The sequence below is a fragment of the Schistocerca piceifrons genome, chromosome 5, assembly GCF_021461385.2.
Source record: "Schistocerca piceifrons isolate TAMUIC-IGC-003096 chromosome 5, iqSchPice1.1, whole genome shotgun sequence".
Taxonomy (NCBI): Eukaryota; Metazoa; Arthropoda; class Insecta; order Orthoptera; family Acrididae; genus Schistocerca; species Schistocerca piceifrons.
In genome coordinates this window covers 361753306-361825394 of record NC_060142.1, presented here as the reverse complement: position 1 = coordinate 361825394, position 72089 = coordinate 361753306, and positions in this window count along the sequence as shown.

Genomic DNA, 72089 nt, shown 5'->3' with positions numbered 1-72089 from the left:
AAGGAAGCAATGATGGAAATAAAAGAAAGGTTCAGGAGTGGAATTAAAATACAAGGTGAAAGGATATCAATGATACGATTCGCTGATGACATTGCTATCCTGAGTGAAAGTGAAGAAGTATTAAATGATCTGCTGAACGGAATGAACAGTCTAATGAGTACACAGTATGGTTTGAGAGTAAATCGGAGAAAGACGAAGGTAATGAGAAATAGTAGAAATGAGAACAGTGAGAAACTTAACATCAGGATTGATGGTCACGAAGTCAAAGAAGTTAAGGAATTCTGCTACCTAGGCAGTGAAATAACCAATGACGGACGGAGCAAGGAGGACATCAAAAGCAGACTCACTATGGCAGAAAAGGCATTTCTGGCCAAGAGAAGTCTACTAATATCAAATACCGGCCTTAATTTGAGGAAGAAATTTCTGAGGATGTACGTCTTGAGTACCGCATTGTATGGTAGTGAAACATGGGCTGTGGGAAAACCGGAACAGAATAGAATCGAAGCATTTGAGATGTGGTGCTATAGACGAATGTTGAAAATTAGGTGGACTGATAAGGTAAGGAATGAGGAGGTTCTACGCAGAATCGGAGAGGAAATGAATATGTGGAAAACACTGATAAGGAGAAGGGACAAGATGATAGGACATCTGCTAAGACATGAGGGAATGACTTCCATGGTACTAGAGGGAGCTGTAGAGGGCAAAAACTGTAGAGGAAGACAGAGATTGGAATACGTCAAGCAAATAATTGAGGACGTAGGTTGCAAGTGCTACTCTGAGATGAAGAGGTTAGCACAGGAAAGGAATTCATGGCGGGCCGCATGAAACCAGTCAGTAGACTGATGACCAAAAAAAAAAAAAAAAAAAAAGCCTAGGGACCGATGACCTCTGACGTTTGCTCCCATAGCCTTTACCACAAATTTCCAAATTTTTCCGAGGATAGGTAAAATATATGTTCATTTGTTTGATATCATACTGCTTTACAAGGTACATTTCTATAATCTGATGGTGATGGGACGCGTTTGCGCTGTACTGTTGGGCATGTTTTAGACGTGTTTAGCATTACCATCCTAACCGACGCCCTCGTCAACCAAACTTTAAGGGAGCAGCTGTTCGAAACGCAGTCTACAAAGTAAAGGAACAGGAAACGAAATGTAAAAATTGCTCGGAAAACTATTTGAAATATTTAATCTAAAGCAGAAAAAATTAATTGTATAAGAGCAAAGACTAATAAGGGCAATAAATTGCTTAAAGTAATAAAAAGGTAAACTATGGATAGGCCTAATTCTGATGTCACCGTTATAATTATGCCCAAAGGCAAGCTTTCACATGGTAGTTCTCCATGCTGTCCTGTTGTCTGCCATCCTCTTCCTGTCCACGTGATTTCCCCTTTCCTTTTACATCGTCTGTTATCTTGTATCTCCTCCTTCCTCTGTCTCCTCCAACAAACTAGTCCTTCCAAAGCGTCTGTTAGCAAGCATTCCCGTAAAAAGGAAATCGGTACATTTACATTAGATGTAAAAGGTGGGCCACGACGAGTATGCCATAGCGAACTCATTTTTTGTTTGCATAAACTGCAGCTCGGAGAATGATGATGAATAGTGTTTTAATTGATAGTCTTTTGTGTAGGCTACATTATGCTAACAGGTGGAAGTTCGCCAAAATATTTATTTACGGGCAAAAAATGTACTTACTGCCAGCAAAATTGTTGTGTTTTACCATGTTAACTGGTGTGTGAGACTATAATTTTGTTTTCTGCCAAGAACAAATATTTTGTAAAGCTTAATAGTGTTTTTTTACCAAGTATTGTGTTCTATGACATGCGTAAACTTGCCCCCACAGGTTCGGAAACCTGTCCCATACCCGGGACATGTTGACGCACTCGATCTGAGCATGAGTAAAATGATTTTATAATCTTAAATGTAGCGTTGTGTTATACTTTAATAACTATGTCTTCAGACGAAACAGCGTTCAACATGCCAAATCTAAGCAAAAACGATTTGAAACATTTCGTAAAGAAATGATCCAGTCTTCCTTATACTGTGTACAATTGGGAATTCACTGAAATTAAGGCTACTGATATTAGGTTTTGGACATTAGTGTCTGCTGTAACCACTCAAAAAGAGAGTCTACATGTCTGTTTGTTACGACGTGAACTCAGGCTGTCGATATGTTACATAAAAGCTTTGGATTGATTATAACTGGACAGGAGGTTGAAATAAAAAACTCACTCATCCACTGATAATAAGAGTGTATGCCCAAATATTAGCATGTCAGTAAATTTCTTGGTAAATCTATATTTGCGCATAAGAAGCCTTGTTCTAAAATTTCATTATAATGAACTAGCTGTTACCCGCAGTGGAGCTGGCATATCAGTAATTGTGCGTTTGGCTTCATTGGCCAGGCGACCACGTTCGGGATATTTGGCCGCTTGGTGCAAATGTTTTTGTTTGACACACTTCAGCGACTTGGGAGTCGATATTTATAAAATTATGATAAGGATAACACACGCACACAGTCCCGAGCAGAGCAAATCCGAGACGGCTGGGAATCGAATTCAGGACTCCATGATCAAAGGTCAGCAACACTTTCCAAAAGACCACTAACTGTTTACAGGGTGACAATTACTGAAATATATGAAAAAAACGTAAGCCACTTCCAAACTATGGCGTGCATATTCTTTATTCGATATGTAAAAGTCACTGCAGATATTCGCATTCAGGTTATAACACTTTCAATGTGCCTGTCATTAATGGCGATAACGTGACGCAGAGGCCATAGCGAAATTCTGCAAGACCTGCTGAAGCGTCGGAACGTCGATGCTGTCAACGATCTCGTGAAAGGCTGTTCCTCAGCTCAAAAATGGTTTTGGGGTTATTGCTGTACACCTTGTCTTTAATAAAGACCCACGTAAAGGAGTCGCTTGTGTTCAGACCCGAAGATTATGGCGGATAGTCAAGGTCCACGTCAGTGGCCTGTGAATCATAATGCGGTCCGCAAAGTGCTCCCCCAGAACACCACTCTCTTGCTTCGATGGGGTCGAGCTCCGTTTTGCATGAGACACATCTTGTCACATTGAATAATGGGGATGAAATCATCTTCCAAAACCTTCACGTGGCATTCGTTAGTCAACGTACTATCAAGGAATATCGCACCGATTATTCCGTGACTGGACACTGAACACCACACAGTCACCCATTGAGGGTGCAGACACTTCTCGATCGCGAAATGCGGATTCTCAGTACCCCAGATGTTCCAGTTTTGCCTATGGACGAACAGATCAAAATGAAAGTGGACTTCGTCGCTAAACTAAACCATACAGCACGCTCTAATTATCATCACGCCCCGCGTCCAACCGTGCAGTTTGGATGTGCTAACGCAAACGACTCAGAAGTTATGGCGATTTTATTTCATGTAGCTTAACAATTCTCACCCTGTAAGATTAACATTACTTCTTTTAGTATGGCGCAAATTTTCTAACTATACACGTATTTACGTCAGCTGCCCTCAAGTTTCTGTCTGTTACCTTTGGCTACGCTCGCGTATCACGATTAAATGCAGCCTCACAAAAGGCTCCCACGGTCTACATGTAAAGACACGACATATGTCTGCTTTTCACACGGAATTTAAATTTCGTCGTTATTGTGAGTCTTCCAGTATCTCAGTAGCTATGATACGCGTGGCGCTCAGCGGCTGAAATGCGACAGGTTCGTGACTGATATTAGTGAAGAACTATGGACTAAACACGTTGAGGATTGTATGGGTTTTGAACTCATTACGTTGAATCGTATTATATAGAACATACTAAACAATAAAACCGTATTCACAACCATGACAAAGTCCAAAAGTCAAAGAGCAAACAGCTCTTTCAAAGAGTAATTACTGTTCCATATTTCGTGTTACACTCTCCAAATCAATAAATAAAGCCTTCAAGTTATGTCCACACCAGATTTCAGCTAATTCGCTTTAGCCGTTCAGTCGCTAAACCGTAACAGACAGAATTACTTTCATATTTATAATATTAGTACATATTATGCGGAAAACGAAATTTTTTTAGTGGGTATTTAACAAGCAGGAGTCATCAACACCAGAATTTAATATCACGTTAGCTATAATTCTCTAGTATCAAGCAGGACACTTACTCTTCAGAACAATTAAATCCCACAAGGGGTTTTCTTTCTCTTTCTTGTGATGTAGAACCTGATCGCGAAGCATACTGGCCCGTACTAGTAAAATCTGACTTCACTGTGCTTTTATAGTTCCTAGATGTTCGCAGCGTGCGCACACCTCTTTCACAAGTCGCTTAGTCATTGTGTTATGCGTCCGAAATCGGTGATCTTGACCTTGGGCGAGGTACGGGTAAACACAGTCATGCGATACTTCGTCGTATGATGGGAACCACTTTTGTTACCGCAATTTCTTATAAGTGGGTTCAGAAATCCACAGGATCTTCACTCAGTATTTTACCCAAAGTCTGAGAAAAAAAACTTTTTTGGAGGGTATGTGTTGAGAGATTAATATAACATGGTGAGCTCTCTCATAAAATAGAACAAAATGTTGTAGATAAAGATGATGCCAGCAGCAAGACTGAATTGCTAGCAAAAACAATAATTAAAAATATAAATGCAGTTCCATAATACACATTAAGACGAAAAGGAATTATCCGAATGGGTTAGAAATCGGTAGATGTGATGTGGCTGTACAGACAAAAAAATGGTTACAATATCAAAGACATTGGTTGATTTATTGAAGAGAAGTAGCTCCACAAAGTGAGAAACACATAATGCGTTGATCTTCCCCCAGCCCTTATACAAGAAGTTTTTCGGATTGGCATTTACTGATACATTTGCTGGGGGTCTTCCTGAGGTCTACTGTACCAAATTCTGTCCAATTGGCTCGTTAGATCCTCAAAATCCTGAAGTGGTTGGAGAACTCTTCCCATAATGCTCCAAACGTTCTCTGTTTGGGAGACCTCCAGCAATCTTGCTGTCCAGGACAGGGTTTGGCAAGCACGAAGACAGGCAGTAGAAAATCTCGTCGTGTGCAGGCTGGCTTTATCTTGCTGAAATGTAAGCTCAGGATGGCTTGTCAAGAAGGACAACAAAACGGGACGTAGAATATCATCGATGTACCGCTGTACTCAACAGTGCCGCGAATGACAGCCAAAGGGGTCCTGGTATGAGAAGAAATGGCAAACCTGGCTGTCCCACCGTATGGCGAGCAACAGTGACTTGGTCCACCGCCGTTGTCTTTAGACGCGTCTCCAGAGGTCACCAAGACTCAATTCGAAGCGAGACTCTTCACTGCAAACAATTCTACTCCATTCAGTGAGACTCAAGGCCATCTAGTTACTGACTTCCCCAATTTTTGAATCTCTTTAAGTAAATCGTCCAATCTTTCTGAAATTGTAATCATCTGTTTTTCTGTACGTGTAAGTCACATCTACCTATTTGCGACTCATTCTGATAATTACTTTGTGGTGGGCTTTCAATTTCATAGAGTGTACTTCGCTGGATGCAGCACAAAAGTAGTACGACAGGAGTGGGAGGATCGAAGGGAAATATTTCTACCTGCTCGGATTGCAAGTTCTACGACGTCTTGCGCAACGCCTCCCCATTGTCCAACAGTACTACGGCAGAAGCAAACAAAGAAACTTGGAGTCTGAATGAAACAAATGATGGAAATAAATTGTCAGATACGTTACCCGAGAGCGCCAGTGCATGAGTGTAGGTAGTGTTCTGCTTTCAACGTATGCGTTTGCTTTTACGCGGGAGGTCTGAAAATTTGGCCGCCGGTTCTTGCGGAGAGAGAGCACTTTCTCTCCCGTCTACTGTACAGCATGGAGCCCTGGCGCAGATGCGGGCCCGCAGCGCTTGTAACAAAAGATCTCATATGGCTCGCGCGGCGGCGTATCTCCTGGTTACTTTCGGCCAACGCGATTTTCGTAGGAACGCCGGAGGAATTTACGAGCGGCTCTGCACGCAGGGCTTTTGCTCGGCCTCCACTGCCGCTGGTACAGTCAGGACTGTGAGGGAGAACAGAGCAGCGGCCGAACTCCTCAGAAGCCTACCAGTCTGTGTCTCATCAAAGTGGTCGTGTCGAGTTCCAGCTTCTAACTGATGGACAGGGTGATCAGGTTTTCTCTCATTGCGTTGTGGTATACGAGAAGATGTCGTGTTTGAGTGACAGCAGGAGGTTGCAAGATTACTTCGACAAAATTTCTAGTTGGTGTAACGAATGACAGCTTGCTCTATATGAATAAATATTTAAGTTAATGTACAAGAGTAGAAAAAGCAATCCCGTGCGGATGGAATACAGCATTGGTAGTGTACTGCTTGACAAAGTCGCGTCGGTTATCTGGGCCTAACCTTGCACAGCGATGCGAAATGGAACAATCACATAAGGAAAGTAATATCCAAGGCGAATGGTCGACTTCCATTCATCGGAAGAATTTTAGGGAAGTGTAACTCATCTATAAAGGAAACTGGTTATAAAACACTAGCGCGAACCATTCTTGATTACTGTTCCGGTGTTTGGGACCCTTACCAAGTCGGATTAAAGGACAAAGTGATTCAAAGGTACGCTGCTATATTTGTTGCCGGTATACAAGGGCGATGTACTTGAGGACAATATTATGGAAACGGAAGAGGACGCAGTTGAAAATGAGAAGGGAGATACGATACTGCGTGATGAATTTAACAGAATACTGAGAGATACAATTCGACAAAATGCCCTGGGAGTAGACATCATTTCGTTAGAGCTACTGATAGCCTTGAGAGAGCCAGTCATGACGAAACAGCTCCATCTAGTGAGCAAGATGCATGAGGCAGGCGAAATAACCTCAGACTTCAAGAAGAAATAATAATTCTATTTCCAAAGAAATCAGGTTGTGACAGGTACGAAAACTACCAAATATCAGTTTAATAAGCCACGGTTGCAAAATACTAACACGAATCCGTTACAGAAGAATGGAAAAACTGATAGAAGCCGACCTCGGGGAAGATCAGTTTCGGTTCAGGAGAAATATAGCAGCGTGTGAGGCAATACTGACAATGCAACTTCTAAGAGAAGACAGGTTTAGGAAAGACAAACCCTCGTTTATAGAATTTGTAGACTTAGATAAAGCTTTTGAAAATGTTGACTGGAATATTCTCTTTCAAATTCTGAAGGCGGCTGCGGTAAATTACAGACAGTTAAAGGCTATTTATAATTTGTACAAAACCAGTTGGCTATTATAAGAATCGAGGGGCACGAAAGGGAAGCAGTGCTTGAGAAGGGAGTGAGACAGGGTTGTAGCCTATCCCCGATGATATTCAATCTGTATACTGAGCAAGCAGTAAAGGAAACAAAGGAAAAATTTGGAGTAGGAATTCAAGTCTAGGGAGAAAAAACAAAAACTTTGAGGTTTTGCCTATGACATAGTAGTTCTGTCAGAGACAGCAAAGGAACTGGAAGAGCAGTTGAACGGAATGGACAGTGTCTTGAAAGGAGGATACAAGATGAACGTCAACAAAGTCAAAACGAGTATGATGGAATGTAGTCGAAATAAATCAGGTGATGCAGGGGGAGTTAGATTAGGACATGAGATTCTTGAAGAAGTAGCTGGTTTTGCTATTTGGGAAGCAGAATAACTGATAACGTTCGAAGTTGGGAGGATATAAAACGTAAACTGTCAATGGCAAGAAAATCATCTCTGAAAAAGAGAAATCTGTTAACATTGTGTATTCCTTTCTGAGAGTATTTGTATGGAGTGTAGCCACGTATGGAAGTGAAACATGATAAACAGTTTAGGCAAGAAGAGAAAAGAAGGCGTTTGAAATGTGGTGTTACAAAACACTGCTGAAGATTAGATGCAAACCACGTACTAGTGAGGAGGTACTGATTAGAATCGGGGGGAAGAAAATTTGTAGCACAACCTGATTAGAAGAAGGGATCGGTTCGTAGGAGTAACATGGACAAATGCAACAAACCAGTCTTTGGGCTGACGACCACAACAACAACAACAAGTTCGATCATCAGGCAACTATTACAGAGATGGTTCCTGAACACAAATGGGAATAACTGAAGGGAAGACGACGGACGCTCTTTTATCGAAACACTGTGAGAAAATTCCGAGAACCGACGTTTGAAACTGACTACAGAACGTTCTACTGCCACCAACGTCTATTTTGAATAAACACCACAAAAATAAATGAAATTAGCGCTTCTGAGGAGCCATATAAACAGTCTTTTTCCCCTCACTCTATTTTCGGCTCGAACAGGAAAGCAAACGCTACTAGTGGTACAAGGTATCCTCCACCATGCACCTTACGGTGGCTTACGGGATACGTAAGTAGATTTAGATGTAGAAAATCGATCTTTGATTGTAGGTGTTGGACACTATTCTACAGTTTCCAAGTTAATTTCGGTGCCTAACGCATGTTCAAACAGGTAGAGAAATTTAGATTACTCACTAATCCGTGTGCTCGCGCAATCCTTGCAAAGTCACATGTCAATGAAATGATAGACACTTTCCTAATGCAGGTTTGGAATTGATTTTCGGTAAGATTCTGAACTACTGGTATTAACATAATGGAGTCGTGTGAATAAAATAAAAAATGTACTTTACTCTCGAATGAATGGAGCTAATCGGAGAATGTACTTCACCTGAAAATGGTCTCAGCTTGTTTAAAAGGTGGGGGAACCTGCTCATGCGAAGAATAAAACTAGAGAACTTCTTTACAAATGGAGACCACTCTCTGTTTGTGCAAGTGAGCTCTGTACCACACATCGAGTTGAGTAAGTTTTACCGAGTTTTCTGAGTAGAAATAGCAGAATTTAAGTTGCTCGGAAGGCAAAAAAAAGATATACGTAGCTGGAAGAAATACTGAAGATGAAAACTGTAGACTTTTATAAAGGTTTAATAGTGAAAACGTGAAACGAAACCGAAAACTGCCGCTGTAAGTAGGTCCCGATTTTCAGACTGGTGTATAGGAGGAGACTTAGGTATATTTCAAACAAGTGTGTCAGACATTTTCAGATATTCTTCATTATCTTATCCAGAAAGCATGTTTGTGGATTATATTTCCTAGAAATATAGGAGAACTAGAAACAGTTGAAAGTAAATGGCGCCGGCCGTATTGGTTAATTAAACCTAACTAACCTAAGCGACTGATGACCTCAGAAGTTAAGTCGCATAGTGCTCAGAGCCATTTGAACCATTTTTTTTTAAAGTAAATGGCACTCAAGATTAGTTTTAATGTATCATAGGAAACAAAACAGAAGACGTGCATGGAAATTACTGAAAAACTTAAGTGGGGACCCAATTGACCGTCAGCAGAACAACGAGGTAACAGCAAATCAGATTGCTAGCCAACTTCTGAAGAATGGGAAAACCAAAGGGAAAAGAGAATGGGAAAGACTTATATCCCCAAGAACAAAAAGATTACGGACCCCTCAATGCTTCATTCACAGCAACCGAACTGAAAGATGCCATTCAGAGTATGAAACTGAATAAGGCCACTGGAACTGATGACCTTAGAACGGAGCAGATAAAACAGTTTGGTCCCAAAGCTCGAAACTGGTTACTACAAATGATGAACACCTGTATTAAAGAGCTGAATATTCCAAACCTATGGCGGCAGGCGAGAGTGGTGGCTTTACCAAAACCCGGCAAGGAGGTAAAGGACCCCAAAAGTTACAGACCAGTGTCACTTCTATGCCATCTGTATAAGATACTGGAGCGGATGATTCTCAATCGGGTGGCAGAAACTATAGATGGAAAGCTCATAAAGAAACAAACCGGTTTCAGACCAGTAAGATCGTGTTGTGGGCAAATACTTAATCTGACGCAACATATAGAAGATGGGTTTGAAAAAAATTAATAACTGGAGCAGCTTTCATAGATCTTAGTGATGCATACGACACGGTAAACCACAGAAAGCTATTGCGCAAATTATATCACCTCACAGGGGACTGTAGGTTGACGATGGTTATTGGTAGTCTTCTACAGAATCGAAGATTTTATGTCTCCCTAAATGGTAAGAACAGTAGATGGCGACTTCAGAAGAATGGCTTACCACAAGGAAGTGTACTTCCTCCCATCCTTTATAATGTGCACACTAATGACCAACCTATACCTCAAGATGCAAGACTGTTCGTATATGCTGATTACACAGCTGTGGTGGTCCAGGGGTCCAATTTTGATGGCCGGCCGAAGTGGCCGTGCGGTTAAAGGCGCTGCAGTCTGGAACCGCAAGACCGCTACGGTCGCAGGTTCGAATCCTGCCTCGGGCATGGATATTTGTGATGTCCTTCGGTTAGTTAGGTTTAACTAGTTCTAAGTTCTAGGGGACTAATGATCTCAGCAGTTGAGTCCCATAGTGCTCAGAACCATTTGAACCATTTGAACCAATTTTGATGCAACATCTGGAAATCTCTCTAGAGCGCTTGAAGAACTGGCTCGATACTACGACGCCAATCACCTCAAGCCAAACCCTGACAAAACCCAAGTATGTGCTTTCCATCAGCGCACTAGAGATGCTGGAGATGAGCTCGACGTTACATGGCAAGGTAAGAAGCTAAAGCACTGTCCAACACCTAAATACCTTGGGGTTGTACTTGACAGAACGCTTTCTTTCAAGCAGCATTGCCAAAACACCAAGGCTAAAGTCTGCTCCAGGAATAACATCATCCGCAGGCTGACAAACTATGAATGGGGAGCTCAACCATCAGTACTGAGAACATCAGCACCTGCTCTGTGTGTTTCTCCAGCACATTATGCAGCGCCAGTATGGGAAGCATCTGCACGTGCTAAACAGATTTATGTAAGTGTAAATGAGACAATGCGAATTGTTACAGGCTGTCTCAGATCAACACCAACGGGTAACTTGTACCTACTTGCCGGAATTGCCCCATCCAAGATCAGAAGGCAGGTGGCAGCAGACGCTGGGAGAACAAAGAAAGAAACAGATTCTCGACACCCACTGAATGGGCACGTTACTCAGGCTCGGAGGCTTATGTCTAGAAATAGCTTTATTACAAGAACCAAGATCCTTGACGGTTCACAGGAAGATAATAGAGTCCGTAAATGGGAAAATGAACAAACCACATTGTAGATAATACCAAAAGAGCAAATGGCACCTGGAAGCAAGCTTCCTTATACAGTGTGGAGAAAACTAAATAGGATGAGGGCTGGTGCACCCAGATGCAAAACTAATCTGTGCAAGTGGGGACTGCTGACCAACGATGACGACGTTCTTTGCGGATGCGGAGAGGTACAAGACGAGGCACATCTGCTCATGTGCCGACTACTGCCGGAGCCCTGCAGTTTTAGTGACCTGCTACAAGCCAACGACAAAGCCGTAGCGGTGGCTAACTATTGGAAAAATAAAATTTGATCTGGACACGGAAAAGTAAAGTAAAGAGGAAACGGCGGGCAATGATCTTCGACGGAACTAAAATTACGGTCGCTTTGTTCACGGCGAGTAAAGCTCAAGACAGAAAAAAGTCCAATTTTGGTGCAAAAAGCTAAACGCAATTTCTCGCTAGCATTGGTTACCTGGAACTATTCTGACCCTGGTTACACGAGCTGCCGCACAATCAACCGATGAGCAGTTCTCTTTGGCAGTTGGTTGCAGATTATAGGCGATACATACAGATACCAAACGAAAAAATGATGGAAAGAAAAATAAGAGCAAATAAAAAAGTCATTATGACAATGAAAACGACCCAACAAAGAATTAGAAATAAAAAAATACATTTAACCAATCAAATGATTAAAAAATAATAATGAAACTGTTTCAATTAGATTTAGAAAAAACTCCTACATTTAACGAAATTCGAACCAATGATCCTGTATACGACGGTTAAAGACGCGAACTATTTCACAACAAGGAGTTAACCCGTCTGATTTATGATTAGTAACCCAGTCGCAATAATGCACTACAGCCTTCAAAAATTCGACTTTACGCAATGTGCAAAACTTATGTAATCTAAGCCGATCTCTGTGATTATGATAGCCGTATTGTATCGTGTCTTGAGGGGAAGTATCCTGTAGTGTTTGGTTAGTGCTGCTCGTCAAAAGTGTGTATTTCAATAGCATCGTTGTGTGTGCGTGTTATTTTTCGTGTGGTTATCATGTGTGATGAAATATGAAATAAAAGACCTGTGATTCTCCATTCGAATACGTCAAGAAAGAGTGCCGGACAAGGTATTGGAAGTGAGCTGACCAAATGTTGTGGGAGTCTGGCAACGGCGAACGGGTTGGGCGTGTAGTCGAGCGCTCTGACTGGAGGAAACCAGCTCCAACACGTGAAGTAAAAACTATCAAGTAATTTTAATCGGACTGTAGCGGCGATGCTTCATGGCTTCATATGTAAGTGATGCTGGCATATGGAGACTCTTATTTATGCCACATGCCAAGAGAGAAATAGTCTAATGCTATAATTTTAGGAGGTGAACTGTATGGTACTGCACCATGATTAATGGCACCATTCCAGAATCCACGAACACCTGATGAGAAGACCTACAATAGACTTCAGCATATTAGAATAAATTTTGGAAAATTCAGTAGAGAATGTTTAACTCAGTAAGTTACTACGGTGACAAATAAACATCTATCATTGCCGCGAGAGCTATATCTTTTCATTGTCACTATATAAATGAAGCACAAGCAGATTCAGCTACATGCTTGGACCGAAAATTTCTTATTGTTAGTAGCTTAACAACTAAATTGTACTGTCGTAAGTTTTGAAAATTTAATGAGGAGGCCGTATCAATAACTAACTCCAAAAGAATTTCATCTCATGAATTCAGTCGGAATAACACAAAATAAACACTGCTACAACACTAAAATATTGTTTTTTGTGATGGTTTTGTTCTTTCTTCTAATACCAGTTTTCTCACAGCATAAATTTTATTTTTTGTTGAGTTAAAAATAAGTATGTGGATCAGAAAAATTAACTGATTAATCACAAATCTAGCGATTTGTTTCTCGTAACAAAAGGTCACGAGCGACCCCTTTGTATTTGACCCAACAGCACATCCTCGTGCGCCATATTTAACCACGATTATCATCTGCTCATCAGGAGAAAGAAAACTGACGTTCTACGGATCGGAGCGCAGAATGTCAGATCCCTTAATCGGGCAGGTAGCTTAGAAAATTTAAAAAGGGAAATTGATAGTTTGAAGTTACATATAGTGGGAATTAGTGAAGTTCGGTGGCAGGAGGAACTAGACTTTTGGTCAGTGAATACAGGGTTATAAATACAAAATCAAATAGGGGTAATGCAGTAGTAGGTTTAATAATGAATAAAAAATAGGAGTGCGGGTAAGCTACTACCAACAGCATAGTGAACGCATTATTGTGACCAAGATAGACACGAAGCCCATGCCTACTACAGTAGTACAAGTTCATATGCCAACTATCTCTGCAGATGATGAAGAAATCAATGAAATGTATGATGAGATAAAAGAAATTATTCAAGTAGTGAAGGGAGACGAAAATTTAATAGTCATGGGTGACTGGAATTCGAGAGTAGGAAAAGGGAGAGAAGGAAACATAGTGGGAAAATATGGATTGGGGGAGAGAAATGAAAGAGGAAGCCGTTGGTAGAATTTTGCACAGAGCCTAACTTAATCATAGCTAACACTTGGTTCAAGAATCATAAAAGACGGTTGTATACACGGGACCTAGATAAACTGACCTTACCAGAGGTTGTACAGAGTTTCAGGGAGAGCATAATGGAACGATTGACAGGAATGGGGGAAAGAAATACAGTAGAAGAAGAATGGGTAGCACTGAGGGCTGAAGTAGCGAAGGCAGCAGAGGATCAAGTAGGTAAAAAGACGAGGGCTAGTAGAAATCTTTGGGTAACAGAACAAATATTGAATTTAATTGATGAAAGGAGAAAATATAAAAATGCAGTAAATGAAGCAGGCAAAAAGGAATACAAACGTCTCAAAAATGAGATCGACAGGAAGTGTAAAATGGCTAAGGAACGATGGCTAGAGGACAAATATAAGGATGTAGAGGCTTATCTCACTAGGGGTAAGATAGATACTGCCTACGGGATAATTAAGAGAGACCTTTGGAGAAAAGAGAGCCACTTGTATGAATATCAACATGGAAACCCAGTTCTAAGCAAAGAAGGGAAAGCAGAAAGGCGGAAGTAGTATATAGACGGTCTACACAAGGGCGATGTACTTGAGGACAATATTATGGAAATGGAAGAGGATGTAGATCAAGATGAAATGGGAGATATGATACTGCGTGAAGAGTTTGACAGAGCACTGAAAGACCTGAGTCGAAACAAGGCCCCAGGAGTAGACAACATTCCATTAGAACTACTGACGCCCTTGGGAGAGCCAGTCCTGACAAAACTCTACCATCTGGTGAGCAAGATGTATGAGACAGGCGAAATACCCTCAGACTTCAAGAAGAATATAATAATTCCAATCCCAAAGAAAGCAGGTGTTGACAGATGTGAAAATTACCGAACTATCAGTTTAATAAGTCACAGCTGCAAAATACTAAGGCGAATTCTTGACAGACGAATGGAAAAACTGGTAGAAGCCAACTTCGGGGAGGATCAGTTTGGATTCCGTAGAAATGTTGGAACACGTGAGGCAATACTGACCCTACAACTTATCTTAGAAGAAAGATTAAGGAAAGGCAAACCTATGTTTCTAGCATTTGTAGACTTACAGAAAGCTTTTGACAATGTTTATTGGAATACTCTCTTTTAAATTCTGAAGGTGGCAGGGGTAAAGTACAGGGAGCGAAAGGCTATTTACAATTTGTACAGAAAGCAGATGGCAGTTATAAGAGTAGAGGGACATGAAAGGGAAGCAGTGGTTGGGAAGGGAGTGAGACGGGGTTGTAGCCTGTCCCCGATGATATACAATCTGTATATTGAGCAACTAATAAAGGAAACAAAAGAAAAGTTCGGAGTAGGTATTAAAATCCATGGAGAAGAAATAAAAACTTTGAGGTTCGCCGATGACATTGTAATTCTGTCAGAGACAGCATAGGACTTGGAAGAGTAGCTGAACGGAATGGACAGTGTCTTGAAAGGAGGGTACAAGATGAACATCAACAAAAGCAAAACGAGGATAATGGAATGTAGTCGAATTAAGTCGGGTGATGCTGAGGGAATTAGATTAGGAAATGAGACACTTAAAGTAGTAAAGGAGTTTTGCTATTTGGGGAGCAAAATAACTGACGATGGTCGAAGTAGAGAGGATATAAAATGTAGACTGGCAATGGTAAGGAAAGCGTTTCTGAAGAAGAGAAATTTGTTAACATCGAGTATAGATTTAAGTGTCAGGAAGTCGTTTCTGAAACTATTTGTATGGAGTGTAGCCATGTATGGAAGTGAAACATGGACGATAAATAGTTTAGACAAGAAGAGAATAGAAGCTTTCGAAATGTGGTGCTATAGAAGAATGCTGAAAATTAGATGGGTAGATCACATAACTAATGAGGAGGTATTGAATAGAATTGGGGAGAAGAGGAGTTTGTGGCATAACTTGACAAGAAGAAGGGACCGGTTGGTAGGACATGTTCTGAGGCATCAAGGGGTCTCAAATTTAGCATTGTAGGGCAGCGTGGAGGGTAAAAATCGTAGAGGGAGACCAAGAGATGAATACACTAAGCAGATTCAGAAGGATGTAGGTTGCAGTAAGTACTGGGAGATGAAGAAGCTTGCACAGGATAGAGTAGCATCAAACCAGTCTCAGGACTGAAGACAACAACAACAACAACATCATCTGCTCCCATTTGGAATGGATGAAACGTGATGTATTCTTGCGATTTCATTCGCATTATTTATTCAGTTAACTTCAATAACAAATAACTGTCCCGTATGTCGAAAATTCGTTACGTCGTCAGATAAATTCCCGTACATCGTCTTATTTTTCTGCTGCACATAAAACTGCAGCCAGAAAGAAGTTCCTGGTCAGAGAATATGGTTCGAAATTTTATTCGTACACCAATGACAACTTTCTAACAGAATGTTCTTTTCTTCTGAGAATCTTCTCCGGTGAATTTTCTCTTTTCTTATTCATAAGGCCCATTGTAGCAAAACAGGGCAACGAAGAGGGCGCACCTTCTATCACTTCATTACTTTTTCGTGAATATTTTGTCAAAAGCAGTACGATAATGATACCACAGTCGCCATATTCGCGATCACGGCTTCATCTGATTTGTTGCTGTTTCGAAAGATAAAGAAAACGAAGTATCGTCGTATTAGAAGATCAGCTTACATTAAAAACATTATGGCGAAGATGGAGTTCCGCATAGGTTCCTTGGATTTTTATTTGGTGACCTACATGCAGGGTATGAGGCGTGAAAACTGGCTCCTCATTTCCAGCTTGTGTTTTCTCACACACTGCATGACGCAACCAATGGACGGTATCGGTGGGAGATTAGGTACATGCGTATGTATCCTTAGTTGTGCCGTAAAAGACATTTTATGTTGCTGGGAAATGAAAAACGAACACTTACAAAGACGCAAGCAGGAAAACGGATTGTGGTGAGACGATATACTCCAAAAAGGCAATTATCCTAAGCTCCGTGCAATGGACATGATAGCAACCACGTACGAAACATGGAAAAACAGTGCCCAAACAAATATATCCGACATATGAGAAACACTGCCACTTTCAAACATTCTACTGTGCCGAAACACGTAAGTATGAGAAGATGGTATTTTCGACCGCAGTTCCAACATTTAATTGATATACAGCAAGAACGTGATGAAGGCATTCAAACTGCTGGATGGTTCGTCCAAAGAACTGCTCAACACTAAATGCATCATACGTGTACCGATATCTGTGCCAAAGACACTAAATGCATCATACGTGTACCGATATCTGTGCCAAAGAAATGTACAAATGTGTGTGAATTTTTAAGGGACCAAACTGCTTAGGCCATCGGTCCCTAGACTTACACAGTACTTAAAATAACTTAATCTAACTTATGCTATGAGCAACACTCACACACCCATGCCCGAGGGAGAACTAGAACCTCCGGCGGGAGGGACAGCGCAGTCAGTGACATGGCGCCTCAATCCACACCGCGCGGCGATATCTGTGCCCATGTCCCTAAATCTGCGCACCGGCTCAACCTCCTACTATCAGGTCAGATATCTGTTGCAACGTATAGATCACATTATTATAAGAATGTTTCGTCTTGTTTTGTTTGTAGGTATCACACAAGTTTAAAATATAAGTTCAGATGATGTACCGAAAGTTAGGAAACATTGGGCATCGATTCATACCTTACATAAAGTATACATGTCATGAGAATGGCCTTCAAATTTCACTAATTTCCACAACTTCTTCGACTAGTGATTACAATGCACAAATGCGCACGGTTTACATACATAACGTACAAACACCGCCACTGAAATGAAACGAGAGGAAAAAATTAACGAGTGAAATAAGGGACGTAAATTATCGAAACTTATTGATAAACTTCATTCCGCGGAATTGAATGACAACGGTAAACAAATGCAACATTAGTTTCATTCATATGATCATGAAGATTATATCACCATAAAAAACTATGTTCAAACGTATTTTCCGTAACCATAACTGACAACTACCTAAACAGCAAAAATTTAGTGGACAACTTTGCTTACGTAAAAATTCTTATTAATGTGAAGTTAGTTTCTTGTGATACGTACAGCTGTTTGGTAAATTCTGTGTACCAGTGACAACTGAACTGAAAACGTAAATGTATTTTATGGTTGGTATTCAGTAGGGTGGTATATCGGTACTGTAGTTTACGCCTAAATTATTTTAGAGTCTTGTGATTAGGCTTTATTATATGCGGAGGAAAGAGGTCTGTTTCTCTTTCTGTTGAGTATTCTTTTCGCGACTGCTTGAGGACATTGATGATCTACATTCGGGAAGAAAATACGCGAATACCACTTATTATTGAGGTACGAGGGGATTCCCTCCGAGTTGAATACTCCGACTGCTCACTGATTGAGCGGTTAATTGTGTATTTGTATAAAAGTCTTTAATACTTGTACGTGGCCCAGTATGGGGCTGAACTTAAAAAGAATTTGTGAGACCGTTAGTTGTGAGAAATCGCCTCAAAGAGTAGAGGTACACTGAAATCGTGCTGGCAGTGATAACATCACAAACCTTCTGTCGTTAGGGAAGACGTCCGTAACAGAACATGAGAGTGCACTTTTGACGAATAGGTAAAAGCTCCAAAATGTGCGCTACAAGATGGAATAATACAGCATCATCAACAGCGCAGAAAGGCATGGAAAGTTTTCAAGTAGGAATTAACGCCCTTCACAACGGAATCCTGAATTAAGAATTGTGCAAAAGATTCGAGACGTGCAATTACTGCACAGTTACATGGAACGCTGCGGTGTCTCCCGAATAGGTTCCAACGTACTAAAAGTCCCTGTGTTTTTGTTTGTACAATGGTTGATGCTGAAAATAGATTTTTCTGCGGATTATGTACGATTATGAACAAAACAGGTAGTCTATTCTATTTTTAGAACATTTTTGAGACGTGTCTGTATCTGAAAAAGCAATTGGAATATAAATTATTTCACTGCGATACCCTCCATTTTAAGTATTTTTGGAACATCGTTTGGAAGTTAAAGAGTGCATATAGATAATTTTTTATACGAATCTTTGTTTTTTATCTAGCGGAAACTGGAACATGTTGTTGTGTCCCGGTGTCCATTCTAGTACAAGCCCTGTGAGCTGCCAGCGCACTGCTGCAAAGAGCGAAAGCGAGTAGCAGGTGGTCTGCTAAACAGACGGTCGTTTTCTGTGTCAAGTAGATGGCCAGCAGCCGCGCCCCTCCAGAGTTACGGGGTTTTAGCAGCCGGCAGCCAAAGTTCGGCCATTTAAGCACGGCGCTGAAATACACGGCGAATGCCGCAATCACCGAATGGCAATAATGCTGTGGCAATCGAAATCTCTGCGGTATGGTAAAGATTCACACTACCAGTAAGCTTGTAGATTAACATCAGGTTCCACTTTACCCCTGTTTTAGGTAAAGTTTCATTTATTTATGACAAAATAATCCATGGCTGTACTACCAACTGTTGTTGTCCGGAGTGCACAACATTCCGGAGATCAATCCTATCGCCTACGCCTGGTGTGAACTAAGGTCTGAGTTGGTAACCTGTTTTGGTTTCAGCCAATGTAACCTGAAGAACCGGTTGACTTAGCCTACTATCTTCTGTCTGATCTAATGGATTATGACGTTGTGGTTTAAATTACTTAAACAATTTTGTGTGTCTATTTTTTGTGTCATGTGTTAAAGTCCAAAACACCGAGTGCTAGTATTTTTAAGATTCTAATAATTAACCTGATGTGGATCTCAACCTAAGGATAAAATAGGTTAACAAGACGAGTTTTCTGGGTTCGAGTAGAATGATGGGGGTGTTCGTGGAAAGTGCTTCGTGATGGCGTGCATGTTAGTGTCTTGATGAATTTGTGTTCTGAACGAATCATAGCAGGTCTCCTAAAGCTTATGATTTTCTGATGAATGACTTCGCCATGCCCCAGGTCCTGCATCATATAAAGCAGCAGCAGGGATCACCATTTTCCTGTATTTTGCGAGGTACTGTGAGAAATACTTTTTGGAGAGATAAAAGTCTGAAAGCCACGTATAGCTCTCAGAACTTGAAACTGTGGGAGCAGCCGTTGACCACAGTCATGCCACAAAGGAATAATTTCGTTTGAATGACAAGTATCCTCATTGGCTCACAACAATTATTTTGGTTGGAGGCACTCTTTCCAACATGTGTGTATGTTCTTGACTTTTATTTTGTTGAGGATAGAAACCTGTCGTGTACTGAGAGAGACTTTCTTTCTTTCCACACCACACCACTATTAATTAACCTTGAAAAAAACCGAAAGAGTAGGAACTGTTAGATATCTTTATAAAATTATTATAGGTTGGAAATCGCATGGTCTGCTGTAATCGACCAGCGAGATTTAACACGCAGGGTAAGCAAAGTCAGTTTCAGAGAGTGAACTCGGAGAAAATTTGGAGTGGAGGAATGAGTACTCACTTGCTTAAAAGAGATCGATGAGTCATTGCAAACAGCTGGAGCGAAGGATATCTCCACCTTGGACCAGAGTACAGCAGTCGAATTGGACACAGAGTTAGCAGTGTCCCACCGTCTTCCACATGCACACCATTTAAGAGTGGGAAGTGTGAGCCAGCGATGCAATTACTGAGCCGAGGAGAATACTAGGCGGATTAATTCGTATCAGGGTCTTAATGCACAGTTTTAATGTTCACAACCACCTACGAGTAACTGATACTGTCACAGACTTCGGAAATTCTGTTGATGTTCGCACTTGCTTTTTCAAGGTGCTTTCTTTAAATCTCAACCAGTTTTGCAGTCATTGGTCATATCCGCGATAAAGCTTCACATTATGCTTTCATATGTCCGCCCACCTGCGCCAAGGCTATATTTCATAATTACAATCTTTTATCCACTTTTTTAAAATGGTTACATGCATAATACAGTGGAGAAATAATTTTTTATGTCTTATCATAGAAAACCAAATTTGTTATAATGACAGCTTGTTTCCCTTTGTAGCCAGATGAGCCCCAGCATCAATATATCCATGCGAGATACGGTACTTATACTTTCATGCTTAATTGGGCCATTCCTAGTAGTTTTCCTTCAATGAAATTTTATCCATTGTACGGCATTATTTCATTTAAATTTCCATGACCTTGGGGAACTTCCGTTCCCTGTAGGTCAGCTGGGATCGGACTCAAGAGAATCTTAGGGATATGCTAAACAGCTCAACTGGCAACATAAGATACATACAAACCATAGTGCTATACATTAAAAAGTTCTGTAGAGTAGGATTTGTCAGTATTATTGTACTTTAGGTTTAAAGCGGCCCAAAGAGATGGAAGTCAGCGGGTGCCAGGTCTGGACTGTTGGGTGGGTGAGACAATGATGTTCAACCCAATCTGGCGATGTGTTCCCGAGTTCTCACACTTATGTGTTGGTGTGCATTATCGTGTTGGAGCAAGATTTCTACTGGATTCTTTTCCGATCGAACACATTGGAAACTGTAACTGAGTTTATTCAGAGTCTTCACATGTGCCTCTGAAATGATGGTTGACCTTCTTGGACCAGCATCCACGAGAATTACGCCATCATAATCCCAGAAGACTGTCACCATGACTTCTCCATCAGAGGGGGTTGAATTTCTTCTTTTGTGGTGAATGAGGATTATGCCACTCCATGGACTGCCTTTTTCATTCCGACACAAAGTGGTGCACACAGCTTTCGTCCCCTGCAACGATCCGTGACAAAGGCCACTCCGTCGGTCTCAAAACGCTCCAAAAATTGAGATGAAATGGCCTTTCCCTGAATCTTGTGGTCCGTTGTGAGCATTCGTGGAACCCATTGTGAGCACCTCTTTGAATATCTGAGACTCTCGATCATTGCAGACGCACTTTCAATGCTGACCGACAACTGGATAGCCAATTTTCGAGTTGTGATGATGTTCCAGTTGACACGAATAAAGGCTTCCGCACGATTCAGCATATCTGGAGCAATGGCTGTGACAGGACGTCCCGAGCGTGACATATTATGAAGCTCTGTTTGTTCACTTTCTGGGACTCTAATTTTCTTTACCCATCGCCCAGCTATACTCCTACCAACTGTAGCATCGCCATCCACTACACTCAAACGTTTATGGTTATTCACTATGATTTTTTTCTCTGCACGGAAGAATTCAATAACAGACGCCATTTTGACCCTGTACTACGGCTCTGCCATGTGCCAGAACGGTTCGAAACTTCACTGGCGCACCGAACTAACATCAATTGTGAAGTACCAACACGGACGTTTGTCTATGCACATTAATGGATTTTTTAAAAATGTGGGGCATTACTTATTGAACGACCCTAGTATTTTAGTTGCTGTCGTTAGCACTCATTGCTTCGAGTGAATAAAGAGATACTTATATTTCAAACCAACGATATTTTTTGAATACTAGGTAACTGTTTGTCAGTAAATGTTTTCTTTATGGTAATTTACAATGTTCGAACACAGTACACGTCCTTACTGATACAGGTCCGTAATTCATCGGACTACTCCTATTTCCTTTCTTGTGTGTTGATGTGATCTGACCACTTTCAGTCTTTAGGTAAGGATCTTCCATCCAGCGAGTGTTTGGATATCACTGCTAAAATATGAGCATATTCTGAAAGGAGCCTTATTGGTATACTATCCGGACCCGTAGACTTGTCTTTATTAGGTGATTTAAGCTGATTTGCTATGCCGAGGATAATTACTTTTAAGTTACTCGCGTTGGCAGCTGTGCTTGATTCGAATTGTGGAACAATTATTCGTCTTCTTTGATGAAAGAATATCGGAAAACCATGTTTAGTAACTCTGTGTTATTGGCATTATCGTCGGTAAACATTACTATTGATATCGCGCAGTGAATGCGAGTCTTGCCGCTGGTGTGCTTTACATAGCCGGCCGCGGTGGCTGTGCGGTTCTAGGTGCTCCAGTCCGGCGCCGCGCTGCTGCTACGGTCGCAGGTTCGAATCCTGCTTCGGGCATGGGTGTGTGTGATGTCCTTAGGTTAGTTAGGTTTAAGTAGTTCTAAGTTCTAGGGGACTGACGACCACAGCAGTTGAGTCCCATAGTGCTCAGAGCCATTTGAACCATTTTTTGCTTTACATACGGCCAGGATTTTCTGCCATATTTCGAGACAGAGTTTCATCGCGGAAACTGTTAAAAGCATCTCGCATTGAAGTCCGCGCTAAATTTCAAGCTTCAGTAAAACATGGCGAAAGTTGGAACTTTATTGTTCCTTTAAATGCGACTGCTTTTCCTGTTGCATCCGTAACAGTGTTCCGACGTGTTACGTGTACCTTATAATTGCCGTCGCTAATATTACTCTTTGAATTTAACTCACATCTTACATAATAACTTTGTTTCTTAAGAAGGCTTAAAGTGAGTCTTTATCTCCTTTTTTAATTGGATAAAATTTGCTTTTCGTTTTCGTGGATTTGGCTACAACGATCTAGTGATCACTGATATCTATGTCCATCATGATGCTCCCTATTGGCTCAGGATTTTTTTTCTACGAGGTCAAGCATGTTATCGTAACCTTTTACACTTCGCGTGGTCTCGTGAAATAATTATTCAAAATAATTTCCAGAGAAAGTATCCAATACGATTTCGGGTGATATTTTATGGCCACAGACGGCTTTTAACATTTATTTTCCCCAACATATCGATGGTAGACTGAAGTCACCATCAACAGTAATTGTATGAGTGAGCTACGCATTTGAAATAGCTCTCAAGCTTTCTTTGGGCTCTTCAGCAACTGCATCATCTCAATCGGTGGGTCAGTAAAAGGAACTATTTTTAATTTATTCCAGCAGTAAATTTACATCTCTGCCCACACCAATTGACAGGAACTATACATTTCAATTTCATGCTTTAACAGCAATAAAAACTCCATCGTCTTCAATGAAGTCGTCCCTTATAAATGAGCAGTGGAACTGTGGTAAACTTCAGTGTCATAATATATTACAGTGTGCGAGAATACTGAACGGTTCAACTGAAACGATGGTGCTAGTATTGTGTGTAAAGAGAAGAAAAGCAGAAACTGAGGAACGGTGGCAGACAATGAATCTACATTGAACCACTCGAATAAAAGTTAAAATATCAGACTCCATATCTTCGTGTTTGGAGGGGTGTAAGCCAATGGTACAGTTTATCGATATTAATATTTAGCGTGAGTGCCAAAAATCTAAAGAGAGACGCGATGGGTTGACAACAGGAAGTAAATGCTTGGAGAATAAATAACGCAGGTAAGCGGACGACCTCCCGTGCGGACTATAGTGTGTTAAGAATCGCTAAGATCTCTTACATGGAGTGACTGGTAGTAATAGGATAAACGTTTATGACTGAAAATAAATAAAACTAAGTACGTCAAAGAAACGTAGAAATGAGATCATTTTGCAAAACAACAAACTAAGTAATACACAGTATGTAATAAACATAAAACTGGAATGAAACTGAGAAAAGTAGTCCTCAGCTTGTTGTCTGATACTATATGAATAACCAAATTCTAAATAAATTTTAGTATAAATGTGACAGTTTATTAATCTCAATGAAAATGCACTCTTGTGGTAATTCACAGATAAACATAGAACAAATAGAAGCAACGTCCAGAAGTATTAGCGTCTGAAGTGATACCAATAAGAGTTAGCTGTTCTTTAACACAGAAATTAGCAAGTATAAATCATTATGTGTAGCGGTAATAAGGCTGACTAGTATTGACTACAACTACATGTTTATTGAAGTGACTGCACAGTGCATTGAACAGAGTGCAGTAGCCAGTAATATCGATGTTCTTTGATGTTGCGTTACTTTACTGTGTGAGGAAAAAATAACACTCTATGCCTCTTTACTTCACGTAATCTCTTATCTTACTCTGATGGATCCTAAGCGACGTATACGACGGTGCTCGTCGAATACAGATTCTCTAAATCTGCCCAATAGGTTTTCGTGAGATCTACGTCATCTTCTGTCAATAGATTCCAATTTAAGTTTCCCCTAATATTTTTGTTGTACTTTCATGTGGGCTCTACGGACCTGTTAACGATCGTAGAAGCGCTAACATAGCTGCGTGCTTCTCAGTTCATTCCGTCTTTGTCGTCATGCCTACTTCATAAGGACTCTAAATACTTAAACAGCACACTACAATTGTTCACTCTAGCTTCTCCCTGAAGTGAATTGCTGCAGAGACGGACGAAATGTAGTCTTTATAGTTTTTAGTGTTTCATAATGACTGAAAACTACTTATTCAGTTTTTTCGTCTTCGGTGTACTATCACTTAAGAGAATGTTGCACTATAGGCCTCTCGATTTTATTTACAAAGCATTACACACATCTCTGTACCCTGCATTTGTAGATTACACTAATCCCCCTCTGAGATGGGATTCGAACCTGAAAACTTTACTTTACGGGCAGCGTAAGTTATATATAGAGGGTGACGCAGTTAAAAGTAGCTCTCCTCCCTTTTGAACGCGAATGCAATAATCAATTTTTAGCATTCTGCTGTCAGCATTTCATCTTATTTCATCAGTGAAATTAGACGTTTGTCTCTGCGGTCTGCAAAGTGACTTTCTCGATAGAAGGAAGAATTGAAATGGTGGAAGCATATGTGAGAACAAATTCGATTAAGAAAATTCACGAAATTCTCAGGGTCTAGCATCGGGTGAGGGACTACCAACAAAGAGAACAAATTGGCACACCAACGGATGTGTGAGAAATGTAAAACGACAAAGAATTCCTTCAATTCGTTCAACAGAAGTTATTGTAGACATTCGCGAAAGAGTTATTCAGAGCCGACAGAAGTCTACACGTAAATTGGCCCAATAGGCGCAAGTACGTAGGAGGAGTTCCCAGCGGAAGTATTAATTTGAAGCCATATCTTATGACGGCTGTGCGGCAGTTACTCGGGGATGACAGTCAGAAACGTATGGATTACTGCACGTGGCTTTTGAAAAACATCAGCTCTGGTTTGTTATACCCTTTCCATTACAACGTGAGTTGTGAAGTATCGTTTCAAAATTCCGGTCATGTGAATTCACAGAACACGAGGTAGTGGGCAACGAAGAACCCAAACATTGTGTGTCAGCAACCACTCCATGATGAAAAAATCGCCGTTTGCTGTTTCACGCCACCCTTAGCGCGGTTTTCATATACAGAAATTTTTGATCAATTTTGTGCTCAACTCACTGAATCTCAAAGAAAAATAATGCATCTTCCACCAAGACGGGACAACATGCCACACGTCTAAGATATCCCTGGACCGAGTCCATGTTGTCTTTACTCTACAGCCAGCTGACAGGAAACATTTATGGCTATCACATTAACCGCATCTAACAACATTTGATTTCTTTCCCTGTGGGAACACTTGAAGAGCAAAGTTTGTGAAACAAATCCACACACAATACAGGAACTGAAAGACAACATCAGCCGTGAAGTTGACGCCATCGATACCCGAATATCTGTATCTGAATGTGCTTGGACGTACACAGATGTGGATTGGTGTTGCGGGGAGGAGGGGGGAGAGTGTCAGCGAAAGTTTGTTGGTAATTTTGTATCGGTATGTGGCATTAGGTCTACACGCGGGTCATGTAAGTCTCATAAATAACGGGCCACTGATTTGCGTACGCGATTATAGTGCTCGACAGCGAACCAGTTGGGTTCCATAGGATCGTCAAAACGTAGATTATGTGAACCTGTTTTACACTGATTGGTTGACGGGAGGTGGGGGAGAAGAGGTAGGCGGAGCATCTTCGTATTTAAGCGTATGCCCGTCACAGGAGGCCATGGGTATAACAAGTCTTATTGTATTTTATCCTTATAAGCATTTTGTTATATTTTAGTGTCAATCTAGTAAGGTTTCTATTACTTTCTAAATTAAATTACAGGCCTGATGATGGTCATGTGAGATGACTGAAACCGGTCACCCGTGTTCTTGTAGCATATGTGGTGCGATCAAGACTGAATTTTAAAAAGAAAAATTTTTTCATTGATGTTCCAAAAACGTTTATTCAAATCTGCTCTTTGTCAGGTTGCTTATCTCAATGGATTTCCTCATTTGTAGCCCATATGTTCGCTGAAGTGATTTCCCCGTCGATGTCTGCTGCGCTTACATACTTTCGTTACCGCGTCACGTGCCCTAAACGCCACCAGATGGAATACAACGCCGCGGTCGATGTTTGACTTATAAAATGCGAGGTGATACGTGGTTCGTCCTTGAAAATGGAGAGCGCGAGCGTCCGCTGCGGCACCTGCTGTTCAGCACCAGAGTTAATTGCTGCAGCAGACAGCGTGCTCTGGGACGGCAGCAGCAGACAGCAGACGGCGGACGGCAGCTTTTGGTGCCACCCCAGCCCAGCCTCGCCGTGCTGCACGCGCCGCGCCCCCTCCACGCCCTCTCATTAGCCGCTGGCGTGGGCAGTGTCGCTCCAGCCCGATGCTGGCGCTGCGCTGGCGATGAGTCAGCTACGGATCATTAGCGCACCCATTATTGCCCCCACCACACGCTTAACGCATCGGCACCAAACTGCGCTGCTCTAGTACTGTTTGTTTCTGACTAGTCGATTTTGCCATCCCAGTCGTTCAGCATTCCTCAAATAATTTCACTAAGTTGGCAGTCCGGTTTCTAACGTGCACTGTTCTTGCGAATACTGCTGACTGCAATCACAGAAAATACGTGTCACACACAGTAGTGGAAATCATTATAAAGGCAGGCATCCCGGAAAGTAATAGTACAAGTTCAGTCGCATACTCTATCGAATTTGTTATGAAAGTAATACATACATATAAGACATAAACAATCATGAAGGAATTACGTGGTTTCTTTCATAACACGAGTAACAACAAGCGTTTACATTTCCTGGGCGGAAATTGTTCTACAGGCAGTCACTGTCCTGTATTGTTACTGCATTGTTAGTACTTAGACCAACTTCTGTTCTTCCTAGTTACCTCATAACTTCTCTTCGGCATTGACGTTTTTAGCGTTAGTATTTCTTGCAATGAAACTGTCGCCCACTCTTCTCGTGTCGCTCTTGTCTGCTCATATACGGCACCAAATTGCCTTCCATCGCATGTACTTCTCAATGATTTCCACGGGTTTCAGATCCGGGCTATGTGCGGGCCAGGGTAAGACATCTATATCTTTATCTTCAAACCACTTTTTGATTTTAGTAGAAGCTTCCACAGATGCATTATCTTGAAACATTAGACTTTCGTCCTCTGCGTCCTCATACATTCTAATCCATTCTCTCTCTAGCATCTCAGTGCCTGAGTCATAACACTTCCATCATCAAAATTTCTCTTCCTAACAGCTGCTCTGTTCTCTCATCAAGTCAATAATATTGAAATCCATCCTTCTCATCACTAAAGAACGCTTTATTCTATTCTGAAGTCCATGGCAAATGTTTTTCAGCGAACTCGAATGTAGCCTGTTTATGTTTAGCTGTTAGAGAGGGTTTCTGCAGTTGTTTCTTGAAAACAAGATATTTTTCATGTAGCAAAATTTGTTGTAGACGGCTAGCAGTAACTGGCAACTATAAACTGGCAACAAGCTTACAAGAATAACTGTTTGTGGCCCGTGCTTTGCGCAGAAGTAGCGCTCTCTATGCCTTAGATAATTTTCTACTTTGTCTCTCTTTTTCTGTTCTGTCCATATCGTGTGCCCGATCTAACGAAATTGGGTTGGGTTGTGTTGGGGGAGGAGACCAAACTGCGAGGTCATCGGTCTCATCGGATTAGGGAAGGAAGTCGGCCGTGCCCTTTTCAAAGGAACCATCCCGGCATTTGCCTGAAGAGATTTAGGGAAATCACGGGAAACCTAAATCAGGATGGCCGGACGCGGGATTGAACCGTCGTCCTTCCGAATGCGAGTCCAGTGTGCTAACCACTGCGCCACCTCGCTCGGTCTAACGAAATTATTAACTATTGTACATGAATAGTTCAACTCTCGGGAATTTGACAATTAGTGTCCGATTTCCTCGGACGTAGCAATTTTAGCTTTTTCTTCACGTGATAACTCTTTTCTGCATGGAATTGTCACAATCGTGGTTTATGTGTACAATAGGCATCGTCATTAATTCTGTCTGTTTTCTACTGCGATGAAGGCTCGTACGCACAAACTAGCACCGCACAGAGCCGACTGCTTTTATGCCAAGTTCCACCCTCTACCGTCCATATCGTTAATGGCTTGTCGTATAATGTAATACTGTCACCACACTTTTTTACTGCATTTGTCGATGACCTGCATTTTATACTATTGCAGATATATCGTGCACAACTATTCCAACCGACAATGTTGATTTCGCTGCAGATTTCCATGCCTTTACACTGATTTCCACTATTGTGGTGAAATCTCGTGATAGTCCGAATATTTGTTATAGAATTATGTTGCATACTATCCTTGGTGAAAGCAGCAAAGCCAAGAATGATTCCGCTCAATCAACCTTAAGCCAAAGATTAAGTAAATAATGATCTACAAATTTCTAGAAACACTTAATTTTACGTCAAAGTTCACCTAGAAAATTCATTTTGCTGTGAAGCCGCATAAGCTGCAAATATATCTATGTATATTGACATAACAGTATGTGACCTGAAAAGGTCACTCGCTAAACACCCATACCATTAGCATTTGTTGCAGAAAACCCTTAACGACAATGTCGACAACTAACGATACTCCAGCAAGTTTAGTCGGCTACAGTAGAGGTGATTCCGCAGGTTAGGGACGAAGTACTAACTGTTGTAGATTGTGATCGTTTCTCGATTTTGGTTACTCATAACTTGATACCAGTGCCCATGAGTTTAATTTGTACACCACAGCACTGAAGATGATCACTATGTGATTGAAAATCGATTTTGCTATCAATAAACCATGAATATTACGGCCAACGCTGACCTTCCTTTTAATTTAACATATATGGTCGTTGTGCACACAGCATTCCACGGAGTCGCCAATCAACTAACTGTTGGTTTTCGAACCACTCTTGCACATTTCTCGACATATATTTCCTGCTGAAATATGGCATTCGGTATTAATTTACATCTACCCTTACACTCAGCAAGTCATCTTCGAGTGTGTGGTGGAGGGTACTTTGTGTACTACTGTCACTTCCCTCTTTTGCCGTTCCAATTGCGAGTGGTTTGTGGGAAGAATGACCGTTGTAGTGAGCTCGGATTTCTCTAATTTTACTTCCATGGTCTTTTCGCTAGATGTAGTAGTAAGCAATACACTAGTTGACTCTTCTAGGACAATGGTGGAAACAGTGAAGCAGAACGCCTCTCTTGGACCGTCAACGACTGGAATTGGTTTGGCGTATCCGTGTCGCTTTCGCGCTTAGGAAATGAACCCATAACAAATGTTCTGCTCTTATTTGGAACGTTTCTATTTCTTATATCAATAGTATGTGATACAGACCTCAGACTGACGTGCGGAATTGTGCAGTATTAAATTATTCATCGAACAAGTTGGTGATATACGTTTCCCGAAGTTTCTCCAATGAGTCTCTCTAGCATCTTTCTACCTGGCATTAGTATTATGTGGCCTACTTCGAATAATCCTAGATATTTTGTGAATGTCATTGGATTCAGAAGGTAATGACGAATATGACGACGATGAGCTGACTTGGTTCCTGACAACGAACACTTCAGAGTCTGTTGTAAACACTTTCATCAGATGTGTGTGGTCGAACGTGGTAACTCAACAGAAAATTTAAATGTAATAAAATTTAATGTAATAATGTCCCGAAAGCCATGCGGCTACGTGAGGATACATGTGGATTGTTTCTAACACATTTTGCATAAAAAGATATATTCGTGGCTGCTTGGTCTACTTATTCATTTCTCCAGATTCCCACGATCCCTGATAACCACGAGATAGTATCCACAGTGTTGAAAGAAGAGGAGTGGGTCCTAAATTGTTTGGATAATTTTTTCTGCCGAGAACATTTGTTACAGTGCTTGCAAACCCGAAAATAAATCGAAGCAGATGAAAAATTTATTTGCTTCAATAAAGCCTTATCTCATCTATTGCCTTCCGGATCGCTTATATGTTTGCACTAAATAGAATATATTCATTGGAGAGTTGTGCCACGAGGGGTAGCCGTGCGGTCTGAGGCGCCTTGCCACGTTCCCGTGGCTAATCCCCGTCGGAAGTTCGAGTGATCTCTCGGGCATTGGTGTGTGTGTGTGTGTGTTGTCCTTAGCGTAAGTTGGTTTAAGTTACATTAAGTAGTGTGTAAACCTAGGGACCGATGACCTCATCAATTTAGTCCACTAGGAACTTACCACCAAAATATGGAAAGGTGAATGAAGTCAGCCGGCTGGGGTGGCCGAGCGGTTCTAGGCGCTTCAGTCTGGAACCGCGCGACCGCTACGGTCGCAGGTTCGAATCCTGCCTCGGGCATGGATACGTGTGATTGTCCTTAGGTTACTTAGGTTTAAGTAGTCCTAAGTTGTAGGAGACTGATGACCTCAGATGTTAAGTGCCATAGTGTTCAGAGCCATTTGAACCATTTTTAAATGAAGTAACGGTCAGGATAACCACTGAAGAGGCAAGAGCATACCCTTGCTTCCAACAGTTTATACCTCATTAAATCGCGATGCACATACAAAGGGTTACTAAACAAATAGTTGAAAGTTACAAATTGTAGTGGCTGTAGAGTGTTCTTTCTTAGAATCTATGAAATATTAAACACTCTGCGCCTCTGAAGAGCCCAAAATACAAATCTGCTCCAATATTGGCGTAAACTTTGAAATGAACCATTCTCATTTCTGAAAGACAGTCCTTTCTGCATGGGTCCCAAATAGCCTCGTTGCCCAGACCTGACTGCTAAAAGTCGTACCATAGGTAACAGAAATTTATTGTGAAATGTTATTCTTCGTGTATAAAAATATCTCAAAGGTTTTTATGAAGTAAGACTATAAAATTCTGTGGCATATGCCTTTGACCGGGCTATTGGCCTAACTGCGGGTAGAATGCAGTTTCTTTGCAGCGGGACTAGGTGGGGACGGTGGTGAACTAATCCCTTGGCCGCTTTTTCCCGCGGTAAAGATTCCCATACCCAACTGACAGCAAACTGAGAGGAGGTGGGGCAACCCTGCATGTCCTGGAATGGGGAAAAATCCCCGCCCTGTGCCGGATTTAACCCCGTATCTACAGGGCCGGAATCTAGTGCTAGACAAAAATGGAGGTGGGCCGCTTTCGAGGGCCTGAAATGGGAAAAGTTTCCCGCCCTGTGCGAGATGGAAAATTGTTCTTACAGGGCTAGTATGTAGTGCTCTACCCGCTACATCAAAATGGAGGTGTGGCCCCCGTGGAGGGCCTGGAATGGAGAAAAATCCCCGCCCTGTGCTGCATTTAACTTGATCCCTACAGGGCCGGAATCTAGTGCCAACCCGCTGGAACAGAGAAAAATTCCCGACCTGTGTGAAATTGAAACTCGGACGTGCATGGCCGGAATCTAGAGCTGTACCCGCTAGACATGGCCGCGAATAGGTAGCTGTGGCATGTCGAAAGGCGGTGGACCTCGGCTTGGCATCAAACTCTAATGGACGTATATCGTGCTACATTTATAGACATTTACATCCATACATCTGCTGTTCAGGCCATCATATGTTGTCTTCCAGATACTTTATCCGTCATTCATGTTCAATTAACGGATGGTATTCATCAATAACCCTGGTGATGATGCCTTTTATTTTAACGGTTTTATCGATTTAATGTTTTCCTACTCGTGACTTTACGGGAAATATAAGTGAGAGGAGTTAATATGACTCTTATCTTTCACTGTTACAAGGGCTCTCGGAATTTTGAGATCAAGTTTTCTTCAGCAGGGAACCCCAGAATACATGCTCAACTACGATCTTATGTAAGTTTATCAGTTAATGATAGCAATTGTAAGTCTGAGGGAATTGGATCCTGCAAGAATGTATCATTTCTGAGAAATAACTGTGCTTATGTTGCATTTGATCATCTAAAATACTGAAACTATACTTGACCGCAATACATTATCACCTGACGACAAGGGTTACAGAACGCAATGAGAGTGCAGTAGCTAGGTTTATTGAGCCATTTATGTGTTTCATACCAGAAGAAAAAAAATTCCAAATAAAGTTACGCAGTCACCATCTACGAGTGGAATGGGAAGGAAAACGGCTGGTAGTGATACAACGTACATTCCACCACATTCGGTATATTGGCTTGCGGAGTATGTATGTGGATGTAGATGCATATGTTGATGAAGGACGACAGTACTCACTCCAGTGTGGAACTGATATTGCGTTACAATGATAGTGAGGCACTCATGCAGGTCATTTTGTCATCTTCGATCAACGAAGCATTTCATAGTCGCTGCTTTCATCCAAATCACGATTTCCGTTACCTTTATATTGTGTTTTGCGGAAAAAGAACGGTGTCTGATGCAGTTTCTGTATCACTCGTCTTACTTTCCATAACACAAACGTTCTCGTTACTTTGCTCGTCTTACTTTCCATAACACAAACGTTCTCGTTACTTTGATAGCACGGATTCTCTGTGTAAATAGTCAATTTGCGTACCGGAACATGTGATATAATTTCAGCTATCGGCACAATTTCATATACACTGCTGGGAAGGTATAGTACCCCAATTTACTCAAGTTTCATTGTTGCAACAATGCATATAGAGTACATGAAATAATTATATTTACAGATCAATAGTACAAGCCGTTCTGAGCTACTAGGTACCGACCCATGTTGAAACACAGACATTTATAATGATGTAGCCTCCACAGGTGGCAATGCAGGCGCTGACCCTGGCATCTAGTCGATTGCACAGTTGGTGAATGCTGTTCTGGGATACATTATATGATACCCTGTTCATGTAGTTCTATATGAGTCGTTGGTTGACTGGTTGCATGAGTCACTTCTCCCATAACGTCCAACTGGTGCTCTATTGGAAACAAGTACGAATATCGTGGTTCTGGCCGAGGAAGTTGCTGCACCTCTTGTAGAGCACCTTGAGATTGATGGGTAGTTTATGGGCAAGCATTATCTTGTTGGAACAACCCATCACCTTCCTGTAGCAAGAACAAGTAAGGAGCGGGTCTAACAACATTTTGCATATACCGAGAGCTGGTAAGCTTTCCCTACAGAAACACTAGAGGTGAAGGAGAATTGTAGCATATCGCTCTCCAGACCATAAAGCCTGGGTTGCAGCCAATGTGTCTTGGATGAATGCACTCTCGAGACAGCGCTCACCAGGTCTACGTCGTACTCGCAAACGACCATCATCTGCGTGCAGGCAGAATCCGCTTTCATCGCTAAAGACCACGGCGCGCCATTGCATCTTTCAAGTGATGCTCTGACGGCACCACGTCGATGCTGTGGCGTGAGTAGAAGACAGGCTAGAGTTTCGCGTGCCCGTAGTCCCATTACTAGTGACCGGTTCGCAATAGTTCGTGCTGACACGTGACAAGCCCTCTTACCTGTGCTGTGCTAGCTGTACGATCTGCCACCGCTGTCCACACAATACGACGATCCTGGCTGGCGCCTGTGCTGCTTGGACGTCCAAAACCTCATCTACGGGTTTGAGCGTGTTCGTGTGACCACTGACACCATTATCGTTGCACAACTGACGCAGCACATCCAGCTTGTGTGGCGACTCTCAGAAGGCACCACCCTGCCACACTTGAAAAGCCACAATTCGACCAGTTTTGGATTCGATCTGTTGGCTGTGGCATCGTTACCTGCTTGCTTCACACATTCGTTTCTGGCTGTGACCATTCCGTACTGAATGACAGACACAGGTGGCTCTCTGGTTGCCGTTCCACTACGCTCTCTGTTGGCGGACGGTGTTGAGAACGTTATCATTGCACCTACTATTTTCCAGATGGCAAAAGTCGTCATCGGATCAAAATAGACATTGTCTTTCCAGGTGTACTAAGTTTCCTTCTGCCAGTATCTGAGAGATTTCTTTGGTGTACGACGTACACTTCGCTATTCTTATTTGGTAACCTAAATTTACCTAATATTATTTCAGTTAAATTTCATTGACCAGCACTATGTAATCATGACAACACCTTAAGTTTTTTTTTAGAATTTAATAATTTCTTTGATATCCGGCTCACCAAACACAACTGCTGGAGACAGAAGAAAGGGATTTAAGTAAACTTTACGTAGTTTTCAGAAAACTGAAGGTTTCAGACTTTTTACGAGATTATAAAATGGTTTTTCAATTTCTTGTGTACGTTAGACAAAAAAATACTTTGTAGCATTTTCTGTTTGTATATTGAAAGAACAAGTTAACATAAATGATGAGCTTCATATCAAAATTCGTAAAAGTCTGTATACACTTGTATCTATTTACTCCAAAAATATTGAGAAGTAAGGGAGGCTGTGATTCAAGTTTTCTCTATACTGCTTTATATTTGGTTGTTACCAACTCACATACTATAAAATTTCTTTTTAAAGCTACAATAAAACATTCATGTAAAGTTATACGAACATACCTTTGTGGCTTCCTATGTGACACAAAGTTATTGAAAATATTTTGCACCACCTGGGTCACATCGCTCCACTCACGCATCATAAGAAGGTTATCTAGGTCATACAGAAAATGAAAAGTAAGTACAACCCGACATGAAAGTAACTGTTTCGCGATATCTTGTAACTACTTTTCGTACCGTTCACCATGTATCAGCAGAGAGTGCAATTTTACTTGTACGTCTTTGCCACACCAATTTAGCATGCCTTACCATGCTCTAGATGCGCTTATTGCTGCGGAAAATGACTTTGTACCCATTTTCTCCTGACCCCCTCAATTACTCCAAAAAATATGTGTGATTGAATACGATATGAAAGTGGTGTTCTTTTCTTAGTGTACACTCCAAATTATATAGACATTTACAGAAAAACAGGATTACATGTAGTTCATAGTGACGTAATACTCTTTGTAGCCGTTTTCTTCACTAAAATAAACCCTGTGACATGGCATAGATGGTACAGCAGTGATTTGGTGAGAGATTGTGGTATTGCAGGCTACACAGTCTGTCAAACTACCTCGCTGCAGGAAATCAAGGTAAAGATTATGCTTCAGTTCGTATTGAATTAATTAATAGGTCCATCTTCCCAAAACATTAATAATTTCCTCAACATTTATCTCTGCATATACGTGATACATATTCGGAGTTACGAATACGGACAACTATCAGTTGTATTAACGGAAAGATGACAATGAAAATTTGGGCCAGTTCGGGACTCGAACCCGTGTGAAGATGTACGCGAGCGGTCACATTAACCGATTTGACTATCCATGCACGAAGTCACGATCACACCCAAACTATCGTACATGAAATGTATTCAGAGTTGGACATGGACATCCGTCAACTGTATAATGGAATAAGCGAAAATTTGTGCCGGATCGGTACTCGAACCAAGATTTACCGCTTATCGGAAGCGGTCGCCTTACAATTAGGCCAACCGAGTAGTTTCTTTTTATTTCATTTTGTTCGTTATTGTTCGTTATATTTGTTCGGGGTGAACATCCTATTACAGCAGTTCAAGTTCATAGTTGATCCGGTCACACAGTTTTTCTTTTTTATTACAGAGAGCAGTTAACACTCTCACCGAACACGCAGAGCTCTCGTGCAAGCGAGTAGGTTAGGCTACTAGAGAACACCTCACGCCCAGATGCAAACATCCAACTCGTTAACCATGTGTCTACAATCTGCACTTGTACTTCCATTATGTATATTCCCATGCAGGAGTGGGAGGGTGACATTTTAACTGAAAGTCGCTGCTTGGTTGTTGTTGTTGTTGTGGTCTTCAGTCCTGAGACTGGTTTGATGCAGCTCTCCATGCCACTCTACCCTGTGCAAGCTTTTTCATCTCCCAGTACCTACTGCAACCTACATCCTTTTGAATCTGCTTAGTGTATTCATCTCTTGGTCTCCCTCTACGATTTTTACCCTCCACGCTGCCCTCCAGTACTAAATTGGTGATCATTTGATGCCTCAGAACATGTCCTACCAACCGACCCCTTCTTCTGGTCAAGTTGTGCCGCAAACTTCTCTTCTCCCCAATCCTATTCAATACTTCCTCATTAGTTATGTGATCTACCCATCTAATCTTCAGCATTCTTCTGTAGCACCACATTTCGAAAGCTTCTATTCTCTTCTTGTCCAAACTATTTATCGTTCATGTTTCACTTCCATACATGGCTACACTCCATACGAATACTTTCAGAAATGACTTCCTGACACTTAAATCTATACTCGATGTTAACAAATTTCTCTTCTTCAGAAACGCTTTCCTTGGCATTGCCAGCCTACATTTTATATCCTCTCTACTTCGACCATCATCAGTTATTTTGCTCCCCAAATAGCAAAACTCCTTTACTACTTTAAGTGCCTCATTTCCTAATCTAATTCCCTCAGCATCACCCGACTTAATTAGACTACATTCCATTATCCTCGTTTTGCTTTTGTTGATGTTCATCTTATATCCTCCTTTCAAGACACTGTCCATTCCATTCAACTGCTCTTCCAAGTCCTTTGCTGTCTCTGACAGAATTACAATGTCATCGGCGAACCTCAAAGTTTTTATTTCTTCTCCATGAATTTTAATACCTACCCCGAATTTCTCTTTTGTTTCCTTTACTGCTTGCTCAATATACAGATTGAACAACATCGGGGAGAGGCTACAACCCTGTCTTACTCCCTTCCCAACCACTGCTTCCCTTTCATGTCCCTCGACACTTATAACTGCCATCTGGTTTCTGTACAAATTGTAAATAGCTTTTCGCTCCCTGTATTTTACCCCTGCCACTTTCAGAATTTGAAAGAGAGTATTCCAGTCAACATTGTCAAAAGCTTTCTCTAAGTCTACAAATGCTAGAAACGTACGTTTGCCTTTCCTTAATCTTTCTTCTAAGATAAGTCGTAAGGTCAGTATTGCCTCACGTGTTCCAGTGTTTCTACGGAATCCAAACTGATCTTCCCCGAGGTTGGCTTCTACTAGTTTTTCCATTCGTCTGTAAAGAATTAATGTTAGTATTTTGCAGCTGTGACTTATTAAGCTGATAGTTCGGTAATTTTCACATCTGTCAACACCTGCTTTCTTTGGGATTGGAATTATTATATTCTTCTTGAAGTCTGAGGGTATTTCGCCTGTTTCATACATCTTGCTCACCAGATGGTAGAGTTTTGTCAGGACTGGCTCTCCCACGGCCGTCAATAGTTCCAATGGAATATTGTCTACTCCGGGGGCCTTGTTTCGACTCAGGTCTTTCAGTGCTCTGTCAAACTCTTCACGCAGTATCGTATCTCCCATTTCATCTTGATCTACATCCTCTTCCATTTCCATAATATTGTCCTCAAGTACATCGCCCTTGTATAGACCCTGTATATACTCCTTCCACCTTTCTGCTTTCCCTTCTTTGCTTAGAACTGGGTTTCCATTTGAGCTCTTGATATTCATACAAGTCGTTCTCTTATCTCCAAAGGTCTCTTTAATTTTCCTGTAGGCGGTATCTATCTTACCCCTAGTGAGATAGGCCTCTACATCCTTACATTTGTCCTCTAGCCATCCCTGCTTAGCCATTTTGCACTTCCTGTCGATCTCATTTTTGAGACGTTTGTATTCCTTTTTGCCTGTTTCACTTACTGCATTTTTATATTTTCTCCTTTCATCAATTAAATTCAATATTTCTTCTGTTACCCAAGGATTTCTACTAGCCCTCGTCTTTTTACCTACTTGATCCTCTGCTGCCTTCACTACTTCATCCCTCAAAGCTACCCATTCTTCTTCTACTGTATTTATTTCCCCCATTCCTGTCAATTGCTCCCTTATGCTCTCCCTGAATCTCTGTACAACCTCTGGTTCATCCAGTTTATCCAGGTCCCATCTCCTTAAATTCCCACCTTTTTGCAGTTTCTTCAGTTTTAATCTACAGGTCATAACCAATAGATTGTGGTCAGAGTCCACATCTGCCCCTGGAAATGTCTTACAATTTAAAACCTGGTTCCTAAATCTCTGTCTTACCATTATATAATCTATCTGATACCTTTTAGTATCTCCAGGGTTCTTCCATGTATACAACCTTCTTTCATGATTCTTAAACCAAGTGTTAGTTATGATTATGTTGTGCTCTGTGCAAAATTCTACCAGGAGGCTTCCTCTTTCATTTCTGTCCCCCAATCCATATTCACCTACTATGTTTCCTTCTCTCCCTTTTCCTACACTCGAATTCCAGTCACCCATGACTATTAAATTTTCGTCTCCCTTCGCAATCTGAATAATTTCTTTTATTTCATCATACATTTCTTCAATTTCTTCGTCATCTGCAGAGCTAGTTGGCATATAAACTTGTACTACTGTAGTAGGTGTGGGCTTCGTATCTATCTTGGCGACAATAACGCGTTCACTATGCTGTTTGTAGTAGCTTACCCGCATTCCTCTTTTCCTATTCATTATTAAACCTACTCCTGCATTACCCCTATTTGATTTTGTGTTTATAACCCTGTAGTCACCTGACCAGAAGTCTTGTTCCTCCTGCCACCGAACTTCACTAATTCCCACTATCTCTAACTTCAACCTATCCATTTCCCTTTTTAAATTTTCTAACCTACCTGCCCGATTAAGGGATCTGACATTCCACGCTCCGATCCGTAGAACGCCAGTTTTCTTTTTTCCCTGATAACGACATCCGCTTGAGTAGTCCCCGCCCGGAGATCCAAATGGGGGACTATTTTACCTCCGGAATATTTTACCCAAGAGGACGCCATCATCATGTAATCATACAGTAAAGCTGCATGCCCTCGGGAAAAATTACGGCTGTAGTTTCCCCTTGCTTTCAGCCGTTCGCAGTACCAGCACAGCAAGGCCGTTTTGGTTATTGTTACAAGGCCAGATCAGTCAATCATCCAGACTGTTGCCCTTGCAACTACTGAAAAGGCTGCTGCCCCTTTTCAGGAACCACACGTTTGTCTGGCCTCTCAACAGATACCCCTCCGTTGTGGTTGCACCTACGGTACGGCTATCAGTATCGCTGAGGCACGCAAGCCTCCCCACCAACGGCAAGGTCCATGGTTCATGGGGGGGGGGGGGGGGGGTAATCGCTGCTTGGTATCGGCCAACAAATACTGTAGTGGAAGGGTGCCAGGAGTAGCTGTATTAAAACTCGGCCGAGCTTTTCGAATGATTTATTCATTCCCACTACAGTGCTTTGTTGACCTAAGTCCTTGCCACAGGCCCCGCAATGCTGAGGCTGCTGCCCCAACGAACCGTGCAACGCAACGCTGTGTCGTGCCGGCCTTGTTCGCCAGCTGTAGAGTTCCTATTACGTCAGGATGGCTGCCCCAGCAGCCGACTCAGCAGCCACTGTCCCCGTTGACTCCGCGCTGCTCCGCCGGGAGCCGTAGGCCGGCCCTGCTGCAGCTTCTTCCTCGGCTGGCGTAGCTGGGAATGCGGCGGCAACGACCGCCCGCAGTCTTGCATCGGAATCTGCGGCCCCTCGCCACGAAAGTCTCTGGCATGTGTCGGGAGCCAAGACGACTGCCTGAGGTAGCGAGCCGAAGAATTGCCCGCCCTGGCTGGCTGCGGACCCTGCCTCGGCCTCAGAGGGTCGAACCAACGACCCGCCGTGGACTGGGACGCTGTTGGCCCATCTGTTGCCGCATGTAGCTGTTTGTGTGACACGCCCCGCCGTCCAGGAGAGCTGTCACACTTCAATGAATGTCGTTAGAAAATGGCACCTATTTACACTCGGCTTCGCGCCTCTGTTTCGCTAACGTGTCGCTTCGCGTCACGGACGCACCACACCGCGGTTGCGCCAGTGGGCCCCTTCTGCCTATAGCTTGCGACATGCGAACTGCTGTGTTTACTCTTTTCAGCGGTTCAACAGCCCTGTAGCCTCCATTCCATTTTGCAACCGCTGGTCAGCGTAACTTACTGTAATCCGGCCCGCACCTGGCTGTAACTTCTGTGCTCCGAAATATTGCACCAAGTCTAACTTCCCTATCTTGAACTGCGGTGCCGTTACAATACGATGTAGCAGTGCCTGCACTGCCAAGAAGTACAATACAACGTTCCTACAGACATGCATATATGACCGAAGGAAAAGACACTGCGGCGACTACAGCCATCACGAAATACACAAAATGTATTCGCTGTTTCGAATATGGACAAGCATCAGCTGTATAATAGAATGACGATATTTCTGCCAGGCTGGGACTCAAAACCGGATTTCCCGCTTTATGCAATCGGCACTTCCGCTATCCGTGCAAGACTCACGGCAAAGCCAAACTTCTATATGTCGCCGTCCATGTGTCACAACCTACACTCATATGTTACGTATATTCCTCCCCGGGAAGGACATATTTATTGAGAGTCGACGCCCTGGTATTGGTAAATAAATACAAAGTAGCAGAGCCTGTGTTATCAGTAAAGTACGATGCAATGTTCCTAACTATCTATCTTTTAACTAAAGAGCTAACATTTAACAAAGCTGCAGCTTTCGAATAAGTGAACATTTCTTGCTGCAGATATGCTTGCTGCAACTGTCTTCTAGAATCTTGATGTTTTTCGGAATTATGAATTGGAAACATATTATCCATGTTCGTGTGTAAGGAAATATGACACTCATGTGCTCATTTATAAAGTAAATACATTGTAACCTAACTATCTATCTTTTAATTAAAGAGCTAACATTTAACAAAGCTGCAGCTTTCGAATAAGTGAACATTGCTTGCTGCATCCAGGAATTGTAGACCAGGTGTTACCTACGGCTTTGACTTTGGTATTTCGTGATGAATCTTCTGAACGTCTTCGAGCTAGGCGTGGAAGTTGTCACTCAGAAACGACTGTCGACTGCTATCGAGCGCGTAGAATCTTCCAAACTGCTTCTAGCGACCCACTTTGGAACGGTATAAGGTTTACAATGGCGCCCTGTTTTATGTAGCAACGTTATGTTTATCGTCACCGAGCACAACTGTTTACTACGCAGCGGCGTAAAATGGACTGTTGTGAGTAAGTTCAAACAAAAAACTAAATGAAACTTGAAACTTCCTCTAAAAAACTAAATCATTCACAGCAAGGAAATAATCATTATCTTGAGGCAAGGACGTCACATATTTACATAAATCTCGCAAATGCTACGCTCGTTGTCGTCAGCAAAGCTAATTCAAAACAAGAAAAAGAATTCCACCAGAAAGAAGTGTTACACAGCGTAAGGACTGGTGCCAGACTTACGGTTTCCCGTTGTAAGGGGAGAATTTCCTCAACGTTCTTTAAGGTAGAATATTACTATGGCAGAAAATATTATTGCGACTGAAATATCGAATTCATCTTCTTTATACATGATGATCTGATCACAGACATAACTTACTAATACTGTCAAATTAGCAATACAGGATGTAACGGGTTTAAGGGCAGATATTGCTATTGGTGACTAAGGACCGTGTACTGAACAACAATACAACAGTATTAACGTCATTTACAGACTAATAATTATAGTTATTGCAGGCCGTACGTTCTTACGTTGAGTAGTAGCTCCAAGTACATATGGCAACAGCTAGCCATTAATATTTCTTTTCCTCTGGGCAGTAGGTGATATGTTGAATGGTGGACAAAATGGTTAATCTATACTGAGAGGTGTAGTTCACATAATGGAGCAGTTACTAACACGTGGGAAACATCAGGTAGTAAATTAGACGATGTGTTTGTGGGAGGACTGTTCAATGCAGAGAAAATACAAGAACACAATGCTCGAACAGTCCTCGGGTATACTGCCGGTCATAGTGTCCAACGGACACAATGTTTCGGCAATCAGACATGTCGCCATCGTCAGGTGCGCTGACGAACTGAGCTCCTGAGGGCGGGCGACCGGTTTAAATCCCTCCTCCCGCGGGCCGCTATCTTCGCCGTCCGCACCCGCGCGCCGGTGGTCGCGAAGGCATGGGCGTCGGAAGCGGTCGTAGCGTCGATGTGCTTGCTACGTCCGCCCTGGTCGCCAGTTCGTACTTCTTGCTGAGAGTCTTCTTGATCCCATCCAGTGCCGGGTCCCAAGCCTTGCTCAGATTGTACCCGCAATATATGCAGCTATGCAGCCCAACTAACGTAAATGTCATGCGTTTCTTTCTTCAATTTTCAGCCGCATTCTGCAGGGGCAATGAAGACGCTCCTGCAGCGGTTTCGATGGGAAGTGTTTGATCACCCACAACACAGCCCTTAACTGTCGCCCTCCGTTATTCATCTCTGCTCACATGAACTTTTGGCTACGAAGACAACATTCTGGTACAAACTTCGAAAGGCATCTGTGAAGAGGGCACTGGGAAGTTTGCACAACGCCACGTCAAATGTCTTAGTCGGAGCAGCAACTATTAAGAGAGGTAGCTGGAAGGTGTGGCTAACTGTTGTGAATAAAGAATGTTTGGTTTTCACTGTGGTTTTATTTCGCGACCTATCGTTCTGTACTTTCCGAACAGCCCTCGTATTAGCACGTTGTGTAGCCTCCACAGGCGGCAGTGCAGGCGCTGACTCTGAAGTCTACGGTGAATAGAGTCCTCGGATAAGTTTCTCCACACCTGTGCGACCTGTTAAGGCAGTTCCGCAAAAGTTGTTAGTTGACGAGTCGCACGAGTCACTTTCTCGTCCCATCATATGCAAGGTGTTCTCGATTGGAGACAAGTCCGGAGATTGTGTTGGCCTAGGAAGTTGTTGCAAGTCTTGCAGACCACGTTGAGTTTCACGGTCAGAGTGCTGGCCAGCATTATCCTTCCTGTTGCAAGAACTGCAAAAGAATGAGTCTAACACCGTTCTGCACATACCGAGTGCTGGTTAGCGTCCCTTCCACAAACACCAGATGTGAACGAGAATTTTATCTCATCGCACCCTGGACCGCAAGGCGCATCGTGGGGCCAGTGTGTCTTGGACGAATGCGCTCCACGTCACAGCGCTCAACCAGGTCTACCTCGTACGCGCAAACCACCATCATTTGCGTGCAGGTAGAATCTTCCAAGTGATCCTCTGACGGCACTAGTCGATGCTGTGGCGTGTGTGAAAGAGGGGCTAGAGGTGTGCATGCCTGTAATCCCACTGTTAATAACCGGTTCGCAACAATTCGTGTTCACACGTCTGCGTTCACAAGCCCTCTTATCTATTTCGTGGTAATTGTACGATCTGCACTTATGTCAGTACAATATGACGAGCCTTGTGGGCGTCAGTGGTGCTTACACGTACAGAAACTCGTTTACGAGTACGAGAAGACTGACGTGACTACAGTCAGTGGTAGCTGGAAAACTAACGCATCACGTTCAAAATGTGTGCAAATTCCCCGAAAGGGCAATCCCGCGACTCGGAAGGCCCTAATTTGACGTCCTCCAAACTCGCTGAGTTGGCTGCAGGAAACACGAGTGCGTCTCCGTTGCATGGCTACCTGCTTGCTTCACACGTCTGCATCACACTGAGCCTTCTGGCTGTGAGCACTGCGTATTAATGAGTGGGCGCAGATGACTCTCTGGTAGCTATGCCACTACGCTATCTGATGGCGGACGACGTTAACTATTATCAGTACATCAACTGTCCCTCAAGTGGCATATGCTGTCATTGCATTGCATTGTTTCAATGTATACTATCTTCTTTTCGGCAAAGCAAAAGTGAGATACATAATCTGAGGTGTCAACGTCACAAGAATGTTGCCTCATTCCAAGATGCGACGTGTACGACTGGCGAATGATGCAGCTACGTTTCCGACTTCAACAGTATCTATGACGGATCTTAATCGTAAATCGACTTTTACCCGGACTTTACACACGATCTGCTGGTACCGCAGTAAATCAAGTGCCTGCAAACCGACAGGTCGCAGGATAAAGTCGCGGTCGGATGATGGAAACTTTCAGCCTTTAAGCAAGCCATCACCTCTCAACAATGTGAGCAGTCGGCAGGAACGACACTGGTTGATGGTTCAAATGGCTCTGAGCACTATGGGACTTAACATCTATGGTCATCAGTCCCCTAGAACTTAGAACTACTTAAACCTAACTAACCTAAGGACATCACACAACACAAAGCCATCACGAGGCAGAGAAAATCCCTGACCCCGCCGGGAATCGAACCCGGGAACCCGGGCGTGGGAAGCGAGAACGCTACCGCACGACCACGAGATGCGGGCCGACACTGGTTGAGATCCCAAGTTAAAATGTAGGTCCCCTTCCCACGGTTGGGTTAGTGGAGTAGGTTACCGACACACAAGCCGTCAAAGTGGCTGAAATACTTGCACACTGCCACTCAACGGCGGGCATTGTAACAGGACCAATACGAAAAATGGTTCAAATGGTTCTAAGCACTATGGGACTTAACGTCTGAGGTCATCAGTCCCCTAGACTTAGAACTACTTAAACCTAACTAACCTAAGGATATCACACACATCCATGCCCGAGGCAGGATTCGAACTTGCGACCGTAGCAGCAGCGCAGTTCCGGACTGAAACGCCTAGAACCGCTCAGCCACAGCGGTCGGCCCAATACGAAAACAGATGTACCATCTAGACTTCAGCAGACTCGTGTCAATTTGTCTTCCCATGACTTTCAATCATTCAGTGTAGTGGCACTTCCTCTGATTAAAAAGTCTAAGTCATGTGACAACTATTTTGACTCTTCGGTTTCACATAACACAAACCTGCTGTTTCTTTAACTACTTATTCAGCGTACCGCAGGACAACGCACCAGAGGAAGTGAGAGATCATCGTTTTGCTGATTCGCAATGGAAGCGACGACGGCGACCTGCCTCCCCCATAACCGAGGCAGTATTTTTCAGCGCGGCTGCGCCGGTGGGTCGGCCATGTTTACGACGCGAGCAGCGGAGCGCCGCCAGCGCTGTCCCAATAAGTATTCAGTTAGAGCCGGCAGCCGCCCAGCGACCCGGACGTAAGAGTCCATAAACCGGCGCCGCTTTACGAGACGCTAACGACGGCTGGCGTCGCCGAAGGCGTCGGCGTCGTCACCTTTCGGAGCGGCGCCCAGATATCCGTATGGGCGCCGCGCCGCACTCTGTGTGCCGAATACTGCCCCACTGGAGGCACTAGGGGCGGGCCCTTTACTGCCGCCTCCTGCTGACGCTGACGTCAACAGCCAAAGCGCCGCTCGTTGCCGCTCCTGGCATCTCAGCACACCGGCAGCACGTATGTGGACTCATAATAAAAACAAACGCTCAACTTAATATTTTACTGGGTGAATACTGAGAGCCAACTGCATACATCTTCTAATTAAAGTAGAAGTTAAACCATAACTGGAACTATTTGCAAGTTGTTTACAGCCGTTTCCCCCGCAAGCACACGTACATACACATCTGAATACTGTTTATGCGGTGATAACAATCTTCGCAAGTTCATCGGAAAACAGATTCTTTGACTATCAGACAGAAGTAACTCAACGATATAATAATTACTTCAATTATCTGTTTCTGTAAAGGAAGTAAATGCGCTAGAGAGGGCATAGATTACGAATTCTTAGTGTGATGCAGATCTGCTTACAGGAAATAGTCCGAGACATGCTCATGTTTGAACAATTTGTAAAATCTGTAAGAGCACTGTACATTACTTAGCTACCCAACCAATAATCCCTAAACACAAAAAACCGAGCGAGACGGAGCAGTGGTTAGCGCAGTGGACTCGTATTCCAAAGGACGATGAGTTCCCTGAGTCGCTCCATGCAAATTCTTGGATCGTTTTTCCTAAATGGCACGGCCAATTTGCTTCCTCGTCCTTCCGTATCTGACTTTCTGCTCATCTCCAATTACAGCGGTGTCAACTGGATGTTAAACTCTAATCCCCTACCCTTTTCCTACACATATTACAAACTTTTAAATTAAACTTCCTGGCAGATTAAAACTACACTTCTGGCCATTAAAACTGGTACACCAAGAAAAAATGCAGATGATAAACTGGTATTCATTGGCCAAATACATTATACTAGAACTGACATGTGATGACATTTTCATGCAATTGCCGAGCGGTCTCAGGCGTTGCAGTCATGGACTGTGCGGCTAATCCCGGCGGAGGTTCGAGTCCTCCCTCGGGCATGGGTGTGTGTGTTTGTCCTTAGGATAATTTAGGTTAAGTAGTGTGTAAGTTTAGGGACTGATGACCTTAGCAGTGAAGTCCCATAATATTTCACACATATTTTTTTCATGCAATTTGGGTGCATAGATCCTGAGAAAACAGTACCCAGAACAACCACCTCTGCCCGAAATAACGGCCTTGATACGCCTGGGCATTGAGTCAAACAGAGCGTCGATGGCGTGTACAGGTACAGCTGCCCATGCAGCTTCAACACGATACCACAGTTCATCAAGAGTAGTGACTGGCGTATTGTGACGAGCCAGTTGCTCGGCCACCATTGACCAGACGTTTTCGATTGGTGAGAGATCTGGAGAATGTGCTTGCCAGGGCAGCAGTCGAACATTTTCTGTATCCAGAATGTCCCGTACAGGACCTGCAACATGCGGTCGTGCATTATCCTTCTGAAATGCAGGGTTTCGCAGGGATCGAATGAAGAGTAGAGCCACGGGTCGTAACACATCTGAAATGTAACATCCACTGTTCAAAGAGCCGTCAACGCGAACAAGAGGTGACCGAGACGTGTAACCAGTGGCACCCCATACCATCACGCCGGTGACGAATACACGCTTCCAATGTGCGTTCACCGCGATGTCGCCAAACACGAATGCGACCATCATGATGCTGTAAAGAGAACCTGGATTCATCCGAAAAAATTACGTTTCACCATTCGTGCACCCAGGTTCGTCGTTGAGTATACCATTGCATGCGCTCCTGTCTGTGATGTACCGTCAAGCGTAACCGCAGCCATGGTCTCCGAGCTGATAGTCCATGCCGTTGCAAACATCGTCGAACTGTTCGTGCAGATGGTTGTTCTCTTCCAAACGTCCCCATCTGTTGACTCAGGGATCGAGACTTGGCTGCACTAACCGTTACAGCTATGTGGACAAGATGCCTGTCATCTTGACTGCTAGCGATACGTGGCCGTTGGGATCCAGCACGGCGTTCCGTATTACCCTCCTGAACCCACCGATTCCATATTCTGCTAATAGTCATTGGATCTCGACCAACGCGAGAAGCAGTGTCGCGATACGATAAACCGCAATCGCGATAGGCTACAATCCGACCTTTACCAAAGTCGGAAACGTGATGGTACGCATTTCTCCTCCTTACACGAGGCATCACAACAACGTTTCACCAGGCAACGCCGGTCAACTGCTGTTTGTGTATGAGAAATCGGTTGAAAACTTTCCTCATGTCAGCACGTTGTAAGTGTCGCCACCGGTGCCAACCTCGTGTGAATGCTCTGAAAAGCTAATCATTTGCATATCACAGCATCTTCTTCCTGTCGGTTAAATGTCGTGTCTGTAGCACGTCATCTTCGTGGTGTAGCAATTTTAATGCTGCACTGAGACTCTAACTCGGGCCTTTTCCTTTCGCGGGTACTTGCTCTACCGACTGAGCTATCGAAGCTCGGCTCATGAGTCGTCCTCACAGCTATATTTCCACCAGCTGAGCCGTGTGCGTCTCGCGTTGGTGGCGTTGGTAGGTTGGCATCATGAGAGATTGCCTCGTCTCGTTTTCTTCTTGTATTTACTGGCGCCACTAGGTTTGCTAGCATTGTCTGTCCGTGAGTGGCAGCAGCAGCGCTTATCGATATCTAGTACCGTAGCACCATCTTTGGAAGGACGTCAAGTGTTTTCCGGGTCGGGTGTGTCAGCAGAACGGTGGGGTCGCAGCAGCAGAGAGGTCCGGCAGCGCGACAACATGTCGGGACCGCTGGCAGCATGCAGGCATTGCCGGATTGAGGGGTTGTAGTTGCGAAGACCACAACCTCGTTGTCCACCGGACCCAGGTCATTGAGTTGAGTGAACCTTAACTCAGTAGTGAAAGCTCCACTATTTTGAGATCACGCCGTTTATTCGTGCGTTGCTGCACACGGGGTCGCTGTGACAAAGAGCAGCGAGTGGAGTGTTTGGAGTTGGCAAAATTAATTAGCCGTCCTCCACTTCTTATTGTTAATCTTCAAATTCCTTGTGTTTGTTCATGAAGTTCAACCAGCGGTATTTTTTGCCTAGTGGCCGCTAACGCCACAGTTACCTGTCCTGGAGGTTAGCGTATTTTTCACGGCAGTGTACTTTTCCTCGCCTCGCCGCTGGTGTCCCTTAAGGCGTGTAGTTCGACAGCCTCCTTGATTGTGGTTCGGATAGCTTGTCTTTTGGACTACCTTGGTTGTATTGGTTCCTTCTTCGTCTGGTCATCCTAAACACCGGATTCTGAAGACGCAGTGCTGTCCGCCGGTTCCGCCTAGCATGGATTATTCCATTATTGTGTTGGTTACCAGACGTTAGGTAGTTTTTGCAAGAGTGTTTGTCTGCGTTTAAGCTGTCACTAGTTTGAGTTGCCATCTGGTTAAGTGAATACAACTCTCGGCTGTCTGTCTCGTCGGTTATGAAGTTCGACTTTTCCCAGGTTGTTCCTTGGAGCACTGTCTGAGGCCCACTTCTCTCTTGGTTTCATCAGATTGTCATGATTGTTTTCTTTTTTTAAAAAAAATATTTTAATATCTCTTGGAGAAGTTAACTGTTCTTAAAAACCTGTATCCAGGCATTCAGCCATTAATTTTTTTTTCTGAATCATTACTATTGGGGCCTTTAGCCGGCAAATAGTTTGAATTTCTTGTCGGCAAGGCCTTCAGCCGAGAACGCAGTTTCAAAAATGGCTCTGAGCACTATGGGACTTAACTTCTGAGGTCATCAGTCCCATAGAACTTAGAACTACTCAAACCTAACTAACCTAAGGACATCACACACATCCATGCCCGAGGCAGGATTCGAACCTGCGACAGTAGCGGTCACGCGGTTCCAGACAGTAGCGCCTAGAACCGCTCGGCCACCCCGGCAGGCGAGAATATAATTTGTCTAAAGAATTTTTATTTAGATATTGTCTCTTAATAACGAAACTTTGATTGTTCCTTATTGTTAACCTTACTTGCAATTAGTTCCAAATAAAGTGTAAGTAAAAAAATCGGAGCAACCAACGGTAATTGAGTAAGGCCCCGTCCACATTTAAATCCTGCCTTCCCTGAGTCCCATGTTTCAAGTACCTCGTCTTCTACCTTCCTAACTTCACAGAAGCTCGCCTGCAAAACTTGCAAGACTAGCACTCCTGGAGAGCTTCCGCCTTGTTTGGAAGGTAGAAGACGAGGTACTGGCGGAAATAAAGCTGTCATGGATAGCTGTGCTTGGATAGCTCAGTCGATAGAGCACTTGGTCCGCGAAAGGCAAAGATCCCGAATTCGAGTCTCGATCCGGCACATAGTTTCAATCTTCTAGGAAGCTTCATATCAGCTCACACTCTGGTGCCGAGTGAAAACTTAATGCTAGAAACTTTTATACGTATTAGTATTTGGTGAGAGCTGATATCTAGTGAGTGCTGCCGGAACTGCTGAATTTACCATCAGTCTCCTGTGCGATTACTCACGTGGAACTGCTGAAAGTTTCCTAATATTTATGATGTTCTAGGAGTGGCCAATATTCGGAGATATGACAAGGAGGATCATTCAAACCAAAGATTGTAGTAAACGTGAACTCTGATTAAATTCACATCTTAAGATCTGTTAGCACTTCATCTTCGATCATGTGAAACAAATCTCTTAAGGTCTTAAGGCTTAGTGTGTACATTTTAGAGCCCATCTATACTTGACAATTTTTTTAACTGATGGAATTAAATTTTCCGTGAGACATTTGAGCTCGAACTTTATCTTCGATAATGATAAAAGCTAAAGAAATTAAATAAGATTTGTTCCCCAGCGAGGATTACACCTGGATCTCCAGCTTACTAAGGCAGATGTGCTAGGCATTACGTCACCGTAGCAGTACAGCGATCATAGCTGCACAGACTGTCCTCATCCAGTGTCCTCGCTAACACAAACTTCAGTTCACGTTTTCACTCCATTTCCCCTTCTTAAATTGTCGATATTGTCGAAGCTCTCCGGTAGTGGAATAGCACCCCTGCTTTCTACGGAATGGGAATACATGACCTACAGCTGATGTAGAGGCAGGATTTTCCTGTTATGTACGAAGCTGCGATGCTGTTCCAGTACCAGAGAGCCTCGCCAGTACTGACGACTTAGGAAGGGGTAAATGGGCTTGAGGTGTGAACTGAAGTTTGTGTTTGGGAGGGCATTAGGCTAGCTCAGTCCATGTAGCTGTGTTAACTATAATGCTGCGGTTGTGTAATGGCCAGCGCATCTGCTTCGTAAGAAAGAGACTTGGGTTCACGTCATAGCGGTGGCTCAGATTTTAATTCATTTCATCAACTTCTATCAGTATCAAAAATTTTGTTTGTCTTTTGCTCTATACCACCTATTCCAAAGATGTGGAAAGTAAAAAGCTTGCAATAGAAAACATTTTTCATATTATCTAAAGTGAAGAACTGCTTATAGCACTAAAGGTATGTACACTCCTGGAAATGGAAAAAAGAACACATTGACACCAGTGTGCCAGACCCACCATACTTGCTCCGGACACTGCGAGAGGGCTGTACAAGCAATGATCACACGCACGGCACAGCGGACACACCAGGAATCGCGGTGTTGGCCGTCGAATGGCGCTAGCTGCGCAGCATTTGTGCACCGCCGCCGTCAGTGTCAGCCAGTTTACCGTGGCATACGGAGTTCCATCGCAGTCTTTAACACTGGCAGCATGCCGCGACAGCGTCGACGTGAACCGTATGTGCAGTTGACGGACTTTGAGCGAGGGCGTATAGTGGGCATGCAGGAGGCCGGGTGGACGTACCGCCGAATTGCTCAACACGTGGGGCGTGAGGTCTCCACAGTACATCGATGTTGTCGCCAGTGGTCGGCGGAAGGTGCACGTGCCCGTCGACCTGGGACCGGACCGCAGCGACGCACGGATGCACGCCAAGACCGTAGGATCCTACGCAGTGCCGTAGGGGACCGCACCGCCACTTCCCAGCAAATTAGGGACACTGTTGCTCCTGGGGTATCGGCGAGGACCATTCGCAACCGTCTCCATGAAGCTGGGCTACGGTCCCGCACACCGTTAGGCCGTCTTCCGCTCACGCCCCAACATCGTGCAGCCCGCCTCCAGTGGTGTCGCGACAGGCGCGAATGGAGGGACGAATGGAGACGTGTCGTCTTCAGCGATGAGAGTCGCTTCTGCCTTGGTGCCAATGATGGTCGTATGCGTGTTTGGCGCCGTGCAGGTGAGCGCCACAATCAGGACTGCATACGACCGAGGCACACAGGGCCAACACCAGGCATCATGGTGTGGGGAGCGATCTCCTACACTGGCCGTACACCACTGGTGATCGTCGAGGGGACACTGAATAGTGCACGGTACGTCCAAACCGTCATCGAACCCATCGTTCTACCATTCCTAGACCGGCAAGGGAACTTGCTGTTCCAACAGGACAATGCACGTCCGCATGTATCCCGTGCCACCCAACGTGCTCTAGAAGGTGTAAGTCAACTACCCTGCCCAGCAAGATCTCCGGATCTGTCCCCCATTGAGCATGTTTGGGACTAGATGAAGCGTCGTCTCACGTGGTCTGCACGTCCAGCATGAACGCTGGTCCAACTGAGGCGCCAGGTGGAAATGGCATGGCAATCCGTTCCACAGGACTACATCCAGCATCTCTACGATCGTCTCCATGGGAGAAAGCAGCCTGCATTGCTGCGAAAGGTGGATATACACTGTACTAGTGCCGACATTGTGCATGCTCTGTTGCCTGTGTCTATGTGCCTGTGGTTCTGTCAGTGTGATCATGTGATGTATCTGACCCCAGGAATGTGTCAATAAAGTTTCCCCTTCCTGGGACAATGAATTCGCGGTGTTCTTATTTCAGTTTCCAGGAGTGTATTTTAAAGCCTCTGATTACTAGACTTCTTTTTGCTTCGACTCATTGTTCGTGTCATATCCCTGAATATTGGCCATTCCATTTTCTTAACAGTGTGCTCTATTAGAAGGCCATTACTTTTACAGAGGAAATTCATGTACGTTGAGCAAACTCGAAATTCAATCTAGGCACTGAAAATGGATTGGTTTCCAGAATACCTAAACTAATGGTGTCAAATAGTTAGACTGATTTGTTATCAGTGGATGGGTATAGTGTCTACATTATATATTACTAAATTCCTGAAACGTTCACCCAATCTCAATAGCAAGTTGCCTATTTAACACCTTCCAGAGGCAATAAGAATTTGATTTTCAGTACTTCACATAATTAATGACCAAATTATTAAAAAAATTAAATTCTGTCAAAATCACTCAAAAAGTAGACGGTTGTACCGAAGGTTTAACAAAACACGTATCAAACAAGTATTAAAGTCTGAAACTGTGGTATCACCGGCGTCTTTAAGTTGGCAGTGGAACTGCAAGTTTCCCTCAGAATCCAATAGCGGTCCTGTAGAATCTGGACCCAATGCAGCATGCCCGCTGAGCCACATCTCCACCGGCTGCGTACCATGAGCGCCCTCTGCCACTGTGATACAGTTCAGCTATCGGCAGCCAGACTGCCCACTTCCACTTGTAACTTCTTCGCTACGTGATGCTACGCAGACACTCCCTAGTCGCAGCTTCGACTCCATCGTTCGTGCTTTAGTTCAGTGTGTTTCTCCCTTGTGGACAATGAGAGCTGGACTTTATTTCTTGCTGCGTTATGTGCAATGTGTTTTTGTACGCTCGGAAAAGTTAAGTAAATCTTCTGATGACTGTGTTAACTTGTTCGCCGATCATTTCTGCTCCTGTCCAGCTTTCCTGCGATAGGAGTTGCAGCATCATTCTGAAGCTCACCTCCCTTTATCGTTGTGTATGAGGTTGTACGCAATAGAAACTGTGTATTAATGTGATGAGGCAGCGTAACACATTAACTTATGTGTAAAGTGATCAATAGTTTTAAGCTGTTTTACACAAGAGCTTGGTTCCTTAGAGAATCATTGGTGGTGGGGGAAGGGGGGTACACTGCTCTAGCTTAATCATGGATGCCAATAGAAGGCATGGGTATCCCGCAGGCACATAGACACATTGATCCAGACCCTTTGACAACGAACTATGTTCCCTAATCAGTCGGAATTCCAAAGAAAAGTAAAAGAGAGATTTACTGTGTGTAATCGCGACATCGGAAACATAAGTTCGTATTACAAGAAGGCAACCGATTACAATTGTGATGCATGGCTTGAGCCAAAATAATGTAGTCATCTCACCGATATAAATGCAGCAACATGAACACAGCAACCGAGTACTTTGTGGTCAATGAGATTCAAGACAGAAAACGGAGCAAAAGAATCACACCATGCTGCAGTTCAAGTGCAGGGAAAACGATTTTTCGCGACAACCAAAGAGTCTCTGCAGCGAGCTGCGAGTCCAAAGAGCTAAGAAAGACAGTGCAGCATCGATACGAGAGTACATAAGTTCGTGCCTCTTTGCAATCAAGTGCTACAATATTTTCACAATTTAAAAGTTTTGGGATTACAAATAGGTAATAAATTCAGATTAGAAGAGCGTGCAAAATAATGCCGGTAGTACACTTTTAATACGTGTACGTTGTTGAACGTAATTTTCCCTGTGTCTTTGGAAAGATAAGATCAAGAGCTGGAACAACAGTAGGATTCTTATTTCGTCTAGACGCCATCGTTATCTTTGCGTACTTTTGCCTTAATTACCATTTTAAAGTTTCTTTGGATTTAACCGGATATCAGAAAAATAAAATCTTGCAAGTCACAGAGAAAAGATGAAATAAAGGGATAAATTATTTAACTGGAGTATCCAGAAATTAAAATACCGTAAAACGATTACTCTATGACATCATCAGGCACAAACAGTTCCATAATGCAACAATACTCGGCTACAGTCGTTAATGCGAAGACGTTGTCAGTGCATAAAGATCACGAAATACACTGCAGAAGTGAAATACTTGTTTCTGAGGTTAGTCAGGCAGCCACTGGAGATGTGGCTTTATTAAGTTGATAGAACTCTTGGCCCGTAGCCCACTTTCTCAGAAAGTCCTCGGCTGTCTCCATTAGAAACGGAGGCTCTTTCCTGCCGCCTTCCGGGTGCGTGCGGAATTCTGTGGTGCGCACGCAAATTCAGGTATCTGGTTTACGGATTAATATGGACCATCACAACAGAAACACCTGAAACCTGTACGAAAAATACACGCGTAACACAGAACGCAGCAATGCAGGTCCAGCCTGCACGAATATATGCGGATTCGGAAGAGTCTGATGCAGAGGTAATGAACGCGACGGGGAAGTGTGGGAGTCACATGATTGAAACTCAGAGGTAGTTGAGTACCCATTTTACTAGTATGTGATATTGACGGTAGATGTCAAGAAATGTAATAGCTGAGAGGGTTGATGAATGTGTTTGGGTCGTGGAAGTAAGTACAGCGTGTCTGTACATTAATTTCTAAGTCGATGATATATAAACTTTATCAGACTTGTACAGGGGATGGGAAATTTTGGAGATATCCGAGTATAATTTAGGCAAAAGAAATTTGTGCTAGTCCGGGGTTTCGGTGCAAATAAGAGGTAAGTGGATAGAAAGGTACTAGTAACACAGAGCGGTGGTAGGATTTGTTCTGCAGTGATAGCATTGATGATCTGACGGTTATTGACTACTTCATTATAGAAAGTGGCCTCATGATGGAGACATGCGCTGTTGTCAAGACCACAGAACAACAACACCCCGATCTTACGTTAGTACAAAAGTAGATAATTAACTTGCGTAATGCCGACTGAGAAAGCTACCCTTACATTTTCGGCGGTCGGAGAAACTATCCTTGCGAACAAACAATAAACGTATTTTCAGATAATTCTTCGGACAATGACTACCATCAGACCCGGTCGTTTTGAGAGTATGATCATACGGACCTTATTAACGATTGTACTGTTAAAGTGATGATAGTTACAAAAGGCGAGATATTCGTCATCAAAGCTAGGACCGCATATATGTTTAGCGGAACTGACAGACGACCGTTAATATCCCACTTAAATGACAAACTACAAGTACTTATTTCCAACCAAAGAGGTGTTGTTGCTACGCCTCAAACGCCTCGAAGGATGCCGTCTAAAAATATGTACCATGTAACTTAATAAATGTCGGCTGAGGGCCACCTTGTCTGAAACGCCCATTGTACGAATGTTAAGTCTGTCCTTCCCTTTACTTGTCCACTGTTATCTAGAATCTTTCGCGCAGCGAGTGGTTCAGCGAGACTGGAAAAGGACGCAGGTAAGTATTGATTATAAAAAGGATAAGGAACGGATTCAAATACGTAGGGACCCATATCAATAATGACCATCAGTTGTGTGGCGAACAACGTTATAACGTTCTCACTACAACAGGGAAGAGTACACTAGCTTCAAGTGCTTACCGATTTCCATTGTCCACTTTAGAATGACATTCCACTGACGAGCAACCATGCTAATCGAATATTTTTATGGTGTCAATGCATTTGTGGTTTACAGATTTGAACGAAACATATGCAACTACTGTAAAAAGCCCTGTAAACATGATTATTTCGTAACCAATATCATAACTGATTTGTATCCCCATGCAATAAGCAGGAACACAACGTAAATATACATTGATATCTACGCCACCTGCCTGCTAGGTGGAGATCTCTAATCCTTTACTTTCTACAATAGAACTGACAGGGTTGGGAAGGGTAACAGTAACGCTGACCGCGTCCGTAAAATTCTTTAAGCCGCTCGTGTCTCAATGGCGAACCCTCCAGAAAGTCGGACCAGTAGCGGGTGCGAACGTGACAGGCGAACCAAGTTCGCTGTCTGGAAGCTAGCCAACCGTCCAACCCTCTTTACTGCCGTAAGCTTTCTTGGCTGTCAGGTGATTGCTGTTCAGCTCGATAATGTAAGACCCCGATTATGCCATGCACTCTTGGAAACTTAAAAAAGACGTCTTCCTCATACGAATTGTATGGAATCGCACGCGTTTAACACATGACGTTCTGTCAGAGTGTACAAAATTTTCATGGCCAGCCTGAAATGGCAGTGCCACATTACTCCCCTTGTCATCTGTAGCTCCAATCAAAGCCTGTCTTTTTCGTAAACTACTTATCTCCAGTCTTTATTCAATGCGTAACTTTTTACGTCAAAACTTTTTAAAAATATTGTGAGAGTTCATTCAGGATCGGACACCAATGTGTCACATCAAAGGCCGCAAACTAGAACAATTAACTGCGGACAACAAATTTACAGTTTATTATGTCTTTAGTACACTAACACCGCCAATTGAAAATGTACTAATATAATGTCCGAAAAATGTCGGTATGCCATGACTTATATCAAATTATTTCACGTATAAATCTTAAATTAATGAGACGTCAAGCAGGAGTGAAGATTCTGGTCTGCAGCATCCTACCAGAAACATTCATCACTTTAATAATGTGCCATGACACACACACCACCGATTATACACTTCACGCAAGCTGCTGGCTAATTGTACCTAATTTAAATAGGCTTGATACGCGCAGCGAGCATATAATGCGAACATGAACACCCGTTATAAGCTTTTACCGTGTTACTTTTTCCATTTTAGGGAGGCAGACAGAGATTACTTTTTACTGCAGGACACATTGTTGCTGCTTACTACCGGTACATGGCAAGTCAAATATGTGGCAATATGAAATAATAATTTTAATAAAAATGTAAAAAAATCATAAACACCCGTGAGGGACGAAAATATAAAACTTTCACAATCTCTTGGGAACTATTCGTAGGTTGAGAGTAGGTGTAAATGTTGTACTGTAAATAATAGCAGACGACAACGCTCTAAATGATAGAGAGAAGGGACTGTCGCGTCCCGGCACAGGTCCCGGATACCAATATAGAGTTTGTTGAGGCTGCGTGGCGCAATAGGGACGTTGACGACAATTATGCGTTTGCGGTTCCCTTTAACTAGTCTTTATTACGGAGGTGAGAGGGAGTAGAATCTCCTGGACTGTCTAAGGGCGTGTAGGAGGTGTAGATACCTTAGACAATACTTCCAATGGGGGAATTGGCAGCACTGAAAAACAGTTAGGTGAGATTTCTCCTTTAACGTAATTTATTAAACTAATATCACAAAGAACATGTGAGGTGTCAGACCCTTCCTCTTACTCTGTACGCTTCTATAGATTCAGCCAGAATCTGCACTTTACTCTTCGTTCAAATAAAGGACCCTGATCCTATCCACAGGAGACAAGCACCAGCCAGTGGCTTGTTCCTTCTATTGGTGAAACTAGCTGTAGAGGCTACTTGAGACAGAGACAAACTGTCCCTGTTCCAACTATTCCACGGTAAAACTTCTACTTAACTGACAGTTGTAGTTGATTCCACCAGAGCATCACCGTCTTCTCGTAGTAGCAGTTACTATAAACTCATCAGTAGCGGATGCTACCTTCTCGATGCTGCCGGGCCTTGGGCGCTGCTTGTGCCCTCTTCGACTTCTGCGACGACTCTGCTTCTTGCTGCCCGTGGATGCCCTTAAATACCCATTGTGAAGGTCTGCCCTGCTCGGACGCAGCCCTCGCACCGCTTTCTCTAACTTATTTTTCGGTCTTCCTGGACATTTCGTCGCTGTGGACCTACATTGGTTTCGATATGTCGGGCCGAGTCCCGGACGGAAAGTTCCTTCTCACCCTCCAAGGTCCGAGAGACGCGCTGTTCGTATTCTCGACGTGTTTACTAGCTCAGGCTATTTGTACTGTGTGACACTTTCCCTTCCGTGTCTGCGGTACTGCGCGGCGCCCGCGTAAGAAATACTGGCTGAACCTTTACATTATGAATAGCTGTGTCATTTTGTTAATTAAATCCTCTGGGGACCTGACAGGACGTTTTGAAGGAGATTCTCCAGTTTCAGCAATAACTTTCAGATTACACTGTTCATCGCGGTGGAAGTTGTGAGGTCACCATTGTTGCATTTAGATCGATACGAGAACGAATAAAATCTCTGTCACGTGTGACGACGGGCAATTATAAGCTTCCCTGGAGCCATCAATGCTTTGCACTTGGGCGCGGGCCATCGCAGCTGTCGTAGAAGTTTGGAGTCTTTCGACGCGCGCACGCTGTAAGCGCCGTCGTACGACTCTCAGTTGCCCGACGTCGAACGGCATCGCGTCATCAGTCCCAATACGACCATTACAGTGGAAGCCCGCACACTGAAATCCTACCAGTACGTACGTATATGTGTGACTGACTACCAGATACAGTCGTACTGAGATTTTATAATAGAAGCAAAGTCGTACGACCTGCCTCTTGCGTGCAATGGGTACTTCACAGCTTATTAGTTTACACAGAAATGTCTATGTTTAGTTGCCGCTTATACAAGGCAGAAGACTTTGTAGTCATATTCTTGTTAGTTTAATTTATGAGCACAAATCGTTGACGGACCAAAGTGATGGAAACTATCACTATGGTCACCGCCAAAGACCTATGTGGTATGAAGTTTCCTCAGACATGAACCTAAACGGTAAGTGTATTTAATTACAGTGCCGCTTACAATACACACTACTGGCCATTAAAATTGCTACACCACTAAGGTGACGTGCTACAGACGCGAAATTCAACCGACAGGAAGAAGATGCTGTGACATGCAAATGATTAGCTTTTCAGGACATTCACAAAAGGCTGGCACCGGTGGCGACACCTACAACGTGCTGACACGAGGAAAGTTTTCAACCGATTTCTCATACACAAACAGCAGCTGACCGGCGTTGCCTGCTGCAACGTTGTTGTGACGCCTGGTGTAAGGAAGAGAAATGCGCACCATCACGATTCCGACTTTGGTAAAGGTCGGATTGTAGCCTATCGCGATTGCGGTTTATCGTATCGCGACATTGCTGCTCGCGTTGGTCGAGATCCAATGACTGTTAGCAGAATATGGAATCGGTTGGTTCAGGAGGGTAATACGCAACGCCGTGCTGGACCCCAACGGCCTCGTATCACTAGCAGTCGAGATGACAGGCATCTTATCCGCATGGCTGTAACGGATAGTGCAGCCACTTCTCGATCCCTGAGTCAACAGATGGGGACGTTTGGAAGAGAACAACCATCTGCACGAACAGTTCACGACGTTTGCAGCAGCAGGGACTATTAGCTCGGAGACCATGGCTGCGGTTACCCTTGCCGCTGCATCACAGACAGGAGCGCCTGCGATGGTGTACTCAGCGACAAACCTCGGTGCACGAATGGCAAAACGTCATTTTTTCGGATGAATCCAGGTTCTGTTTACAGCATAATGATGGTCGCATCCGTGTTTGGCGACATCGCGGTGAACGCACATTGGAAGCGTGTATTCGTCATCGCCATACTGGCGTATCACCCGGCGTGATGGTAAGCCGTTGGTTACACGTCTCGGTCACCTCTTGTTTGCATTGACGGCACTTTGAACAGTCGACGTTACATTTCAGATGTGTTACGACCTGTGGCTCTACTCTTCATTCGATCCCTGCGAAACCCTACATTTCAGAAGGATAATGCACGACCGCATGTTGCAGGTCATGTACGGGCCTTTCTGGATACAGAAAATGTTTGACTTCTGCCTTGGCCAGCACATTCTCCGGATCTCTCACCAATCGAAAACGTCTGGTCAATGGTGGCCGAGCAAGTGGCTCGTCACAATACGCCAGTCACTACTCTTTATGAACTGTGGTATCGTGTTGAAGCTGCATGAGCAACTGTACCTGTACACGCCATCCAAGCTCTGTTTGACTCAATGCCCAGGCGTATCAAGGCCGTTATTACGGCCAGAGGTTGTTGTTCTGGGTACTGATTTCTCAGGATCTATGCACCCAAATTGCGTGAAAATGTAATCACATGTCAGTTATAGTATAATATATTTGTCCAATGAATATCCGTTTATCATCTGCATTTCTTATTGGTGTAGCAATTTTAATGGCCAGTAGTGTACATCGTTAACAGGGTTATTTTTAAGCGAATATTTATTAAGCAGCATCAGGTTGCAATATCTTTATACAGCATTACAATTATTTGCAATATCTGGAATATATCAACAGGGAAAAATATTCATTACAATACTTAAAAAAAGGAATCCAAATTTTACATCATGTCACATCCACGTTTTCGTCTTTAAGTACTCGTCAGTGCGAAATGTCCAAGTGGAATAAGATTTCTTGAAGCTTCCGCTGTAGACCTGCCTAAACCATTGCGGAGAATATATATTTTGAAAGCATGTGTTACAACGCTGAGGCTTGCTCTTGCGTTTCCTTACGTCCACTTCAGGCTGCCTGAAACAGAAACGCGTTTCGCCCATTCAAGCTACGTTGCTTTACGAGATCCAGGACCCCTGTGTTACCATGGTTTCACAACCGAAGTATTGCAATAGTGTAGCAAAAAAATACAGTGTAGATAACAGTACTTTTCGTCATAGTTAACGAAGTCTTATAGATGTAACTACTGTTGCGTCGCTTTCAATTTACCTGTCACGGCTGGGTGAAACTGAGACACTGTCCACGGCTAATGCAAGGAGTAGTTCTGTTCGGGCTGGCCAGGTTAAGTTACATTAGGGACTACCTTCTGATATGGCAAGCATGTGCGTCACAATCGGCGGGGGGGGGGGGGAGGAGAGGCGGATATTCGATCCTCCGTCCCTTCTCCAGAAATATTTTTTGAAAAGCAGTTTCAATTTTTTAAGTCTCAGTTGACAAAAAAGGTAAGCATGTCCGAAGGAACTGGCTCTGCGGTGACTACAGCAGTCATCAAATATACTGTATTCGTAACTTCGACAACGAACAATAATCAACTGTATAATGAAATGACTTCAGTTAAAATTCATGCCGAGTCGGCACTCGAACACGGATATCGCGCATTACGCAAGCGGTCGCCTTTCCTTCCTTTTGGCAGTTATTAATCTCGTCGTTTGGTCTGGGCGGACGTCAAATGACTTTTATTTTTGTTGTTGTCAGTGATTTTCCGATTAAAATGTCTTCCTGCTCTAGAGTGTCCATGAGGGTAGGTGGTGGTGCAAGAACGACGAACTATACAGCTAGTGGTTTTTAGGAGCTGCGAATACATTTCATGTATAGAAAATCTGAGAGTGTCTCTCGAGATATTTTCGCGTACTATCGCTTAAACGTGCTGATTCGCTTTTATGTGGAGAAATAAGCTGTTTTTGCAATGTGACTTCGATTTGTATACTGATCTTCTACATATTCTTGATGTTGTCATTCTTTAAAGGAATTCACATCTGAGTTATAAGACCAACGTCTCAGCTATCTTCGTATTTATTAGAATCACATATTTATACTGCATTACCTGTTACGACAGATTTCCAAAGACACAGGTGTCCATTTCTTTCTTTTTAGTTCTACAAGGGTTCGAGAAGTCCCCGTACCCATACACGACTGTGGAAATACATAGCAATACAGAGACCAGTGTGGCAGGCGTCTAAGCTAGGTGATGGAACCATGCTGGGAGAAGTCAGAAGGAGAGTAATTCATCATACTGGGCGGGATACGTGTTGGTAGATGCCTGGTAACCATCCGACGTATCTTCATGGAAACAGCTTGTTAAAAATTCTTTTACTGCTCAGAAAACTACAACAGCCGTGACGATAGAGAATCCAACGCCCCAGGACTGACCGTCAGCAGACGGGCCGGCAGTTCGCAGCGTCGCGCGACCGGTTACAGCGACGCGGAAAAGTCGCTGACCGCTGTGTAGCCTAGAGACCGCTGCCGCACCGAGGCGTGTAGAACCACACCGTGCTCCAGAGCGGATGAGACAACACACACCAGCAACAGTTTCTCTCCGCACGTGCAGGGACGATCAACAATGAGTTCGTCTGCACCAATGATGGCGGCTGAGCAGCTGGATTTCTCAGGGGTCGTACTGCAGACCACCAGAATTGGTAGTCGACAGCGGCTGAGGTAGGTCTGCAGGTGTCGCACCAGTTGGAGGACACTAAGTCGTCAGCATTCGACTCAGCGGCAATGACAGTGCCACTGCTATCAACGGCAGAATCTACAGGTGGTGAGTTGTTGAACCATGTAGGATCGTAGACTTGTAGACCGTGACAGGTCCCCATTCGGAGCTGGTGGCTGGCAGAATTCTCTGTCTACAAACTAGGAATGTTGATAAAAGTTTGGCTAGTTCATTTTTTGCTAAATCAGTGATTCATATCACGTAAGTCACCACGCAGCCACGGCTCGGACCTGAAGGAATCAGGTCACCGTCACCACAGCGTCTTTGCCTTTGTGTTGCGTCACTACTTTTACGATTCGTATCGCTGTACTTCGCTGTATATTGTGGCAGTACTTGTCACCATTCTCTGCCTCGTGATGGCTGGGTGTTGTGTGATGTCCTTAGGTTAGTTAGGTTTAAATAGTTCTAAGTTCTAGGGGACTGATGACCACAGATGTTAAGTCCCATAGTGCTCAGAGCCATTTGAACTTGTCACCACAGACACTACATTATTGCGAGGGTGTAGATCATAGGGAGGTCTAAACTGGAGTTCCCACTGAAAAATGCGAACAGTTTTGACCATATATTTCAGTGGCACTTAAAATTCCTATGGCGTGCCAGTTTACGCCTAATTTAAAACGCATTTTACGATTACCGAATATAAAAAAGTATTTAACGTTCACATTTAAATTTATTGACAGTGTGTGTTTGATTATAATGTCCTAAACAAGCGTGGTAAGTATTTCAAATTGAACAGTTTTTCAAAGTAAATTCTGCTTTATTTTTATTGGAGATGTAAATAAATGAAGAATAGTTTATAAGATTTTACTTAATTAACTTTTCAAACATTAACAATGCATTTAGAAACGCGAATGGAAAACTTTGAAAAGTAGGAATAAATGTAGAACGTCAGAAACAATAATTAAATACGAAGTTAAGACCTAAGCGAAAATAACCACCTCCTGTGGTTATCCAAATACGTTTCTACTGTTGTCAAAACTGGAAATAAATAATCTAGCAACATTTCTTAATTCTACTTGAACCAACAGCAATTTATGCACACTACGATCTGCTACGTAATTTGGAAATTTGTGGAAAGTTCCTATGGGACCAAACTGCTGAAGTCATCGGACCCTAGGCTTATACAGTACTTAATGTGATGTAAACTAACTTACGCTAAGGACAACACACACAACCACGCCAGAGGGAGGACTCGAACCTTCGACGGGGGGAGCCGCGCGAATCGTGGCACGACGCCTGAGACCATGCGGCTAATTGGTGCGGCGATATGCTACGTGACTGAGCCTCTGTTGCATCACTGTTGAACGCAGGTAGTTCTTCACTCGTCGTAGAGCAGTAAAATTGCGTTCTGCTTCGCAGCTTGAAGCTGGACATTCAAGCCCAAGTCCAGCCAAAGCTTCAACATTAGCGAATAATTGTCGAACTTCTTTATTCTTACAAATCAAAACATCTTTTGTGTCTTTGAAGCATTTTTTCTGTGTCGCAGATGAAAGACTTCAAGTTCTGTTTTCAAAAACTGAATATCTGTTTCCAGTTATAGAGCTCCCACATCATGTCTTTTTTTCTCCAAGGAAATGTGTTTCTTCATCCAGGCTTGTCAAGTATTCGATATCTAGGCCACTGGACAGCCATATAAATGATTTCAAAATATTGTTGCCTGTAAAGTTCTTCAGGAGGCAGAAATTCGTGTGGATCCATGCTCTCAGACAACCACTTAAGAACTTTTTTTTTTTCCTCAGAAGTTGTCGCGTGGCGTTCGACTGTTGGCCATCTGCCTCCAGGCCACACTTCAACAAACTTAAATCAAAACTAATCGAATTGGTGCCTGATAGTCGGCTCCTTCATCAATCGTAGTCGCACCAGCACAATTACTTCAAACATGGATATTATATTTCAGTCGATGATTTGATTTACTAACACGTTAGTAAATGCTGTAAACCTTTAATCCTTACTACACAAGAGCTTTAGATGTGTGTAGTAAATTAAGCTAGGATATATTCGTTTAACAGCGTATTAAATAACGCTCCCATGTAATCATAAAACAAAGCTAGATAATTTGACTACGATATAACAGTGCCTATGTTGTTAAGAAGTAGAAGGAACGTTGCATAGTACTTCTCAACTCACAGGCACTGTTATACCGTAGTCAAATTATCTGGCTTTGTTTTATGATTACATGGGAGTGTTCCTTAATACACTGGTTAGCACGAGATTCTTATGTGATTTATTGCTGGTTTACTCTTATTACTTCTATCTTTCATTCTTATCATTTTAGAAGAGGAGACATTAATAGCTTATCTGAACACCCACAGATATCACCCCGTTAAGCAACAGGGACTGAAGACCTCAGGCATCGTAGCCATTGCTTGTCGTAATTCGTTGCCGTAAGGTTCAAGTGCAAGGGAAACAGGAAGGCTCTGTGTCTAAGTATAGCAGGCCGGCACCTAAAACATGTTTGCGTTCAGACAAGGTGCGTAAGGCGGTGTTTGTCTAACTCCCGGAATGTTTGACAGCAGCTTTAAACGTCCACTGTAAACATGTCTCAATCACCGAGCAGTTCCGCCGTAAACAGGCGCAGGTGCTGGAAGCCGAACCCGCTGTTTCCTATTGCAGGGAAAAGAGGATTCTGCACAAACAGCGAACGAGAAAAGTACACACCCAGAGGATACGAAGAAAAACACTTGGCAACAGATGAAAACGGTTTCATGATATACAAAAGACAGGAACATTAAATCAGTATTTTACTACACATACACTTTCACTGCACGTTTCAACAAATTACAAACCACACAGGCTTGTAAGTTTGTCATACATATTCATTTTTTTTTCAGTTTTTTAATTTATTGCTACGTAACACTGCGAGGTTGACTATGATAGTCGGGACAAATTACGTCGTTACTGACAAATACCGCCGACACCCGTCTGTTACAGGATCCTAAAGTATACTCTAAGCTCAGACACCACGATAATCCTTTAGGAAAACAAGCTTCTCTCATACATTCAACAAGGATTCAAGTGTGAAACACTACTAGGTCTATTGATACACGATATGTTGCACATAATAAAAGAGGGTGAACATGCAGGTTCTCTCTTCCCAGGAGTCCGAAAGGCGCTCAGCTACGAACCCCATGGTGGGCTATTCACCAAGATAGGATAAAACCGAGTATCATCGCATTTATTTGAATGATTTGAGGAATATTTTATTAATAGGACACAGTACGCTGTACTAGACGACAAATATTTCTCAAAAAGTAACAAAGATGTGCTCGAGGAAAACATAGTTCCACCTAATGTCAATGCACATAAGGAATATCAGATTGGATCAGTAATACTATAGACCTGTTAGCTAACGACATTCTCGTGAGAAGGAAATTATCGACGTCGGGCAATCATAAGGAATTGCATTGGGCATAATTTCATTTTAGTGTAATGAGTTACTGCTCTCTTTTAATGAAGATAATTGTAAGGTAACGTTCGCAAAAAAGGAGAAAGAATCCGACTTATCCGCCTAACAGATTAATGGTAAATATCTTCAGTTCGTTAAATCGTATAAGCATTCAGTGTAATACTAAGGAACAATATGAAAAGGAACGATCACGCAAAATCATTAGAAAGGGAAGCGAGTGGTTTGTTGGTTGATTTGGGTGCCTGAAGCGATTTAGGGAAATCACGGAAAACCCAATCAGGATATCCGGACGCCGGTTTGAATCGTTGTCCTGCCGAATGCTAGTCCACTTTGCCAACCACTGCGCCACACCTCTCGGTAGGGAAGCGAATGGAAGTCTTAGCCACGGAAAATGCAATAGATCTGTAAAACAAATAGCATACAAAACTTCGGATTGTCCTATTGTAATTGTTCAAGAATATTTAACGAAAATGGCGCACTGTTACCATCGTAACAGGTTGGTTTAGACCATGCGAAAGCGCACCACAAACGCTCAGGAAATTCAGATGGAAATCCTTGGAAGTAGATGCAGTTCTTGCGAAACCATAATTGGTAATATATTTTCTGGAGGTCGTGCTCCACAGTTTTTATGTATTTGATAAAAACGTCATATTAACGTTGGTGAGATTCTTTATTTACTCAACGAGTTTCAGACGTCTGACCATCATCAAGTTCCTATGCACCAAGTAAAGTAATACATAAATAATATTAAAGGAATAAACTGTTACGAGTCTGCCAACTAATGTAAATGTTAACAGCAACACACACTTAATAAAATGTCATGAACTTACATAAATGTATTAATAGTATCATGTTAGGCAAAATGTAAAATCCTTATCGTGAGGTTATAAAACCATGAATTATATACTGAAAATAAATGTATACCATACCATAGTGATATGACACAGTACGAAAACCACGTATGATAGTAACGTAAATGGTTCACTGTTGTAAAGAGTTATCTGTTATGATACCGTAATATAAATTACATCGTCAAGCGACATAAACTGTTCTCGGGAATGTACACTTCCGTGTTCCATCTATAACTGGCGTTGACGCTGTGAACAGATTCATACCACAGAGCCGACTGCTCAGCTGATCACTGTCTACTGGTAGAGCCAAAGATTGCCTTAGGGGTCTACCAACATCGATAGTGACTAGTTCCACAAACTGCGACGTGGTCACTGACAAAAACAGTGATCCAGAAAGTGTAGAATAAATTTCTTTTATTTCTGTCAATCATCACAAAACATTTGGCCCTTATATCACCGGTTATTTTGAGTAATTAGCATCTTCAAATCTGTTTTATAACATGTCGTAATATAATAAAGACACTTTGGCTTCAATATATTAGGACATGTGAAAAAAACAGATCTGAAGATGGTCATTCCTGACCGAAGGTTTAAGGACCAAAAGTTTTGTGATCACTGACGGAAATAAAAGTAATTTATTGTAGCGACTAGCATCTAATAGTTCCTAAGCTGTGCTCCGTCTGCTATGACAAGTACATTCGTCAGTAATAACAGATGTTGTATATGTTGCATACAGTACCAACCTACACGTGTTACAATCACAGTTGCGGAGACAGGAAACTAAAATCATAGAAGTAATGGCTTACATGTACTAGGTCTGCTGTTCGTAGTTAGCGTTGCTTCCTCTTCACCACGAGGAACCGTATTCGATTTCCGGGTGGGTCGGTAATCTTCTCCGACCGGGGACTGGATGTTTGTGTTGTCCTCATCATTTCATCATCATTCGCTAAAATGGCGAGATTGGACAGTGAAAAGATTGGGAATTTATACGGGCGCTGATAACTGCGTCGTTGAGAGCCCCACTAACCAACATCATTATCATACATGTACTAGTGTGAAATGAGTTTAAGTCCCATTCAAATGTGCACTGCTTCCTTGGTACAGTAACTTTTATAAGGCAGGTCAGAGAGATACGTAAAATACATGCCTAGCGTGCTGTCTGAACACAAAACAGTACAATAGATGTGATACGCTCAATTTCATAGACCAATAGTTATATTAATATTTCACGCAGCACACCAAAGCAGCAACAAGCAGCAATTGTGAGTAATGTATGGAAACGTTAAGGATTTTTCGGAGCCACAAAGATATATGTTCTTTTAAAATCATGTTGTATGAAGCATTCAGCTAATGCAGATTTCCTAGTTATTCAAATTATAACATAAATAAGCTGATAAGGAAACAAATTGGTGTTTGTTGTGTCTTCTGTTGACATGGTCGTTTTGTACACAAGTCCGTCTACGTTAAGCTCTTGTAGCTCAAAATACGAACGAATCGTAAACCTACAACTTCTGTATCTGTGAAAAATCCTAAACTGGTCACGCATTACACGTAACTGCCGCGTTAGTGTGTTATGTAAAATTTAAAACAACTATTCGTTTATCAAATCGAGCGTGTTACATCTGTGGCACTGTTTTACACGATTCAGTCACATTTATGTGACAACCGCCTGTGTTCGACGAAAACGTGCAATGATCATTCACAGATCACGGGTTGCTGCACTATCAGTGGAGGAATATAAAACCTGTCTGGGTGAAGCGGAAAACTGTACAGAAGATGTTGTCATGCGGAAACGTAGCGATTTATCTGACAACCAAATGAACATGACTATTGGCTTTCGGACTAGAGATGGAAGCGTTTCCGAAACTGCTTAGTTTGTTGACTCTTTGCGTGTTGACGTGATCAGAGTATACCCTGCAGGCAAAATGGCGCTATCCAAAACCGGCGCCAAGGCAACTGAGATGCAACACGGTGACAGAGGTGAACGACGTGTGCGGAGATGTGAACGGGCGAATGGACATGCAACTGCCCACACAGATAAACCAAGGGGCTACAATCAGCAACTCCTCAACGATCGTTCAGCGAACGTTATGGACCTCCGCGTCAGGCACCTGGTTTATGCACCAGTGCTGACTGCAGTTCATCGGCGACGAAGACTGGAATTCCACGCTAATACTGGAACTGGAAGTCCACTGTATGGCGACAGGTAGCCTCTTCAGGTGAATCGCGTTTTATGCTCCACCGGACAGGTGACTGTTGGCTATACGGCGTGAAACGTCTGAAAGTAGACGCCCTGCAACAATCGTCGGAAGGGTTCAGGCCGGAGGGCTTTCTCTGTCTGATCTCGTCATCCTGGAAGGCACAATGGATCAGCACCAGTATACATCCATCCTTGGGGAACGTGTCCACCCGTACGTGCAGTGTGTTTTTTCCTGGGACGACGTCATCTACCAGAGGAGCAATGCAACGTGTCATACAGCTCGCAGTGTATGTGGTTGGTTTGAAGAGCACCAGGATGAGTCTACCGGACTCTCATGGCGATCAAACCACCAGTTTTAAAGCCAATCGATAATTGCGGGACCATCACGATAGGGCTGTTCGTAACACAGATCATCAGCCGAGAAATCTAGCGCAGCTAGCCACGGCAAAGGAGTCGGCATGGCTTCACGTCCCTTTCGGTACCGTCAGGCCTCGCTGGAATATGCGCTCCAAACGGTATCTTTCAGTCTTTTGACAAGCGGTCAAATAAATGTGCCTGGATGGTGTGCTTATAGAGAGTTCGTCTAGGCAAAGATTTTATTTTTTTATCAGACCTGTCTCATAAAGGTTGCTGTAAAACGGAAACAGTGTACATATGAATGTGACTTAAAATCGTGCCTATGAGCACATGTCAGCCGTTACTTCCGCGCATTTTATTTTCTGTCACCTCAACTGTGATTCTAACACGTGTAAGGTGCTATTATATGCAACATGCAGAACATTCGTTAGGACAGTCACATGTATTTATCATAATAGGCGATGTACGACTTAGTGATTGGAAGATACTAGCCACCATCGGTGTGTGTAGACCCCTAAGACAATCTTTGGCTGTACCAGTAGACGGTGATCAGCAGTGAAGCCGGTTCTATGTGGTATGAATCTGTTCACGGTGTGAACACCTATTACGGTTACAATATGGAAGTGTACATTACCTAGAAGAGTTTATATACACTAAAGAGCCAACGAAACTGGTAAACCGGCCTAACATATTGTGGAGCCCCCGCAACATACAGAAGTGCCAAAACACGACGTGGCACGGACGTGACTAACATCTGAAGCTGGAGGGAACTGACACCATGAATCCTGCAGGGCTGTCCATAAATCCGAGGGGAAAAGGCGGTGGAGATCTCTTCTGAACAGCACGTTGCAAGGCATCCCAGATATGCTAATGTTCGTGTCTGGGGAGTTCAGTGGCGAGCGGAAGTGCTTAAACTCGGAAGAGTGTTCCTGGAGCCATTCTGTAGCAATTCTGGGCGTGTGACTTGTCGCATTATCCTACAAGAATTGCCCAAGTCCGTCGGAATGCACAATGGACAAGAATGGATTCAGATGATAAGACAGGATGCTTACGTACGTGTTATCTGTCAGAGTCGAATCTCGATGTAACAGGGGTCCCATATCACTCCAACGACGCACCAGGTGTCCCCATATCACTCCAACAGCACACGCCCCAAACCGTTACAGAGCGTCCACCAGCTTGAACAGTCCCCTGCTGACACGGATTCATGACGTTTATCCGTAGACGTTCATCCTCTCTATACTATTTGAAACGATATTCGTCATACTAGATAACATGTTTCCAGTCTTCAACATCCCAGTGTCAATGTTGACAGGTCCAGGCGAAGCGTAAAGCTTTGTGTTGTGCGGTCATCAAGGGGACACGAGTGGGCCTTCGGCTCCGAAAGCCCATATCGATGATTTTTGTTGAATGGTTCGCACGCTGACACTCGTTGATGGCCCAGAATTGAAATCTGCAGCAGTTTGCGGAAGGTGGCACTTCTGTCGCGCTGAATCATTCTCTTCAGTCACCGTTGGTCCCGTTCTTGCATTATCTGTTTCAGGGCGAAGCTATGTCGGAGATTTGATGTATTACCAAATTCCTGATATTCACGGTACACTCGTGAAATGGTCGTATGAGAAAATTATCACTTCATCGCTACCTTGGAGATGCTGTGTCCCATCGCTCGTGCGCCGACACCACGTTTAAACTCACTTAAATCTTATAAGGTGCTATTGTAGCAGCAGTAACCGATCTAACAATTGCGCCAGACATTTATTGTCTTATGTAGGCGATGTCGACCGCCGACCCGTATTCTGCCTGTTTACATATCTCTGTATTTGAATACGGATGCCTATAACAATTTCTTTGGAGCTTCAGTGTAGGTTGACGATGTAATTCATGTTACGGTATCATAGCAGGTAACTCCGTACAAATGTGAACCATTTACGTATTGTATCAAACGTGGTATACGTAACGTTTCACATAACTACGCTATGTTATACTTTTATTTTCAGGTATAATTCATGGTCTTGTCGCCGGCCATTGTGGCCGAGCGGTTCTAGGCGCTTCAGTCTGGAACTGCGCGACCGCTACGGTCGCAGGTTCAAATCCTGCCTCGGGCATGGATGTGTGTGATGTCCTTAGGTTAGTTAGGTTTAAGTAGTTCTAAGTTGTAGGGGACTGATGACCTCAGCTGTTAAGTCCCATAGTGCTCAGAGCCATTTGAACCATTTTGAACCATGGTCTTGTCACCTGACGATATTGATTTTATATTTCACATAACATGATGCTGTAAATGATTTTATATGAGTACGTGACTTTTATTACTTTGTCCGCCTCCGTAGCGTAGTGGTAGCTTTATCGCCTATCACGCAGGGCCCGGCTTCGATTCCCGGCTGGGGACTGGGTCTCATGTGTCCATCATCGTTTTCATCATCATTCACTCGCAAGTCGCACCTAAAAAGGACTTAAAATACGAGAGCCTAGCTCCCCCGAATGGGGCCTCCCAGCCAACAATGCCATACGAATGTTTCATTTCATTACGTTGTTGTTAACATTTGCATCTGTTAAGAGATTCGTGACAGTTTAAACCTGTATTGTTACTTCAATTTATCCCTGGCACGTCCTGTAGGGTTCATCTTTGGAGAACATGCTGGCCGCTTTACTCGAGCGATGTCGTTATCCCGAAGGAAGTCATTCACAAGATGTGCACGATGGGGGCGTGAAGTCGAA